We start from the raw sequence: 72,089 nt of genomic DNA, 5'->3' as shown, positions 1-72,089 counted from the left end.
GGGTCCCCTGTAGGCGGTAGGGAAAGGCCCGAGAACACAAATAGGAAGGAAAAACCATCCAGGAGAATGAAAATACGCACAACAAAGGAGGGAATTGTGGGAGATATCCTATATGTATTTTCTGTATTTTTGTCAACTGTGAATATACTGTATTTTGTCTATAATGGTTTAAACCTCTAAGGGAAGAAACATCACCCCCCCCCCCCCTTCCACAAGAATTTAAGGAGCAGTGCCTATTGTCCCAAGAACTGGTAAAACCAGTTCTAACTGGCCAAACCTTTTTAGGTGTTCTTGGACAGCAGAGAGGAGAAACACAGGATGTTCTTCTCACGAGGACATATTCAAGAATGAACTGAGCGTGCTCACTGAAGTTCCTCCCAGATGGATGACACCACAAGCTACCTCACAAATACCTCCCTCTTAGAAGAACCAATCAGCACGCTAAATAATTGTAACTGTATACTTCCTGGGTGGAAACTTATTTAAGTTTCAACGCGCGCAGAATAAAGTCAGACTCTTTTTGGGAACACATGATGTAGGCCGTGTGGTCTTTGAAAGGCTCTCCAGGCCTGTACACATATTATCTTAATTTGGAAACGCACAGTATATCGAGATAGCGAATTTTGCGCTAACAAGTCTAGCTATGAAAATAAAATAAAAGATTCAAACGAATGACAGCTGCTCGCGTAGACCAAATATTGATAGTAGACGTTGTGATTGCAGATCTTGCGTGCTTAAATTGTGTTCGCAAGATTTTCTAATTACTGTATGTAAATGCGAGCACTCTGACAGTTAAGCCACCTATATACACTTTGGTACCCTGCCTCTGCACTATGTCACTATAATTGGAATATTACTGCCATGTAAGTATACGTTATTTTGTAGGGAATAGTTACATATTCAAAAAAATCTCTGAATTGCACAAAGACATAAAATCATCCTAAGCTTATGTTTATCATGTTTGTAGTAAATGTAGGGCTTTGTTCACACGAGTGTGTATTTATGCACATTGTTTTCCTATCGTGTGTTCACATGTCCATGTGCAAATTCGCGCACCTGCAAAAGATAGGACATGTGTACACCGCATAGGACCGTGCTGTGCATAAATATTCCCAACAGGGAGTCCTCTCATCACTCAACACTGTGACAGCACTGTCACAGTGTTCCGTGATGATGGGACTCCCCGCGGGGAGTAAAGAATCCCCTGCCACAGCTGTGATAGCTATGGCTGAGGACCACAATGTACTCCCATTGCCTTAAATGGGGCCTGGTGCGGCTGCCGGAGGCCCCATTGAGAGCAATGGAATGCTGGCAACCCCATGCAATGATTTTTTGGGAAGGGCTTTCAATATAAGCCCTTCCCTGAAAATCATCTCTACCTTTTGTACAGTTTTTGTACAGTGTCAGTGAGCCAAACGGCTAGACGCGCCACAACCCTGACAGTGCCGGAGAGGTGAGTATATATATTTTTTTACACAAGCTAGGGATGATTTTCAGGAAAGGGCTTATATTTAAAGCTCTTCCTTGAAAATCACTGCAGGGTTGTCGGCATCCTTTTGCTTTCCCAGCCTTATCGGTAACAGGCCCCCAGCCAATCAGAAGCTGGGGGCGTTACTACATTTTCACACAGCTATATTATGTTGCCATCCTTTACTTCCGGTGGCGACATAATACAACAGTACACATAGGTGTACATAGCCTTTAATGGACTATTCAGCCACCAGAGAAATCATAGTCAGTTTATCTCAACTGATGAAGGAAACACAACTTGATTGTTGAATAACAGTTTTTTTCAGTTCCTTGTGATGTAAGGGCTGTTCTTTTTTAAGGTACACAATTTCATTAATTCCTGCTGTAAGAGTATCTCAGTTTAACCCTTTAAGGACCAGACCATTTTGTACCTTAAGGACCAGACGCCTTTAAGGGATTTTATCCATGTGGTGGTTTTAATGCCCTATTTTTTTCCCTTCAGCTACCAAAATTATTTTTGCTGCATTTTTTTTTCCATGATGTATAGGGCTACTTTTTAAATATTTTTTTTACTGACTTGTTTTCCATTTTTTAGTTTTATTGGCGTAAAAGGGTAAAAAAAATCATTTTTTTAAACATTTATGGCTATTTATTTTATATATTTTTTAATTAGTATATGTATGTTAAAATAAAGTATAGCAATGGGTTCATCACTTTCTTTTGGACATTTTGATAAATAATAGAGTTTGGGATTACAGGGCGCATACAGTGACAGTTTTGGTTGGCTTCGGCTTTGGGTTATTTTCTTTTTTATGTATATATTTTTAGTTCATTGTGTAATATTGCTTTACTTAGGTATGTAATTTTTTTCATTACTATCTATGTCCCTCATTAAATCACATTCACATGTTTTTGGGGTTTTATTTGACACTTTTCCACTGTAGCTGAAGCATCCATAGGAGCCCCAGTTACAGGGAAAACATACCCTGTAGTGACAATAGTCACTGGCAGAACTGATCAGGGTCTGCTAGGACCCTGTAGTCTGCTGTGACAGGGGATTCCAGCAGCCGACTCGTGTAGTGGAAGAAAGGTTTTCACTTTCACTCTTTAGTACATAGCACTCATTTAATGCAGTGTACTAGAGAAAGGAGAAGGTAGAAAGGGTTAAAAACCCCTCCTGCCTTCTCTTTGGGTTATCAGCTGTGATTAACAGCTGACAACCCAATATGCTTCTGATTTATTGCAAAAGCAGAGGCTTTAAACCCCCCAATCACATTTTTACTATCGGCTGGGTTTAAAGCGCAGGACCAACCACCGTAAATTTACTGTGCTTGGTCCTAAATGGGTTTTTATTCCAGCTTCATCCAGCATTGTTGCCTGCTTGCTTCAAGGCTTAGAATCTACCTTGCAGCTCTTTTTCTGCAGGCATGCACTGCTCTCAGCCAGCCTAAATATTTCTCTCTGACCATGGTTTTACTTGATACATCCTCTACTTGATACATTCAGCCAAGTTTTCAGTATCCTCGGGGTTCACTGTGTCACCCCTGCTCCTTGGCTTAATAAGTCCAAACTGGTGTCTGACTAATAAAGACTCACCCACACAGTTGCAGGCATATGCTTTCCCTCCCTATCTGTAAAGAGTGCTCTCAATTCCAACCAGTAAGTAGAACAAGGTGTCCATTTATCTATGCTTTTCCATGCTGGTGTAGCTCAACTGTTGTCTCACTTCTTGATCATGGTGTCTAAGGCCACACCTCCTCAAGTATCAGATTTGAAAAGACACAGCCACTAAAATAAAGAGGTGAGAACTACCAAACCCCCAATAAAATACACATTAAAAACAACAGTTATACATTTTCCAACATGGCATTATGCATACAGTATGTATAAACACATTAGTCATATATATAATAAAACAGTCACCACAATTACCCCAACCAGAAGGGGTCTCCTCCACCCCTTATATGCAGTTGCATATGCTTGTCTTCTAAGTTAAGCGTATATGACAATAGATTTTCCTAGCATGTACATAAAATGAACAGTAAAGTTTTGTCTAACTTTTCTTGGATAAAGGAGTGTATCTGACATGTAAAAATACAATGTGTCAGATCCTTGTCTTCTCATAAAGCCGATGTAGGGGTTGTTGGTGTACCCTACGTTAGATATCAGTAGATCTGCTGACTAAAATCTAATGAAAACAATTAACTAATGAACACAGGACCTGAAATGTGTAAGAAGAAGCCTATCAGTAACAGAATTGTTTTGTGCAACAGTGTATTTACAGTTATATGAAGCTATGAAGTAGTTTGCATTAGATACAGAAATTTTGCACATGAAAATTTGATTGCAAGTTACTAATTTAGGATTCTTTTCCTGTTATAAATATAGTGAGGGTCAATATTGCATGTTGTATTCACTTAGAGGCGAGTGATACAAATAAAGCTGTAGAACATTTTTAGAGTTTTAGAATTTATTTTCTATTATGTATAATAAATCATATCAGTGTTTACGTAAGACAATTTATTTGGGCCATCCTTTCTTAATCAGATCCTGTAATAACTCTCGGATTTTGAAGGGAAAAATCTTTTTGACGTCAAATCCAAATGCTTAGAATTCCATAAAAAAGGACCCAAACACATTATTAAGGTATTGTAAATGCTGCTTCTGATGTGACAAAGAAAACAAAAGCTAGATTATAAATACACTTTAGCCTTTGCTCCCTTGTCACTGCTTTTTTTTACCTTTTCCTTTTTATTAATTTTCGGCCTTGTCATGTAGAATAAATTTATAATTTACTGTAATAATAATTCATTGCCCTACCTGGACTGGAAGCTGAAATGGAGAGATAGTTTTTCAGCATAGAGATTTCCTGTTAAAGTTTACAAAGCCGTGGCAGGCAAATGAGTCTGTTCTCTGTTTCCCTATGTTTTTGTAGATGTGCTTGCAAGGAATTTCTGCAGGATCATCACAATCTCCAGTGGTTTTTAAATGGTTATTTTTCTTAATTAACTTCTAGGTGACGACTTTAGGTCACACACACATGAAAGAATTCATTGTTTACTGTCTGCAATACTTAGCATGCATGTGTTATTACAGTGGTATCTCACGTGAAATACAAGAACACTCGTATCTACTTGAAGCACTTACTTAGTAATAACATGGAAAGTTTTAGGCTCTATAAGAATTCTTAAAGAATCTGGCAAAATCAATCACAATTGAAATCATGCAGAACTGTTTTCCTTCCTGTAAATATTTGTATAGTGAAATGAATATATTTAATACTTATTACAAGTTTTTCAAAAACTACAATATTCCTCTTTCATTTCTAATGATCATAGTTTTATATCAATAAATGTAAAAATCAGATTTCAATGTCACTGTAATAACAGCAGCATGTCAGAGAGAGATTATAATTTTATAGAAAACTCATATTATTCATTGGGAATATTTTTCAAGCTCAATAGATGTGGCATGCGGCAGCTACCATCCTCTTTAAACAGGTCACCAGGGTCATTTTTAGGCACCTATTGCTTTGCCATTATGTAGATGAAGAAGGAGAGCTGTAGGCCAATCAAAGAGGAGCTCAGTCGAAGACAGAAGTCACTAGAGCAGTGGAAGCAGCCAGTTGGCTAACAACAAGACAGAGTCATCAAAAGAGGCCACAGCCCATGGAGGAAGGTTGTAGCAGGACCCAGGGGCACTGAGTAACACTTGTCTGTTAGTGTTACTGCTAAAAGGAGAGGATGATTTAAAGATATATTATTAAAAAATTTTCATATGTGAAACAACAGAAGCTGGACTAGCATAACCGTTAATACAGGTCATTCTGTTTTCTTTAAATCTAATACAGCTGGTAATTATTTACTGTAGTCTGTCTCATGAAGAGAATGCAGCCGACAGCAGAGGCATTGAGTGTATCACTCCATCATTTGTGGTTGGGGGATTGGCCACCTGTGATAAACATCACTGATGCCAATCACAAGATCTTCCCTATTGTCTGGAGCAGAGGGGTTGGCTATCCACTCATTCCAATAATCAATCCTATATAGCAGAGTGATACACTTAATGTCGCCGCTATCGGTAGAATTCTCTTCATGAGACAGACTATAATGGAACCGTCATATGTTATTTGAGTTACATAAATGAAGAAGACATGCAGATGTATCAAATATAAACTTGGCATTTAACACATTCTGATAGCTTAACCAGCTGGTACTGGTGCATTATGTCTCCACTGGATGTATGGGTGGAGACATGGGTTGGCCGCTGTCAGTTACAGGAAACTCCCAGCCTAAGCCCCCCTCAGCTGCTGCCGTGGATCCATGGATCCTTCGGTCTCAGTGAGCCAGCGGGGAGAAGGTGGGGTGAATGGCGAGTTTCAGGGTAGAGTGGTGTTTGTGCCAGCGGCAGTCCAGAAGGTGGAGTTAGTGGCGCGATGCAGGGTGAGAGCAGTCTTTGCGCCGGCAGCACAGTGAGGACACTGACAGTGTCACCGGAGGGACCTGGCCAGAGAGAGTGATATTTGAGAGTGGACGCATGCAGGGTGACAGTGGGGAGGAGAGTGACTGCGGCCCCGACAGCAGTGGCCGCAGGAGGAATGGGAGTGGAGGAGAGGTATTAGCGCGGTGGCAGGGGGATGCCAGTGCAGATGGCACTCCTGTTGGGACATGTGTCAGCTGCCATGGCCATGTGGGTATGAGTGCGGCACTTGGGGGGGACAAAGGGAGTCCGCCGGGGACATGTGTTAGCTGCCTGGGACATTTCAGGAGGATGCAGGAGGTGAAGGAGGCGTGCCCTGGACGTTTCCTGCCAGTGACTCGGCCAACCTGCGTGCCCTGGGAGTTCCCTGTCACTGACAGCTGCTAACCCATGTATCCACTCATACATCCGGTGGAGACATGATGCACCAATACTATTCCTGATTTCAGGCCTGGGTTGTGCAGATTTTAAAAACTGTTTTATGTAACGGCACAAATTTAAACCCATCAACATTAATAATATCTCAATGAGTCGGGTCAAAACTACTTTAATTTAGTGAGACATGAAGACTCTTCTTCTTAACAGATTTCTATCTAGAAAACACTTTACAGCTACATGAAGGTCACTGAATTTACTAGGAAGCTCTGCTTGAAATGTATGAGCTGACTTGTGGAGCACATCTGAAATCACAATGTTGTTGCCAGAGTCAAAGAGTATTGAATTCTACATTAGCTACAAAGTGATACAAATATGCAAGTATTTGGAGTCAAACAACGCACAGAAGACAAAAAGAGGTTATTTACTAACAATATCACATTTGTTTCCATTTGTGTTGCTTTTAAAGCATGTGTTGTGTAACAGATAGATCTATCTATCTATCTCATATCTATCTCCTATATATCTACCATCTATCTATCTATCTATCTATCTATCTATCTATCTATCTATCTATCTATCTATCTATCTATCTATCTATCTATCTATCTATCTATCTATCTATATATCTTATATTTATTTATATATCTACTAGAGATGAGCGAGCACCAAAATGCTCGGGTGCTCGTTACTCGAGACAAATTTTTCGCGATGCTCGAGGGTTCGTTTCGAGTAACGAACCCCATTGAAGTCAATGGGCGACCCGAGCATTTTTGTATATCGCCGATGCTCGCTAAGGTTTTCGTTTGTAAAACTCTGGGCAATTCAAGAAAGTGATGGGAACGACACAGCAACGGATAGGGCAGGCGAGGGGCTACATGTTGGGCTGCATCTCAAGTTCACAGGTCCCACTATTAAGCCACAATAGCGGCAAGAGTGGGCCACCCCCCCTCCCAACAACTTTTACTTCTGAAAAGCCCTCATTAGCAATGCATACCTTTGCTAAGCACCACACTACTTCCAACAAAGCACAATCACTGCCTGCATGACACTCCGCTGCCACTTCTCCTGGGTAACATGCTGCCCAACCCCCCCCCCCCCCCCGCCCACGACCCAGTGTCCACAGCGCACACCAAACTGTCCCTGCCCAGCCTTCAGCTGCCCTCATGCCACGCCACCCTCATGTCTATTTATAAGTGCGTCTGCCAGAGGAACCGCAGGCACACACTGCAGAGGGTTGGCACGGCTAGGCAGCGACCCTCTTTAAAAGGGGCGGGGCGATCGTCCACAATGCTGTACAGAAGCAATGAGAAATCCAATCCTGTGCCACCTCCATCTGGAGCTGCACACGTGGGCATAGCAATGGGGAACCTATGTGCCACACACTATTCATTCTGTCAAGGTGTCTGCATGCCCCAGTCAGACCGCGGTTTTTTATAAATAGTCACAGGCAGGTACAACTCCGCAATGGGAATTCCGTGTGCACCCACAGCATGGGTGGCTCCCTGGAACCCACCGGCTGTACATAAATGTATCCCATTGCAGTGCCCTGGACAGCAGAGCTAACGTCAGATTAAATGCAGGTGGGCTTCGGCCCACACTGCATGCCCCAACCGGACCAGGGTTTTTAATTCATAGACACAGGCAGGTACAACTCCCTATTGTGAAGTCCCTGTGGACCGACAGCATGGGTGGGTGCCAGGAAGCCACCGGCGGTACATAAATATATCCCATTGCATTGCCCATCACAGCTGAGGTAATAATGTCATGTTTAATGCAGGTGGGCTTCAGCCCACACGGCATGCCCCAGTCAGACTGGGGTTCTTTAGAAGTGGACACATGCAGTTACAACTCCCTGTGGACCCACAGCATGGGTGAGTACCAGGAACCCACCGGCGGTACATAAATATATCCCATTGCAGTGCCCAACACAGCTGATGTTACGTCATGTAGGTGGGCTAAAAATTAATTGGATTACACACCAAAAATTGGTGTACCAACAGTACTAATGTACCTGTGAAAAATTGCCCATGCCCAACCAAGAGGGCAGGTGAAACCCATTAATCGCTTTGGTTAATGTGGCTTAATTGGTAACTAGGCCTGGAGGCAGCCCAGTAAAAATAAAAATTGGTTGAGGTGAAAGTTTCAACGCTTTAATGAGCATTGAAACGTATAAAAATTGTTTACAAAAATTATATGACTGAGCCTTGTGGGCCTAAGAAAAATTGCCCGTTCGGCGTGATTATGTGAGGTTTTTTAGGAGGAGGAGCAGGCGGAGGAGGAGGAATATTATACACAGATTGATGAAGCAAAAAGGTCCCCGTTTTGGATGGTGATAGAGAACGATGCTTCCATCCGCGGGTGCAGCCTACATATTGTTTAGGTATCGCTGCTGTCCGCTGGTGGAGAAGAGAAGTCTGCGGAAATCCAGGCTTTGTTCATCTTGATGAGTGTAAGCCTGTCGGCACTGTCGGTTGACAGGTGGGTACGCTTATCCGTGATGATTCCCCCAGCCACACTAAACACACTCTCTGACAAGACGCTAGCCGCAGGACAAGCAAGCACCTCAAGGGCATACAGCTCGAGTTCAGGCCACGTGTCCAGCTTCGACACCCAGTAGTTGTAGGGGGCAGAGGCGTCACCGAGGATGGTCGTGCGATCGGCTACATACTCCCTCACCATCCTTTTACAGTGCTCCCGCCAACTCAGCCTTGACTGGGGAGCGGTGACACAGTCTTGCTGGGGAGCCATAAAGCTGGCAAAGGCCTTGGAGAATGTTCCCCTGCCTGCGCTGTACATGTTGCCTGATCTCCGCGCCTCCCCTGCTACCTGGCCCTCGGAACTGCGCCTTCTGCCACTAGCGCTGTCGGATGGGAATGTTACCATCAGTTTGTCCGCCAGGGTCCTGTGGTATAGCATCACTCTCGAACCCCTTTCCTCTTCGGGTATGAGAGTGGAAAGGTTCTCCTTATAGCGTGGGTCGAGCAGTGTGTACACCCAGTAATCCGTAGTGGCCAGAATGCGTGTAACGCGAGGGTCACGAGAAAGGCATCCTAACATGAAGTCAGCCATGTGTGCCAGGGTACCTGTACGCAACACATGGCTGTCCTCACTAGGAAGATCAGTTTCAGGATCCTCCTCCTCCTCTGGCCATACACGCTGAAAGGATGACAGGCAAGCAGCATGGGTACCCTCAGCAGTGGGCCAAGCTGTCTCTTCCCCCTCCTCCTCATGCTCCTCCCCCTCCTCCTCAACGCGCTGAGATATATAAACATGAGGGTGCTCTGACTATCCAGCGACATACTGTCTTCTCCAGCCTCCGTTTCCGAGTGCAAAGCGTCTGCCTTTATGCTTTGCAGGAAACTTCTCAAGAGGCATAGCAGAGGAATGGTGATGCTAATGATTGCAGCATCCCCGCTCACCATCTGGGTAGACTCCTCAAAGTTTCCAAGGACCTGGCAGATGTCTGCCAACCAGGCCCACTCTTCTGTAAAGAATTGAGGAGGCTGACTCCCACTATGCCGCCCATGTTGGAGTTGGTATTCCACTGTAGCTCTATGCTGCTCATAGAGTCTGGCCAACATGTGGAGTGTAGAGTTCCACCGTGTGGGCACGTCGCACAGCAGTCGGTGCACTGGCAGATTAAACCGATGTTGCAGGGTCCGCAGGGTGGCAGCGTCCGTCTTGGAGTTGCGGAAATGTGCGCTGACCCGCCACACCTTTCCAAGCAGGTATGACAGGTGTGGGTAGCTTTTCAGAAAGCGCTGAACCACCAAATTAAAGACATGGGCCAGGCATGGCACGTGCGTGAGGCTGCCGAGCTGCAGAGCCACCACCAGGTTACGGCCGTTGTCACACACGACCATGCCCGGTTGGAGGCTCAGCGGCGAAAACCAGCGGTCGGTCTGCTCTGTCAGACCCTGCAGCAGTTTGTGGGCCGTGTGCCTCTTCTCTCCTAAGCTGAGTAGTTTCAGCACGGCCTGCTGACGCTTGCCCACCGCTGTGCTGCCACGCCGCGCGACAGCGACTGCTGGCGACGTGCTGCTGCTGCTGATACATCTTGAATGCGAGACAGAGGTTGCGTTGGAGGAGGAGGAGGAGGAGGGTGGTTTAGTGGAGGAAGCATCCACCGCTGCAGATACCAGCACCGAGCTGGGGCCCGCAACTCTGGGGGTGGGTAGGACGTGAGCAGTCCCAGGCTCTGACTCGGTCCCAGCCTCCACTAAATTCACCCATTGTGCTGTCAGGTAGATATAGTGGCCCTGCCCGCCTGTGCTTGTCCACGTGTCCGTTGTTAAGTGGACCTTGGCAGTAACCGCGTTGGTGAGGGCGCGTACAATGTTGCGGGAGACGTGGTCGTGCAGGGCTGGGACGGCACATCGGGAAAAGTAGTGGCAACTGGGAACCGAGTAGCGCGGGGCCGCCGCCGCCATCATGCTTTTGAAAGCCTCCGTTTCCACAAGCCTTTATGGCAGCATCTCCAGGCTGATCAATTTGGCAATGTGCACGTTTAACGCTTGAGCGTGCGGGTGCGTGGCGGCGTACTTGCGCTTGCGCTCAAACAGTGGCGCTAGCGACGTCTGGACGCTGCGCTGAGAGACATTGCTGGATGGGGCCGAGGACAGCTGAGGTGAGGGTGTGGGTGCAGGCCAGGAGACGGTAGTGCCTGTGTCCTCAGAGTGGGGTTGGATCTCAGTGGCAGGTTGGGGCACAGGGGGAGAGGCAGTGGTGCAAACCGGAGGCGGTGAACGGCCTTCGTCCCACCTTGTGGGGTGCTTGGCCATCATATGCCTGCGCATGCTGGTGGTGGTGGCTCCCCAGCTGATCTTGGCGCGACAAAGGTTGCACACCACTGTTCGTCGGTCGTCAGGCGTCTCTGTGAAAGACTGCCACACCGTAGAGCACCTTGACCTCTGCAGGGTGGCATGGCGCGAGGGGGCTCTTTGGGAAACAGTTGGTGGATTATTCGGTCTGGCCCTGCTACCCCTGGCCACCGCACTGGCTCGGCCTGTGCCCACACCCTGACTTGGGCCTCCGCGTCCACGTCCTCTAGGCCTACCCCTACCCCTCAGCATGCTGTATTACCAGTAGTGCAGAAACAGAACGCTGCAATTAAATGTGCCGCTTATTGGCCTGTGGTTGGAGGCTGACTTCGCTTATGGAATGCACAGCAGAGCCAGGAAATAATTTTGTGCAAGCCTGCTGTAACACTTAGCTGGCTGCGTATGAATTAGGACAACTACCCCCAGCACAGACCCAGTACACTGAGGATAGTCACAGGCAGCCAAATAGATTTTTTTTCCCAAATGTTTTTGGAAAGGCCCACTGCCTATATACACTGTATATGTCTTCTCTCTCTGCGTCACCACTACTGGCCCTGGAGTATGTAAAATAACTGCAAACTGTTGCACTGTGGACTGGAATACAGCGGTGATGTAACAGCCAATACAGAGCCAGGAAATAATTTTGCGCAAGCCTGCTGTAACACTTAGCTGGCTGCGTATGAATTAGGACAACTACCCCCAGCACAGACCCAGTACACTGAGGACGGTCACAGGCAGCCCAAATAGATTTTTTTTCCCAAATGTTTTTGGAAAGGCCCACTGCCTATATTCAATAAATATGTCTTCTGTCCCTGCCTCACCACCACTACTGGCCCTGGACTATGTATAATTACTGCAGGGCGCAATGCTCTGCACGGCCGATATACAAAAAAAAAAAAAAGTGCAACACTGCAAAAAGCAGCCTCCACACTACTGCACACGGTTAGATGTGGCCCTAAGAAGGACTGTTGGGGTTCTTGAAGCCTAAAATACTCCTAACACTCTCCCTATAGTAACTCCAGCAAGACAGCACTTCCCCTGATCTCTGTCAGAACGCATCTGTGGCGAGCCGCGGGAGGGGCCGATTTATATACTCGGGTGACACCTGATCTCGCCAGCCACTCACTGCAGGGGGGTGGTATAGGGCTTGAACATCGCAGGGGGAAGTTGTAATGCCTTCCCTGTCTTTCTATTGGCCAGAAAAGCGCGCTAACGTCTCAGAGATGAAAGTGAAAGTAACTCGAACATCGCGTGGTGCTCGTTTCAAATAACGAGCATCTCGAACACGCTAATACTCGAACGAGTATCAAGCTCGGACGATTACGTTCGCTCATCTCTAATAGAGACACAAGATTAGGGCCACAAAGGGTATGTTCCTGAACACAGGACAAACAGGGGTATCCATTTTGTGTATAAATCCTCATTATCATGTGCCCTAAAGAAAAAAATCCTGTCTTTTGAATGACATATTTGCATAATATGAAATTTTCTTTTTTCTCCTCTAAATTGCATTAAGTCCTGGAAAGAAACGGTGGGGTCAAAATACTCATGACACCGCTCAGTGAATGCATTCAATGTGTATTTTTTTTAAATGGGGTCATTTGTGGGGGTATCTAGCATTCTGACACCTATGAGCCTTTGCAATCTTGGCTTGTTGTAGGAAAACAAAATGTTCCTAAAAATGTTTGAAAAAATCAGTGTTAAATTTGTACATCGTCTAAATAGTTGAAAAAACTGAAGTTTTTCCAATATGCATCCAAAATAGAGTAAACAGATGAAAATATATATTTCATCAAAAATTTGTACAGTATGTTTGCACATATTTGAGATATTGCAGTTGAAAATGTGAAAAAATGACAATTTTTTCAAAATGTTCCCAACTTTAGTGCTTTTAATAAATATACACAAATTGCACTGCTCAATTTTTACCACTTAAATGAAGTACGATATGTAGCGATAAAACAATGTCAGGATCACTTGGATGTGCAAAACCTTTACGGAGTTATTTTATGTTAAATTGACACGTCAGATATCCAGAATTTAGCCTGGTCATTAAGGCGCAAACAGGCTTGGTCACTAAGGGGTTAACAAAAAATATGTGACATTTCAAAAAGGGTTTGATGCTTTGCAAGAGTCTGATTAACTTTTGTTTTCATTCTTCATCTCCCGTTGATTAGGTTAGAACAGCATGGTGTTAGAACATTCATCATTCACAGGAGATGAGAGAGTGACGTTTTCTATTGTACAATTATGTAAATGTCTGCTATGTAAAATTTGTTTTCATTTCATAGTTTTTAACTAGCATAGAAAAAGGCTATTTTTTTACATCTTCTGACCATTTCTATTATCTCTTAATATCTTAACAACATAATCAGTTTCCAGAGCCATCAAATATATTAGATTTACAAAACAAGAAAATGAGACATTATATTTAATCTTGTTATACATTGAAAATCTGAAAACATCTGAAGCTATGACTGAAACAATCAGCTGGCGAGGCAATGCCTTCACATCTCTGGCATGGAAACAATTTGGTTTAGGTCCAATATCAACAGAATTTTAAACACTTTTAACAGGTTGTCATCTGAAAGCAAAATAAAGCACACCTTACTTCTATGGAAAGTGTGTTGCAGTTGCTATAACTGCTGCCTCAAAAGTCATTGATATTCTTATCATTCGTTAATTTTGTATTTCTAATATTGGTTATGATTAGAGATGAGCGAGCGTACTCGGATAAGCACTACTCGCTCGAGTAATTGGCTTTATCCGAGTATCGCTAGTAATTATTAAGAAACTATAGTACCATGTAGCTGTGCTACATGCACATCACACACACACAGCACTGCTGCATATATTGTTCATCCCATACAACAGGGATCAGAAGCAGCACAGCAGTGGAGATGAAGGACCTGTGATGACGTCACCGTCATGCTCTGCCCCTGATCACATGACAGTGATGCTCATCCCAAGTGAATGACTTACATGCTCCACATCAGTCTACACAGGTCAGTACATGTCAATGCTTTTAGACATGAAACAATACTCCTTACAACTATTCAAATGATACAGTTTCCTGGAGTCACTTACACTTGTATTTAATGTAAATGGGTCTACTGTTATCTCAGAACTTTTACATAGGAGCAATAGTCTGTCTGTCTGATAATGGAGATTCCATTGATGTCTTCCAGCCTCCAGTCACAATAAAGAGTATTTCAGTATGCTGAAATGGAATGTCTAGTGACAACTGTGCAACTTCTCGCTCAGTGTCCTGATGGTGGCCATGTGTACATGTGTAGTGGTCCCCCCTTCTTAGAACAAGCCGACTTCGGTGCCTCTTGAAACAGAGTGTACAATCCGAGTGGTTCTGTCTCAGTGTTCTACTCTATAGCACATTTAAAAACCATCTGCACAGTGTTGGAGTGTGCAAGGCGAAACCTGTGTACACAAACTCCCGCTTCAGTTACTACTCACAGCTTACCCATCCCGGTGTACTCAGATTACCTAAAACGTCACATTCTCAGTAAAGCTGTAATACATGACAGCATGTACAAAAGTGGTATGGCCATACCTATTTGAGAAAAGGATTGCTAGGCTGGATGGAATCCAGGATGCACTAGCATTTGCCATGGGGCCCTTACATAATTCTTCTCCCCAAAGACTAGAGACAGAAAAATACACCACTGTAGCTAAACTTTAAGTGGATTAGTAGTGTGTAGCATTCTAACCTCCTAACTCATTCAGACATATATCACCCAAACACATACAGTCAATTACACAAGCAGAATTTGTTTACTTTACGAATTTCTACTCTCCTGCACATACTCTTAACATGATAAGCATTACTTAAACATTAGGCAAATAAATTATGCACGTAAATGTAAGCAATTATAAACATTTGCATTACTTCACTATGCAAAGGGAATACATAACTTTTCAGTCCTGTTTTTTTATAGGCATAACGGGAAAATGTAGATGAGAGAAAAGCGTTTCTGAGAAAGAGTTGAAAACACAAAATAACCAAAGTTCTTTTTATCACCAAGTCACTTGGTAAACAATAGGTGTCCCAGTGGGCTCCTCTGTCCCCGAGCAAGTGCTGAAGCCTGTGCTGGTTCTCTGCTGCTCCGTGAGCTAATTCCAATAGATGAGCCCAAAGACAGGCTGAGGCAGAGGGTATCCTGCAGGGACATAGTGAAAAGCTATAGAGGCCATGCCATCTGCAGGGGTACTCAAACTAGCCTGCTAAGACAAGTCCAGAGGTCCACTCACCAGCATTGGCAACCCCTCCCCTGGGTTGTCCTCAGCTTGCTGTGGTTGTATTTTCTCTGCGGTAAGGTTGAGTTGGCTTCTCTGTTTTGAAGGAAGAAGAAGCCTGGGCACCATCTTGGGCCTCCATTTTGTCTTCCGCAACAACTTGTAAGTCAGGCTGTTCTACCTTATCCAGCAACACCACACGGTTCTTCCTCAACTGGTAGCGTATCTGGGACACATAAGAGGGAAATTCTGAATTCTTCTGACTAATCATTCTTTTAGACAACTCAGCCCCAACGCTTTTCTGACCCTTTCCATGGGCTAGAACCGGACACAACTCTACTTTCTGTAGAAACTCAGGCACGGGTGTAGACTAGACTCCGTGGCTGGAAGGAATTTCGGAGGCACTTCTTATTTGACTTATTACTGAAGGCACGGAGAAATCATCCTGTTCGTGATGCCATAACTCTGCCCTGCAGCATGAGAGGAGCGGGCTTACAGCTGAGGAGATGGCAAGGAAAACAACGTTTATTTCTATCATGGTGGCTCTACCATCTCTTCCCTTGGGGGCAGCTTGGGACCCGTTCAAGTTACAGTTGGAGTAGGTCACAGGGGAATAGTAACCAGGAGTTACCTCAATATCCTTTGTGACTCATGACAACATCATTACATCCCCTGTGGTGAAGGTAATCGTTGAGATATAACTTAGTTCACACACAGGGTTGACTTTTCTGAACAAAACCGGGAACAGTCGGTAATGTCCATTTACTGAAACAGCCACAACAGTTCAACAACAGGTTGGCACAGATACAACAAGAGAAGGTGGTGTGACAGGGAGGGTACACAGGGCAATCTGGACAATCAACAGTTGAGTTATCTTTGTGATCTCGCTCCTGCCGACTCTATTTCTCTCTCTCCAACTCTCTACTGGTACACACTCACGCTTCCTGTGCCTAAACACGCCAAGCAACGATTCCTCTTCTCATCGGGTACTTAGTGGTAGCACCGGTACATCCCAGGCGGTGTAATCCCAGACCACACATCAGGGAATTGCTCAGCCTCTTCCATGCTTCCACACACAAACCGATAGAGTGGTGTCTTTGTGTGGGCAGACTCTCACAAAAGGCTCAGACTAAACTGTCTCCTCACTGCACACTTTGCAAGACCCCCTTGTACTTTCCTTGCAAACACATATATAAGACAGATTCACATGACATACAACATGATACATTTTCCAGAAATAACCCAGACGTAAACCCATTCAGTGCCGCAGAGGTGCAATACACATCAAATGCATACATATAGAAGACTCTGACAATACGATTGCACAGGACAAATACTTACAAACTTATGGAGGAGCCCCGCTAACTCTGGGCCACTACACATGGACAAACAGTTACCCATAATTGAGCAATTATTCAGGTGACTATCGGTCTGTGTATAGGTACCTTAACTGTATACAGCTGGTATTTGTTTTAGCGCTACATAGCAGGTACTATAGCTATAAAATATTAGAGAATGTACCCTGAATGACAGTAAAACCAGTATTTTATCTGATGGCAACTTATTCTCAGTAATTGCAATATGCCACAGAACCCTTTCATTTTGTCATCATTTCAGGCAAAGATATTTGAAGTTGCCAGTCTGCTGCATCATGCAGTGTTTTATGTGAGATCTACTGTGCCATTATGTCTTGCTAGGAAAACTAAAAATATAAGAATGAATGACAGCCTGTGGGTAAGAGTGAGGTTTTACTTTGTTTGCTTTTTCAGGAAGTGGCTATTCCTAGGCAAACACAAATGCTGTGAGTATTATTCTATATAGCATGTAAGAGGAGTTTAACTGGATTTCAAGGGTTTAAGTCAATAAAACCTTTGCAAATGTTAACAGCTCTGCAGAATCATCACACATTTACTGATGGCATAACAGGATTGTGTTTACTTAATAACTCAGATGCCATGTAAGAACAAAATACTATTATTGAACTAGTTTTGTTCTCAGTAAATGAAACCCAGTAATCTTGTAGATATGATGCCTTTTAATGGCTATCAGAAATACATGAAGTTAATGCAAGGCTAATGACGAAGGGTAGATAGAACCCAAAAGCTTACTGTAAATCATGTATTTTTGGTAGCCATTAAAAGGTATCATATCTACAAGATTACTTGGTTTCTCTTGCTGGGAACAATCACATTTTACTCTACTGGCTAACACGGTTCCATAGCTTTTTTTCATATGAACTAGCTTTGAATCATTAAAAATTGTTGGTGAAGCTCTGTAAGGGAGCATTCACACAGGCGAGAAAAGTGTGAACGCACAAAAATACGACCCATTATTTGCAATGGGTGGATTTATCTAGGTGATTTTTCTCTTGCAGATGGAGGAACAGCGAGTCTGTGTGCAGAACGATGCAAGACGCCCCCGAGAAAGTTGGACACAACTCCCTGTCACCCTTATCAGGGAGAGAAAAGAAAAAAAACAACATACACACTCAAAGTAAAATCTAAATTCCCCTAAACAGGGCTGAAATATAGGAAAAGCAACAGGGGCAAATACCCAAGGATCTCCACTTATCAATCTCCCTATCTATATATATAAAGACGAAAGCCCTCACTGACTCACTGACTGACTCACTGACTGACTCACTGACTGACTGACTGACTCGCCAAATGTTCTCCAACTTCCCGATGTCGTAGAAACATGAATTTTGGCGCAATCATAGATTATCTCCAAAATAGGAAAAGTAATTGGGTCCCAACTCGATTATTCAATTCTAGCGCAAAAGAATTGGCGTCGAAATTTAACGTACATAATCTAAATCTCTCAGTTCCCAATGTCATAAAAACTTCAAATTTGGCACGGGCATTGAATATGTCATAAATAGGAAAAGTTAATAGGTCCCAACATGATTATTCAATTCTATGCGCAAAAGAATTAGCGTCCAAATTTTACGTACGGAATCTAATTTTCTCACTTTCCGGTGTCATAGAAACTTGAAATTTGGCACAAGCATTGATTATGTCATAAATAAGAAAAGCTAATGGGTCCCAACTCGATTATTCAATTCTATGTGCAAAAGAATTAGCGTCCAAATTTTACATGCGGAATGTAATTTTCTCACTTTCCGGTGTCATAGAAACGGGAAATTTGGCACGAGCATTGATTATGTCATAAATTGGAAAAGCTAATGGGTCCCAACTCGATTATTCAATTCTATGCACAAAAGAATTAGCGTCCAAATTTTACGTACATAATCCAAATCTCTCACTTTCTGGTGTCATAGAAATATGAAATTTGGCACAAGCATTGATTGTGTCATAAATATGAAAAGTTAATGGGTCCCAACTCGAATATTCAATTCTAAGCGCAAAAGAATTAGTGTCCAAATTTTATGTATGTAATCTAATTCTCTCACTTTCTGATGTCATTTTATATAAAGGAAGCGTTGCATGGTTACCTCCACGTGGTGTTTTCTGGGTAACGCAGAGAACTATGCAAAATGGTGAACATATCTTTTTCCTCAGTATCTCTAAAGTAACCACGACTTCATAAGATTTTCCATGTGAACACCACATAAACACCAGTACCAAATTAACTCGGGCGAAGCCGGGTATATCAGCTAGTTACTTATATAGCTCTACTCACCTGCAAAGCAGTGAGGTGGTACTTTTTTCTGTTATGCTGAGTAGTATATAGAGAATATGGTAATACTGTTATATTTAATTCTGTTCATATGTTGTAGAGATGCTGTCTAGATGTGGTGGGATTCCTCTATATTTTGAGTGACAAGGGTATATATCTTCTGCTCTAAGATAATGGTGAAAGGGGGAGTGGAATGAAATCACCATACAAATCGAAAAAGATATGAGAACGCGTGTGGCGGAGCATACCACTCACTAGGGGCAGTGCACTAGAGTGAAGGGAAAAACACATGAGCGAATGCATAAATAGGCTTACTGCTATGGAGCATAGTTGGGCATGAACTAAGTTTTTTTGGGCCATTCAAACTCTGCATCGTTATCATACTAAAAGACGTCCATGTAAAGAAGCCCTGAGATGTGTGTTTTCACTAAGGAGGGTATATATGAGCAGCAATCTAGGTCAGAATACAAATTCTGCCATTGCTGCAATCATGCAGCATAGATGGCATCATAAATTTTTAAAGCGTGTTGGTACAATTATGACAACACTAAAATTATTTTTTTTATGTTTTTTCCACTTTTACACAGTAAAACTCTTTTTTCAGGAAATAGTTTTTTCTTGCATCACTGCATTCAAAGTCCTATAGCTTTTTTATTTTTGCATCAATCAAGCTTTGTGGAGGCTTGTTTGTTGCATGACAAGCTGCAGTTTTTATTGGTACCATTTTGGGGTACATATGGCTTTTTTGATCACTTTTATTGTGGATTTTGGAAGACCAAATGAACAAAAAAAAAGAATTTTGGCTCCATTTATTTTCTTTTTTTTTTAATGGGATTTGCTGTGTTGGATAAAAAGTGTGTCCAATTTATTGTACAGGTCATTACGTATGCGGTAATACCATGTCTTTTAATTCTTTTCCATGGCAGAGGGCTGATGATGTCACAGAGGGAGCCCCCTCACTCTGTAAACCCTCTATATGATGATAGTCTGTGATAGTGTCAGCAGCTTTCCTGCCACTGATAGCAATTCAATACAATACAATCACCTCACTCCCATTTAAGCCAGGCTCCAATTGTAGGATCTGCAATCGGTGGCGAAACGCAAGCATTGAAAACATGTAAATTCAAATTTTTGCTCACACTTGCGGATACAAATTGTGCCTTCCGTGAGCGAAGGAAAAATTGCAGACAGCCTCCATTGAAGTCAGTGGAGGCCATTCAAGCCGCACACCCATCCACAGTTAATATTTACTTTTTAGCAAGCCAGAATAGTACTGCAAGTTTATCCCTATTCAAGCAAAAGTAATTTCTAGCCTGAAAAAGTAGTTTTAAAGCATCAGCAAGAGCTTTTAGTTTGAATTATTAAAAACAGAGCAATGGTGTCTATGTACAATTCAGAAATACAGCTTAGTGAACTGAAAATACCTTGCATATCAAGTTTTAATACCGCTAATGTTGCAGTTAGCAAGAACCAAATAACTTTTAGTAGTTTCTATTGCTATTGTCGCCAGGACATTAGCAAGATGTTCTGTTAGTGCAAATCCTTTTGGGGTCTGTTGAAGATGTTTTGAATTGACATATTATCGTACGGGACCATGGAGGTTGATCACACTATGTTAATAAACTTTCATAACAGTGATAATATACTGTTATGACTAAAAGTAACATTTTCATCTCTCCAACCTTTGCAATCTGGAAGCAACAGTGTTAATATTATGCCTAATTAGGAAATAATTCATTGTTGCTTCGAACAAATTAGAATCCTCATTATTGCAAGCTTTTAAGATTTTTGCTTTCAGACGACTCAGCTAAGAGAGAGCTGCTCAAAGAAGATTATGAATAATGGCGTCTATTCATTACCTAAAAAGTAATCACAACACAGATAAAACCCATTACAACACCGGAATGGATAATTGATAGGACAGCCATGCAGTTCTGTAAATTTATTTCAAGACAACTTGCCAATTGCAAAAAGTATTAATGGACAAATAAAAATTATTTCTTTAGAACTGTATCACATCCTGGGAAGTAATTGACCACATGCGCTATTTAACTAACTTTCAGTATCAGGTATTGAGTCTTTAATAATTGCTGCTTCAGGTGGACCTTAATTAGAGTCATAATACTAAAACCCTCAAGAATAGGGTAAGGAAATAAATTAAGCTGTACTAACTGGGCCTGAATGTAGGTTATAACTTTAACATTTCCTACATTTGTGGTGTGTACTTTTAAGTAGAGAATATGACAGCCACTAGAGATGAGCGAGCACCAAAATGCTCGGGTGCTCGTTACTCGAGACGAATTTTCCGCGATGCTCGAGGGTTCGTTTCGAGTAACGAACCCCATTGAAGTCAATGGGCGACCCAAGCATTTTTGTATATCGCCGATGCTCGCTAAGGTTTTCATTTGTGAAAATCGGGGCAATTCAAGAAAGTGATGGGAACAACACAGCAACGGATAGGGCAGGCGAGGGGCTACATGTTGGGCTGCATCTCAAGTTCCCAGGTCCCACTATTAAGCCACAATAGCAGCAAGAGTGCCTCCCCCCAACAACTTTTACATCTGAAAAGCCCTCATTAGCAATGCATACCTTAGCTAAGCACCACACTACCTCCAACAAAGCACAATCACTGCCTGCATGACACTCCGCTGCCACTTCTCCTGGGTTACATGCTGCCCAACACCCCCCCCCCCACGACCCAGTGTCCACAGCGCACACCAAGCTGTCCCTGCCCAGCCTTCAGCTGCCCTCATGCCACGCCACCCTCGTGTCTATTTATAAGTGCGTCTGCCACAGGAAAAGCAGGCACACACTGCAGAGGGTTGGCACGGCTAGGCAGCGACCCTCTTTAAAAGTGGCGGGGCGATAGACCATAATGCTGTACAGAAGCAATGAGAAATCCAATCCTGTGCCACCTCCATCTGGAGCTGCACACGTGGGCATAGCAATGGGGAACCTATGTTCCACACACTATTCATTCTGTCAAGGTGTCTGCATGCCCCAGTCAGACCGCGGTTTTTTATATATAGTCACAGGCAGGTACAACTCCGCAATGGGAATTCCGTGTGCACCCACAGCATGGGTGGCCCCCTGGAACCCACCGGCGGTACATACAAATATCCCATTGCATTGCCCATCACAGCTGAGGTAGTATTGTCATGTTTAATGCAGGTGGGCTTCGGCCCACACTGCATGCCCCAGTCAGACTGGGGTTCTTTAGAAGTGGAAACAGATGCATTTACAACTCCCTGTGGACCCACAGCATGGGTGGGTGCCAGGAAGCCACCGGCGGTACATAAAAATATCCCATTGCATTGCCCAACACAGCTGAGGTAGTAATGTCGTGCTTAATGCAGGTGGGCTTCGGCCCACACTGCATGCCCCAGTCAGACTGGGGTTCTTTAGAAGTGGAAACAGATGCATTTACAACTCCCTGTGGACCCACAGCATGGGTGGGTGCCAGGAAGCCACCGGCGGTACATAAAAATATCCCATTGCATTGCCCAACACAGCTGAGGTAGTAATGTCGTGCTTAATGCAGGTGGGCTTCGGCCCACACTGCATGCCCCAGTCAGACTGGGGTTCTTTAGAAGTGGAAACAGATGCATTTACAACTCTGTGTGGACCGACAGCATGGGTGGCTCCCTGGAACCCACTGGCGGTACATAAATATATCCCATTGCAGTGCCCAGCACAGCTGAGGTAATGTCAGCTTTAATGCAGGTGGGCTAAAAATTAATTTGATTACACTGTAGGCGAGGGTCCACAAAAATTGCTGTATCAACAGTACTAATGTACCTCTGAAAAATTGCCCATGCCCAACCAAGAGGGCAGGTGAAACCCATTAATCGCTTTGGTTAATGTGGCTTAATTTGTAACTAGGCCTGGAGGCAGCCCAGTTAAAATAAAAATTGGTTCAGGTGAAAGTTTCAACGCTTTAATGAGCATTGAAACGTATAAAAATTGTTTAGAAAAATTATATGACTGAGCCTTGTGGGCCTAAGAAAAATTGCCCGTTCGTCGTGATTATGTGAGGTTTCAAGAGGAGGAGCAGGAGGAGGAGGAGGAATATTATACACAGATAGATGAAGCGAAAAGGTCCCTGTTTTGGATGGTGATAGAGAACAATGCTTCCATCCGCGGGTGCAGCCTACGTATTGCTTAGGTATCGCTGCTGTCCGCTGGTGGAGAAGAGAAGTCTGGGGAAATCCAGGCTTTGTTCATCTTGATGAGTGTAAGCCTGTCAGCACTGTCAGCATGGGTACGCTTATCCGTGATGATTCCCCCAGCCACACTAAACACACTCTCTGACAAGACGCTAGACGCAGGACAAGCAAGCACCTCCAGGGCATACAGCGCGAGTTCAGGCCACGTGTCCAGCTTCAACACCCAGTAGTTGTAGGGGGCAGAGGCGTCACTGAGGACGGTGCTGCAATCGGCTACGTACTCCCTCACCATCCTTTTACAGTGCTCCCGCCGACTCAGCCTTGACTGGGGAGCGGTGACACAGTCTTGCTGGGGAGCCATAAAGCTGTCAAAGGCCTTAGAGAGTGTTCCCCTGCCTGCGCTGTACATGCTGCCTGATCTCTGCGCCTCCCCTGCTACCTGGGCCGCGGAAATGCACCTTCGGCCACTAGCGCTGTCGGATGGGAAGTTTACCATCAGTTTGTCCACCAGCGCCCTGTGGTATAGCATCATTCCCGAACCCCTTTCCTCTTCGGGAATGAGAGTGCAAAGGCTCTCCTTATACCGTGGATCGAGCAGTGTGTACACCCAGTAATCCGTAGCGGCCAGAATGCGTGTAACGCGAGGGTCACGAGAAAGGCATCCTAACATGAAGTCAGCCATGTGTGCCAGGGTACCTGTACGCAACACATGGCTGTCCTCACTCGGAAGATCACTTTCAGGATCCTCCTCCTCCTCCTCCTCCTCCTCCTCTGGCCATACACGCTGAAAGGATGGCAGGCAAGCTGCATCTGTACCCTCAGCAGTGGGCCAAGCTGTCTCTTCCCCCTCCTCCTCATGCTCCTCCCCCTCCTCCTCCTCCTCCTCCTCTGGCCATACACGCTGAAAGGATGACAGGCAAGCAGCATCTGTCCCCTCAGCAGTGGGCCAAGCTGTCTCTTCCCCTCCTCCTCATGCTCCTCCCCCTCCTCCTCAACGCGCTGAGATATAGACATGAGGTTGCTCTGACTATCCAGCGACATACTGTCTTCCCCCGCCTCCGGTTCTGATTCCAAAGCGTCTGCCTTTATGCTTTGCAGGGAACTTCTCAAGAGGCATAGCAGAGGAATGGTGACGCTAATGATTGCAGCATCCCCGCTCACCATCTGGGTAGACTCCTCAAATTTTCCAAGGACCTGGCAGATGGCTGCCAACCAGGCCCACTCTTCTGTAAATAATTGAGGAGGCTGACTCCCACTGCGCCGCGCAAGTTGGAGTTGGTATTCCACTATAGCTCTACGCTGCTCATAGAATCTGGCCAACATGTGGAGCGTAGAGTTTCACTGTGTGGGCACGTCGCACAGCAGTCGGTGCACTGGCAGATTAAACCGATGTTGCAGGGTCCGCAGGATGGCAGCGTGCGTGTGGGATTTGCGGAAATGTGCGCAGAGCTGGCGCACCTTTCCGAGCAGGTCTGACAAGTGGGGGTAGCTTTTCAGAAAGCGTTGAACCACCAAATTAAAGACATGGGCCAGGCATGGCACGTGCGTGAGGCTGCCGAGCTGCAGAGCCGCCACCAGGTTACGGCCGTTGTCACACACGACCATGCCTGGTTGGAGGCTCAGCGGCGCAAGCCAGCGGTCGGTCTGCTCTGTCAGACCCTGCAGCAGTTCGTGGGCCGTGTGGCTCTTCTCTCCTAAGCTGAGTAGTTTCAGCACGGCCTGCTGACGCTTGCCCACCGCTGTGCTGCCACGCCGCGTGACACCGACTGCTGGCGACGTGCTGCTGCTGCCGACACATCTTGATTGCGAGACAGAGGTTGCGTAGGAGGAGGAGGAGGGTTTAGTGGAGGAATCATACACCCCCGCAGATACCACCACCGAGCTGGGGCCCGCAATTCGGGGGGTGGGTAGGACGTGAGCGGTCCCAGGCTCTGACTCTGTCCCAGCCTCCACTAAATTCACCCAATGTGCTGTCAGGGAGATATAGTGGCCCTGTCCGCCTGTGCTTGTCCACGTGTCTGTTGTTAAGTGGACCTTGGCAGTAACCGCGTTGGTGAGGGCGCGTACAATGTTGCGGGAGTCTGATCGTGCAGGCCTGGGACGGCACATCGGGAAAAGTAGTGGCGACTGGGAACCGAGTAGCGCGGGGCCGCCGCCGCCATCATGCTTTTGAAAGCCTCCGTTTCCACGAGCCTATACGGCAGCATCTCTAGGCTGATCAGTTTTGCAATGTGCACGTTTAACGCTTGAGCGTGCGGGTGCGTGGCGTCGTACTTGCGCTCAAACTGCGGCGCTAGCGACGTCTGGACGTTACGCTGAGAGACATTGCTGGATGGGGCCGAGGACAGCGGAGATGAGGGTGTGGGTGCTGGCCAGGAGACGGTACTGCCTGTGTCCTCAGAGGGGGGTTGGATCTCAGTGGCAGGTTGGGGCACAGGGGGAGAGGCAGTGGTGCAAACCGGAGGCGGTGAACGGGCATCGTCCCACCTTGTGGGGTGCTTGGCCATCATATGCCTGCGCATGCTGGTGGTGGTGCCTCCCCAGCTGATCTTGGTGCGACAAAGGTTGCACACCACTGTTCGTCGGTTGTCAGGCGTCTCTGTGAAAAACTGCCACACCGTAGAGCACCTTGACCTCTGCAGGGTGGCATGGCGCGAGGGGGCGCTTTGGGAACCAGTTGGTGGATTATTCGGTCTGGCCCTGCCTCTACCCCTGGCCACCACAGTGGCTCGGCCTGTGCCCACACCCTGACTTGGGCCTCCGCGTCCTCGCCCGCGTCCACGTCCTATAGGCCTACCCCTACCCCTCAGCATGGTGTATTAGCAGTAGTGCAGAAACAGAACGCTGTAATTAAATGTGCTGCTTATTGGCCTGTGGTTGGAGGCTGACTTCGTTTACGGAACCCTAGGAAATAATTTGGCGCAAGCCTGCTGTAACACTTAGCTGGCTGCGTATTTATTTGGAGAACTACTACCCCCAGCAGACACAGACCCAGAACACTGAGCACAGTGACAGGCAGGCCAAATAGATTTTTTTTCAAGATTTTTTTCCAAAGGACCACTGCGTATATTCAATCTATAATATATGTCTTCTGTCCATGCCTACACAATTCTGTCCCTGGACTATGTGACGGAACCGCAGTGTTGCACTGTTATTAACTGCAACAGACCAGTGATTTCAGAGCCAGGAAATAATTTGGCGCAAGCCTGCTGTAACACTTAGCTGGCTGCGTATTTATTTGGAGAACTACTACCCCCAGCACACACGGACCCAGAACACTGAGCACAGTGACAGGCAGGCCAAATAGATTTTTTTTCAAGATTTTTTTCCAAAGGACCACTGCGTATATTCAATCTATAATATATGTCTTCTGGCCCTGCCTACACAATTCTCTCCCTGGAGTATTACTGCAGGGCGCAATGCTCTGCACAGCCGATATACCAAAAAAAAAAAAGTGCAACACTGCTAAATGCAGCCTCCACACTACTGCACACTGTTAGATGTGGCCCTAAGAAGGACCGTTGGGGTTCTTGAAGCCTACACTAACTCCTAACGCTCTCCCTGCCTCCACACTTCTGTCCCTGGACTATTACTGCAGGGCGCAATGCTCTGCACGGCCGATATACCAAAAAAAAAAAAAGTGCAACACTGCTAAATGCAGCCTCCACACTACTGCACACTGTTAGATGTGGCCCTAAGAAGGACCGTTGGGGTTCTTGAAGCCTACACTAACTCCTAACACTCTCCCTACAGCAGCTCCAGCACGATACCACTGTCCCTCAGCTATCTCACAACGCATCTGAGGCGAGCCGCGGGAGGGGCCGATTTTTATACTCGGGTGACACCTGATCTCCCCAGCCACTCACTGCAGGGGGGTGGTATAGGGCTTGAATGTCGCAGGGGGAAGTTGTAATGCCTTCCCTGTCTTTCAATTGGCCAGAAAAGCGCGCTAACGTCTCAGAGAGGAAAGTGAAAGTAACCCGAACATTGCGTGGTACTCGTTACGAGTAACGAGCATCTCGAACACGCTAATACTCGAACGAGTATCAAGCTCGGACGAGTACGTTCGCTCATCTCTAACAGACACACTTATATTTTTATTTCTTTCAATGGGATTTTGTTTGTTTGCTTGGCAGACACCATGTCCATTGTATTTGATGTTGAGCTTGGAGAATTTTAAACACCTTTTTGTTGGCCCCTGTCTGAAAGGTTTAAAACTGCTATTTCACATACGGTTGAAAACAAAAACCCACAAGGGATCTTAAATACAAGACAAGCTTAGACCTTTTTATTCCATTAGTGCAATTGTGTTGGAAATGTGTTTCACATACTCAAATTTGTGTAAAGATACTTATATTAAAGCTATAGTTTACTAGTTTACTAACTTTTTACTTTTTTTAACACTGCTAGATATGGCAGTTTGAATGGTCGTTTTTCTTATTTAAAAAAAAAATAAATAAATTACCTGAAAGCGCCATGAAATACGTTGGCGCTATACAAATAACAAGTCCCTTTCACCCTATTAGCCACACCAGCAACCCTCAATCTTACAGCAGTTCCATCCCTCTCCCTTTAGTCACAACAAGGCCATATTTTAGTACCAACAGAAATACCTTGTCCCCCTTCCCCCAGTATTAACAGTGGTATACCCTAATTTAGATCCAATTTTCTGTGATTTGTCTTGGCATGAGATGAAGGCACTTTATTGAGAGATCCCAATCTAATATAAATAAGCCTATAAATAAGCCATATTTTGAGCACTTTGCCTCACCTCAGGAGGATGATTTTGGTGTCTTTTGTTTTGTTGGATCCTCACCACCGCCGTAAGATTGTGAAATTTGAGCTGGATACACTGAGTGGCCCATCAGCCCCATCAAAGTTCCCCACATTAAAGTATAGCGGCGCTTCAGGATTCAAGCATTGCTAAGCCACATTCATATTCTTGCAGTTCAGGCAAATGACACTCACGGCAGAGAGATTCAAGCGACGCCCACAGGAAAAGATTCAAGCAAGGCCATAGTAAGGAGATTCAAGTAATGCCTACAGGAGAAAATTCAAATGACGCCCACAGGAGGGATAGTCAGGCGATGCTTACAGGTAGGAGATTCAAGCTATGGCTACAGAAGGAAAGTTTAAGCAATGCCCACACATAGACACACACTGACACACACACACTGACACAGAAACACATGGAGAGAGAAGTGGCATGGAAAGGGAAAGAGATAAGCAGCATGGAGAAAGGGGAAGGAAGAGGAGAGATAAGTGGCATGGAGAAAGGGGAAGGAAGAGGAGAGATAAGTGGCATGGTGAGAGAGGAGGGGTAGATAAGTGGCATGGAGAGTGGGGGTAGAGGAGCGGAATGGAGAGGGGGAGAGAAGCGGCATGGAGAGGGGGAAAGAAGCGGCATGGAGAGGGGAAGAAACCGTATGAGAGGACGGGGGGAGAGAGAAGTGGTATGAGATGGAGGGGGGAGAGAGATGCGACATGAGAGAGAGGAAGGGGGACAGGGAAGCAGCATGGAGAGAGAGGGAAGGTGGAGAGAGAAGCGGCATGGAGTGAGGGGGAGAGAGGAGCAGCATAGAGAGGGGTAGAGAGAAGCGGCATGGAGAGGGGGGGAAATTGCATGGAGAAGGGGGAGAAGTGGCATGGAGGGGGGAGAGAGAGAAGCAGCATGAGAGTGAGGGAGTGGGGAGACAGAAGCGGCATAGAGAGGGAAGAAATGGCATGGACGGGAGGGAGAGAGAAGTGGCATGGAGAGGGGGGGGGGAGAGAAACTGTATGGAAAGAGGAGAGAGAGAGAGAGCGAGAGAGAGAAAAGCAGCATGGAAAAAGAGAAGGGGAGATTCACAACAACTGCATATCGAAACATCTTATGTTCATGTAGCGAACATCGGGTCAATCTAGTAACTTTAATTACTTTGTCTTGAAATATTAATAAGTGTAAAGTGGTGATCAGCATCACACTTGTAAAACAAACAACCATCTAGAAAAAAAATGCCGTAACATAGTCCAACAACCAAACTGGTTCTTCATGCTGCCTGTAAACTGAACCGTGATACTACCACTGGTTCTGTGTTTTCCAAAAATAAGTAAGGATAAGTGCAAGGATTAGTGCTGAGTGAACCAAACCAGGAGGTCACCTCTTTGACTACAACTAGTGATGCAAGTGGCAGTGCTGCTACAAAGTTCCTTTTACAAGAAAGCTCACATAAAGAAATGAGTGGCTCTTCCACTACAAGGGCTGCCCCCTTCCTTCGAAGCACCAAATCTACTGTGCTGATGCCTGGCTCCTGTAGCCGCATCTCACAATTCTCATTTGCCTAAGTGAACAAGCTAATGACATCATCACCAGCTCATTCGTGCTTGTGCAGCCTGTTTAAACTAGTAGTTTACTAGTTGTTCCGCGTTTCACATTTCTATGTGAAAAACTGATCAATCAGTATTTAAGCTGCATGAGAAGTCCATGAGCTGGTGCTGGTTTTTCATGCCAGTTGAAACTGAATGAAGAGCGAGAACCTCATGATTCTTGTTTGTTCTTCAGTCATTTGTCCGCATTTAAAACTGAATGATTATCATTTAATTTTGCTCATTTGAATGATTTTCTGAATGCTACCGTTCCGTCTAAGTGGGCATTTATTCATGCTGGCTGATAAATAGTTTTTCTGCAGCACCAATGTAACTTATACAGCAGAAGAGAGGACTAAAGTACTGGACCATTGTATTGTGCAGGTGATGTAGTTAGTGCATCACTGGCTCAGAAATGATATGAAGGGGCCCTTTACAAGTACTGAATGGTGCCATTTTGTTTATTGAGAGTGGTGAATGCCATATGGTGTACGCTCACACCCTTGGTAAAGGTAAGCACAGAGAAGAGGGTCCAGTAGAGGGCCAATGAGGCCTAAGAGCCAAAGTAGGTCCAAGAGACCACCAGGCAAGCCATGAAGTTTGAGGAAAAGTGTGGTCATCACAGCTGACGTGACCTGAGAACAGTCCCAAACACTAGTGTGGCCCAGAAGATTAAAGTGACATATGGGAAGAGAAAAACTTTCCTTCTCTGCTGCAACTAGAAGTTGATGACTGTGGAAATGACCCAGCCACAGACCAGGAAACCCCTGGGCAAACTAAACCACCACGCTGGCCATTGTCCCTGTGTCACAGAAGTTCCCCTTGGGGCTGTCAATAACAGAGAATTGCCTCCCCTTGAGGTCACAATTTTCATGGACTGTGACATGTTACCAATGACTGTGCATTTTTATCGTATAAAGTAACTGTGTAATTGTATATCATGTACAGTAAAAGTTTTGTTTCCTGTGAATCACTCTTGCCTGCACTTGCCTTACTGCCATGCTAATTACCAGCCAACTGCATTAATAACAACTGGTTATGGTAGATGTTAAGCAAGATCAAAGTGTGTACAGACCGAGATGCAAAATTCATGTGCAATATGTCAGTTTTAATTAAAATACATATTATCCCACCAAAAAAATAAAAATAAATAAATACAAAATCTATTGCATTAATGTTGAAGACCCTAAAATTATACTTTTTCTAATCAGTGATTGGATTAGAGATGAGCTGCATTGTATGTTCATGATTAAATGAGATGAGCTACAATTTGGTTTATCAGGCCCTAAGCTTTTTCAGGACAGTACACCCTTGTGCACTCAGAGTATTATGTAGTGACAATGTAAGAAAATAATTTGGAGTAGCTCTTAAACTTACTGATGGTTTCATGGTAGCCAACTTATTGTTTCTTTCAATACAAAGAAAAAAAACAAGTAAAAACTACCAAACTGTAATCAAAATAAGTTATAGTTTCTAGATTTTAGGTTGCACATTTTAATAAAAATATAGTAAATGAAATGAATATTGCGTTAAAGTTTTTTACATTGAGTAAGCACTGTTTTAACTACTGTAATGTTAAAAACGTATCCGAAAGAAAAAAGAAAACAACTCAGCAACATTTATTACTAAAGTAAAACTTTATTGTCTAAATTAAGCACTTTGAAAACCATGTGCTAATGAACCATGAATGCATACAAGCAACAAAGCTAAAACCAACAGTAGTTTATGGAAATGTCAATAACAATTACTCTTACATACGGTAGATAACTTTCTCTTTTTCAAATATTAATAGTCATACATACTACACACATCCTACCTGGATCTTTATTTCTGTATGAAGATAATGGCACTGTGAATATTTAGTAGAGATGTTTAACCCTTGTGCTGTACAATTGTGCATTCAGCAAATTTAACAGCTCTGGTGTTTAAAATAAATTAGCCAGAGGTGTGTTAATGAACAAGTATATTTCCAGACTCTTGCATTCTAAACATATCCCAAGTGCAAACATTACAAATGGTTGAAGCAACCAGATCATAATTAAAAATACAAAATGAGTCACTTCAGAGTATTGAAATCTAGAGTACAGTACATAATTACAAAAAATTCACAAAAGTGGGCTCTTCAAGCAGAAATGTATTTCCTCCTAGATGCCTCTTCTTAGTATATTTCACTCTTTGCTTCCCCATCATTCAAAGAAATGTATGCTTGCATGTGCAGTATTATCAATTGAGCAGAAGCCTATAAGTTATACTGTAGATTCCAAGAAGAGTTTATTGATGCGATTCTAATAAGGGTTGTCCTCCTGAAGAAAACTAGATTTCAAATAACTTGGCATTTCTGTATTTCACCAAGGGAAGAAACTCATTCAATTAACTGTTATGTGGAACCCTAATATTGAAATAGATCAGACTACATAGCTGAAAATCTTGATGAAACTCTTAGGCTCTACATATTGGGGTGGTCCCGAAGGACCATGACTAGTAAGTAAACTTGCCCTAAAAGGCATTTGTCCAAAGCTGTGCAAAGGTTGCCCCTTTTAAGTAATGACAAAATGAAGGAGCAAAGTCAGAAGTATTCCATGTTCCTGCTATAGTGAGATATTCTTTGGAATTCTAGAAAGTGGTACATTTCTCCTCTTATCACAGCCCATGCAGCTATATTAGACCATATTCCAGCTCTAAGCAAACAGATTACAGTACTACATTATTACTATCATTCAAGCTTTTTTGATTACAACTTAAAAAATTAAATCACTTATGCAATAAATCTATTCGACTACACTCTAACAAGAAAACCACGTGCTCATCAGGTGATCTTCTTAGGCCAGTGACACACCTCTATATTTCTGTTGCATCTTTCTATCTGTAATATGGAGGTATATCCCTGCCAAACTGTGGGTCTCCAGACCCAAATTCCAAGTCTATGTTGCTTAGAGTTTGGATCAGGAGACCCACCATCAGGCCAGGATATGCCTGTATTGCGGATGCAAAAATGAGGCTGAAATACAGTGATGTTTCACCGGCCTTAACATCACGGAAAAAATCATTCTGGATAAAACAAAAAATTGAAAAATAAAAACCCTAAGGACTATGTGCTTTAAAGGCACAATACTCTTGTAAACACTACATTTCTTGTGATAAAAACAAGCTTTGTAATGATTCGCAGCATCCGATAGACCCTGCCCCTATATGTCAGGGTCACCTAATCCATCCTCCGAAAGGCAGTGCTGCTGGAGTTGCTGGTTACTGTATATTGCCAGGGTTACTATTTGTATTGGGACCCAAGAATACCAGTTAATCCGTTAACTGATTTTAAACAGCTAGAATATGGGTATAAGTCTCTGACTATTGCAGCTAAATTAGGTTTTCAAAAGTGTTTCAACTATTAGCATTTCACGTACCTAATTTATGTCCTGTCTTTACTTTGGCTACATCTTAATAGCTGCACACATCAACACTTAATGCATGCATTTGTTTATGCTCTCTGTCAGTGGTCAGTTATCTGGGAAACACAGTACAGGAAGTACATCCGGAAATGAAACATTCTATGCAGAATAAAGTAGTTCTATAAAGTTTCAGGGTTTTTTCACCAGACAGGACTATAATTTATTAATAAACAATACTGATATTGCAAGCAATAAATTATTATTTTTGTGATGACACAACAAGTAAGTTCAGATTTAGGAAACAAAGATTCAGGATAATAGCTACAAATACATGGGTATTCAAACTACTGTCAATAACTTGCTCACAGTGATGGCTAACACTAAAGTGACGACTGCAGAAAGAAAATCAGAAATACCATGTGAACCTTCAAATATAGTATAATATCTTTAACAGTTCAATATAGTGGTCATGAAGGTAACCCATGGTATATGATCCAAAAGTAATGTTTCCAGCCATACTGAACATTCCACTCTAATCCATACCTACCATGGGTGCTATCAAGCCAATGCTTTGGTTGACCCTAAGCTACTTTGCCTTCTTCTTAAGGTTCAAATGTGTTTACAAAATAGGAATCAATTAACCATGAAGACTAAAACCTTTTCCTCTACACAAAAAAACACCTTTATTCTTGTCTTCGGGTTAAACTCCCAACTGTTCCAGACAGTCAAACTATGATTAAATAGTTCACAATAAATTCCTTTTCATATAAGTAGTATGGGATCCACCACCAGTTTTACAATATCTTTAATCACATGGTTTACTTGATGTCTCATTGAATGTTACTCTGGTTTGATGAAATAAAAGATACAATCAGTTACTTAAATATCAATGTGTACCTCCCACACCATGAAAAAGTAACTTTACAAAGTCTAACCATCTGTTAAATCTCTCCTTTGAGACTGTGAAGTACCTCCTCCAAGGAACACATTTTACTTCTATAGGATATAGAAAGTGAACTAGATCTCAAGGTCATCAGGTCTTGGTCTGCTGCTTGCATGGCTGCTAGCTCTGCTTGAAGGCCTATGGTCTAGTATACCAAGCGGCTGCATATCATGTCCAGGTGCCATTTTCTTCCCATTCTGGTGTTCATCGGGAAAATCAAATGGCTGTGCATGAGTGTTTGAAATAGTGCTTCCAGCTTGACCCATTCTGTTTTGTTCTGCACTGTAATTAGCCCAGTTTTGTTCACTTGCTTGCTTGTTGTAATTACGACAGGAGGAAGGGTTTCTATCTGCAGTAACAAGCTTGTAACCTGGTGGTGACATAGGTGCAGTTGGAGAAGAACAACCATTAAAATAAGCATATTTAGGAGAGCCACAGTCCTTTGTTGGATTTGCATCACTTGTGGCTGAGTAGAGATCTTTCTTACCTTTAATTCCGTCTTTGACATGTTTAAAAACAACATAAAATAACTCGATAATATTCAGTCCTAGTGATACTAGAGACACCACCAGCATAAACCAAATAAAAATGGTTTTCTCAGTGGGACGAGAAAGAAAGCAGTCAACTTTATGAGGGCAGGGGTCTCTTTCGCAAGCGTAGATAGGATTTAAGCTGAACCCATATATGTACCATTGGGTAGTTATGAAACCAACTTCAAAAAATGATTTAAATAAGATACTGATAATGTAGGTACGAAGTAAGCCACCACGCATTTTAACCTTCCCATGTTCTTCAATGCCATATTTGAATTTCTTTAATTCAATTTGCTTGAGGCACATGTCCACATTGCCTCCCTCACTCTGAACGATCTTAAGCTCTTCCTCTTTCCTGTTGAATTTCTCTTCCTTACGCATTAAGTAAAACACATGAGCCAAATATAGTAGAGTGGGTGTAGAGACAAATATAATTTGAAGAACCCAGAATCGTACGTGGGAAATTGGAAATGACTTGTCATAGCAGACATTTTCACAACCAGGTTGTTGAGTGTTGCAGGTAAATGCAGACTGTTCATCTCCCCATGCTGACTCTACTGCTGTTCCTAATAGAAGGATGCGGAAAATGAACAAAACGGATAACCACACTTTTCCTCCAGCAGTGGAATAGGCCTGGACTTTGTCAAGGAGTCTTCCTAAGGCACTCCAGTCACCCATCCTTTTAAGTTACAACCTGAAAAATAAAATACAAATTTGCCATAAGACTTTGTCAAAGTAGAAGATAATATCTGCCTTCATAGTTGGGATTTTAGATAAAATCCAAAGTTCTGAAAACATAATAATAGTTGTGTTTGGGGTCTGGTGCAGTTTTTTTTATTGAGACATTATATTAATTAGGAAGCATTTTGATTATATTATCATGCGAAGAGTTAAACAACAAAACAGATTTTATATTTATTTAATTGTTGCGTTTTTCTGTAAACAGCAAATGGCCATGCAAAATTATATTGTGAACCTGTTGATGCCTTTTATTGTTTAGAAGACAAATATTATGCAGTACATTATTATAAGGATGTATTAGGAAAGCAAGAATATTGCCCTAGTTCACTTTAAGCAGATGATTAGTAAGGCAACTTGTAACCTAGAGATGAATCATCACATGACAGATAATGACCACACTAACAGAGTCACACTATCAGGCACCCTCAGAGCACATTCACTAGAAGAAGTGAATTCGTCATCATTATGTGTACAACCATATTTGGAAACTGACATGTTGTCTATGTGGCTTTTTATTGAGGATATAGAACTTCCACACATAAAGATACCAATAAAACTAGATAAAATGTAATTGAAAAGGCAATTACCCATTAACAGACACTAAATGGGAAAATTCTGGTTGAGATCCAGAGGCTGAAAACCCCTGCAGACCTTATACTTTTCACAGTGGATAATCTGTGACGATTGTATATTGTGTAGTCTAGGCAATTAATTGTGAACTAAATACATCTGATATACAAATCCCTATCCTGATAGTAAAGACCTGAAGTCCAGGCTATTTAATTTATGGAAGATTGCCTGGACCGAATACAATTGTAGCTGACAAACTGTCAGCTGATCCTCTTCAGGTTTCCATCCACTGACAGTAGAGGTCTTAAAAATGGTAAGGAACTGAACCAAAAGTATTCACATATATCCGTAAAACCTAGTTATTGGAGAATAAAATCTTAAAAACTGATAGATGTCTTCAGGGAAAAATGCAACTTAAAGTTGATGAATGACAGATATATGCCTTCAAGCAAAATGCCTGTCCAAAATCAGACTGAACTAATTATTTTCTTACTGTTTTCCAACACTGCCACGTACATTACTGTGAGATAGATAGATAGATAGATAGATAGATAGATAGATAGATATGAGATAGATAGATAGATAGATAGATAGATAGATAGATAGATAGATAGATAGATATGGAGATAAATAGATAGATAGATAGATAGATAGATAGATAGATATGGAGATGAATAGATAGATAGATAGATAGATATGGAGATAGATAATTAGATATGGAGATAGATAGATAGATAGATAGATATAGAGATAGATAATTAGATATGGAGATAGATAGATAGATAGATAGATAGATAGATAGATAGATAGATAGATAGATAGATAGATGATAGATAGATATAAGATAGATAGATAGATAGATATAAGATAGATAGATAGATAGATAGATAGATAGATAGATAGATATAATATAGATAGGAGATAGATAGATAGATATAAGATAGATAGATAGAAAATAGATAGATAGATAAATAGATAGATACATAGGAGATATATAGATAGATATAAGATATACAATTTCTGGGAGTTGAACTATCACACTCATTGTTTATTTAAACACAATTATAGATAGATTTTATACTTTATAATAGGAAGCACAGATATTGGATCGTTTGACAGATAGATATAATAGATAGATAGATACATAGGAGATAGATAGATAGTAAATATACAGATAGATAGATAGATAGATAGATATGAGATAGATAGATACATAGATATAATAGATATATGATAGATAGATAGATAGATAGGAAATATACAGATAGATATGAAATAGACAGACAGACAGATAGAATATATATATATATATATATATATATATATATATATATATATATATATGAGATAGATAGATAGATGATAGATAGATAGATACATACATAGATATAATATATAGATACATAGGAGATAGATACGGTAGATAGATAGATAGATAGTAGATAGATAGATAGAAAATATACAGATAGATAGGAGATAGACAGACAGATAGATAGAAAATATACAGATAGATATGAGATAGATAGATGATAGATAGATAGATAGATAGATAGATAGATAGATAGATATGAGCTAGATAGATAGATATGAGATGGATAGATAGATAGATAGATAGATGATAGATAGATAGATAGATAGATAGATAGATAGATAGATAGGAGATAGATAGATGATAGACATATATAAGAGATAAAATTTGACATGGTCAAAGGAATGTTAAAATAGTATAGTCACCAGATGAAACCACCATCATTCAATTCAACATTTTAATTCTTCTGCTCTAAGACTGCATGGAGAACTACTGATATTTCAGTTCACAGTTGCATGGAGAGTTTTATAGAGACAGTAAAATAAAGTTCTCAGTAGTTGAGAAGCAAGGTATTCTAAACAGATGTCGCAATTGCAATGCACACATAAGTGCTGTCATTTGTAAATGGAAACCAGGGGGCTGTGTACTGCAGAATGCTTCTCCTTTCCCCTTATGCCAGCCTAGGACAAGGGAGAAATGTGGGCATGAGTGCCACTTTACAATAGGCTTAATAACTGCAAAATCTTACTCAGCAGGATTACCAACAATTAGTGCCTGAACACACAAGTATGAAAATTCCAAGTCCTGCAAATTCTCACTACAGGCAGCTGTAAACCTGGATCATTTTGTTTTCCTGCTTGAAATACTGCTTTAGGACATTCAAAAATAAACTTCTGTTTTTTTGTTGCCCTAATTTTAAAGCTGATAGAGTCTAATACTTGGCAAAACATACAGTGTGGGTCAAGTAGCAGTCGCACTGTGATGCTGATTTTAGATTGAAAGCTATTTGATTCATATATTAACCTGAAAACAAAGTTTCTTTAATAAGATGCAGTAAATAAAAACTGACACAAATGTAGCTAAACAGTTTTCAGATGCAGCAGAGCTGAGTTTGTCAAGCTAGCAAAACTCATGATGTTTTATAGCAATGTATTAATTGAGGTTTTGCATAGTGCTGCAGGTAAATCTCAGAGTCAAATTTCCGTTTGCTAAATCTGTATGCTTAGCAAGTATGGCAAATATTATAGTAACATGTAATCTTGTACTCAGTAAATGCTCCTAAATGATCAAGATTATTTTTTAACAGAACAGTCTTATGACTATTTCAAAGTAACAACAATGAATATACATGGTATAGTATATCACAATACAATCCATAAAGTGCCTACAACTATGGAAAATACCATTATATCTGCATGTCATCATAAAGAGTAAAATCACCTTTTGTTTTCCAATAGCAAACAATGTACTAAATTACGGTTATATATAGTTTCTTTTATTTGCTTTTTTCAGCACCAGCAGTAGTTGGCACAGTGTTATAGTTGATCACAGACTACAAAGAGCTAAGAACACAATCCAACTGGCAAAGAGAATGCCCTAAATACCACTATATGAATGGCTGTTACTTAGTGTTCAACACAACCGTTTTCAGCTGCACTTATCCAGATAGATAGATAGATAGATATAGACAGACAGAGATAGATAGATAGATAGATAGATAGATAGATAGATAGATAGATAGATAGATAGATAGATAGATAGATAGGAGATAGATAGATAGATAGGAGATAGATAGATAGATAGATAGATAGATAGATAGATAGATAGATAGATAGATAGATAGAAATAGATTGATATAGATAGAGAGAGCTAGATATAGAGACATAGATTGATATAGATAGAGAGAGAGAGAGAGACGTAGATAGATAGATAGATAGATAGATAGATAATGATAGAAAGAGACATAAACAGACAGATATTAGATAGATAGATAGATAGATAGATAGATAGGAGATAGATAAATAGATAGATAGATAGATATGAGAGATAGATAGATAGATAGATAGATAGATAGAAGATAGATAGATAGATAGATAGATTTGTTAGACATGTAATAAATAGAGATACTATAAATTCTGAGATACAACAATGGAACATATCTATGTAATCCCAATGTATTTATTGCAATTGCCTGCAACATTTTGTCCAGTTTTTCACAGCTAGTCGATCATTTAGAGTACTAAATAACAATATTCAGCTCTTTGATATACTGTAAAATTCCCTGAGTGAACTTCCATGGGAATGCTTTTGAAGCAACACACTTGCTATTCAGAAACACACATAGTTCTCAGAGTGAAAACACTAAATAAATATAACATAGTGCAACTACAGTTTAGTTAAATGAAGTACAAAATAAAGAAAAACTCACAATACCTTTCAGATCCAATAAGAAAATAAACTCCAGGAAGCTCTTGGAAGGAAAAGTGAACAAATGACTGTGTCTTTTTAAAGTTTAAAAGCCTGTTGCTCACTGCAGACTTCCTTCTCCTACAGAAGTTGCTAAACTTTTTTTTCCAGCTGAGACACTCTTTCAAGGCTTTTAAAAAGTTTGCAATCCTCAACTCCGCCTTCAGGGTGGACAGACTAGGAAGAGAAGGGAGGAGAGAGGATAAGGAAGGGAAATGAAGAGGAATTTTAAGAAGTTTTATTGGAAAACTGAAGTTTAAGATACAATCCTCATTGTGTTAATTTGCAATTCTTATTCTTAGTTTTCTTTGAATTGATTGTACTTCTTCAAAAGTTGCTCAGCTAATATAATGCAGTAAGTTTAGTACTGCGAGGAGTTATGTCAAGTGACAAACTCAGCTCAGGTACAGGACATTTGACAAACTCTTTGCTACACTACTGCATAATAAAAACTTTTGATTATTTCTCCTTTTTTCCACGTTATACTCATTCTTTCACTTTCATTATATGTGCTTAAAAGTATACTTACATCACCTTTGAACCCCATAAACTACATTATGGGGTTCGAAGATGATGGGATGGGGAGTCTGCAGAGCAGTGTTTCATACTCGCCAGCGCTGTGTTCCAGTGAAGTTGGTGCATGCTAACAAATTGACTCTTTTTGCGAATGTACCTCCTATTCATGTTTGTGGGAAGTGCATGTGCAGAAAAAGTCAAGCTGCTGGCGTACGCCTAAAGCAAGTGGTAGGTGGTATTATAGTGCAGCGGTGACAGACAGAGGTGCAGACAATACTTTTTTAGAAAAATAAACTTTTACTTAATGAATTGGTGATAGTGAATGTTTTCGCTCCATAGAAGGGTATTCAGTACTGTAAACATTTTGCAATTTAACCAAAATGCACATATAACATATTTTCCATACTGTATTCTATATCAGCTCCACAGCATACGGACTCAGTGCACCAGAGGCGCAAGACACAAGTCCTTCACTTCTCTCGGGGTGCACTTCGAGCTTTAATCATTGTCACTAACCATTGCTCTTATAACACTCAGCACTATTTCAATAGATCAAGAGACTGATTACACTTGGTAGGATTGCAGTGCAAGGACTGGAAAAGATCTGGAAAAGCAAAGACATTAGCGTTGCAACAAAAACCAGACTGGACAATTCAATCATTTTTCCCATAACTACGTATGGTTGCGAAAGTTGGATGCTCAGGAAAACAGCCAGAAGGAAAATTGATGCGTTTGAACTATGGTGCTGGAGAAGAATGCTATGGATACCTTGGACTGCCATGACAACGAACAAGGCAGTCTTAGATCGCATTAAACCGAAAATATCACCTCAGGGCAAAATCATCAAACAGCGGCTTTATTTTTTTGTACACATGATGCGCGTGAACTCACTGGAAACAGTACTGATGCTTGGCAAGGTCAGTGGAAAGAGAAGATCAGTACAACAAAGAACAAGATGGCTAGATACAATCAAGGCCACCACAAACCTTTCAATCGCCGAACTGAAAGAAGCGATGAAAGACAGAAATGCGTACAGTACATTGATCCATAGAGTCACTGGATGCGACTGAACGGATAATCATCATCATTATCATCACTATTTCCTTCAAGGTCCACAGCATGACTAACCTCGCAGCCTAAAGCATCTTACGTGCCAGAGTATGTTTTAAATTTGGGATCTCTGCTTCACTGCAAACTCACGTACCTAAGTTGCGAACGTCATTGCATGTGCACTTACATCTCACATCCACTTTTTGCATAACGTCACTGCACAAACTGCCCTGTCCTCTGTTAAAATACACTTTACATCATGAAACACATTAACTGTATCATTCACTAACAGGCAACCATTAACACTATGTTGCAATCTGTGCATCAGAGACCCATCGGGGAGATACTCCCCCAGTCTGACCTCATCCATCATAGACATTGTCGGTAGTTTGCGCACACTAAACTGTAGTTGGCCCAGTCTTATACAATTCATTCAGCTTGTTCCATGCTCTCAAATCCACATTTCAGCCTACCTTGGGGACTGAGACCCCTGAGGGAAGGGAGTTTTCCACACCTTTCACATGGCTTGACATGTTTAGCACCTGGATCATCGGGCTCTTTTGGCACTCATCTTTCGCCCCCAGTTGTCCAGGCTCATTACATATACAGTCATTTGTCTTTCTCCTGCACTGGTCCCCAGCACGAGGTCAGCACTCACACTGCCCTCTGTCTCTATAGCATCCGCCATATCTCTGCTGTCTCTGCACCATGCCCCCTTTTTACAGTACCGGGGGCCCTTTTCTATGCTAAGCAGCACTCATTGCTGCTGGCACCGTAAGCTGCATCTGCTACATACTAACTGCAGTGTCACAGCTCTAAACTCTTATTTATGGCCAAGATGTCCCCTGGCTGTAACACTGGAAGGGCGGGACTTAGACAAGGCCTAAGCCCTATTCACAGTTCCTTACTACAGGGCAGAATCTTCTCAACACTGACACTGATATGAGCATGGGGTGGGACTCCCCGTAATGCCTCAAAGTAAGTTACATCAAAATGTCGCCCATTGCTCAGCGCTTTCAGCACCTCCGAGTGCTTCTCCTTCTTCTCTCCCCTGCTATGACTCTGGTTAATGGAGGGGACCTCCCACAAACAGAGCTGCAGTGCTGGTCAGACTAGCACTGGAAAGCGTCGTCTCCTTGCTTCCTCTCCTGCCTGGGTACCGGACTCTGGGGGGTGGAGCTTAGCATGGCCACCATTCGTCACTGCAAGGTACTATATGCCAGTCCAAAAAGTAAGGACAGAGCAGGTAGTGCCTCCTGCTTACATGCCAACTTCACGGAGACACAGTGCTTGAATGAGGCTCCCATTGAACAACATAACTCCCTGGACTCCCTGTTCCCTCATCTTTGAGCCCCATAATGTGGTTGATGGGGCTGAAAAGTGATGACAGTGTCCATTTGAGATGCCTATATTATACAAAAGTATGAAGTAGCACTTTAAATACTGTAGATATTAGCACAAATCATTCCTTTGTTGTAGACCAGATGTGTTAGGCCTCCTTCCCACGAACGGATTTCCGCCGCGTAATTCGCGGCGAAAATCCGCTGCGTTGCCCGCAGCTATTAGGTTCTATTGAACCTAATAGCACAATGCTCACGATGCGTAATTCCAGCGCGGAATTACGCACCGCGATTTCTCCCGTCCTCACCCGCAGCATGCTCTATTTTCTGCGGGTGAGGACGGGCTGTACGCACTGACGGCTTCCATTGCAGTCAATGGAAGCCGTCCGTTCACGCTATCTCCCGCTGTAACCAGCGGGAGATAGCGTGAAAAAACGCTTTCCCGCCCACCGCCGCGCGTCATCTGACGCCAAATGACGCGGCCGGCCGCGTCACGTGACACGGCCGGCCGCGTCACGTGACACGCTCGGTGACGCGGCGGTGGTGGGCGGTGACGGGCGGTGACGCGGCGGTGGTGGGCGGGGAAGCGATTTCACGCTATCTCCCGCAGGTAAGTATAGGGGCTCTGGGGGGCGCCGTGACGGGCTTCACAGCGTAATATTACGCGGCGGACCCCGTCACGCTCGTGGGAAGGAGGCCTTAATGTGCGTATCCATCTATTTGCTAGTTTCATATTGCTATATATCCAAAGTTTGGAACAACAGTACTTGTGTGAAAAACTCCTGTTTATTATATAAAAATGTACTCAATCACAGGAACATGCAGAGGACGCGTTTCAGTTCTACTTGAACCTTGTTCACCTCATATTGCTATAGTAATACTATATGGCTGCTTTCAGATGAACATATTTTAGCTGCATCTTTGGTCTGTGTTTTGCGGACCGTAATACAGAGCTAATATAAATCTATATTCCTAACCACATGGCCATATTTTTGATGGCCATTTTTAATAATAATAATAATAAAAAAAAACAGCATTACCTGTTTTTCTATTTTTGTTTCCGTATTGGATCAGTATTTGTCCAGTAGAAAATGAAAACAATTTTGGGGCAAATACTTATAAAATATAGTTGTAATGTCATCTCCAGCACGTCCATATTATGCATCCATATCACGAATGTGTTACAATATGCTCATCTGAAACCAGCCTGTAGCAGGATTTCCAAAACATTTACTCATTAGGGAATCCCTGAAAAAAATCTTATTTTTGAGAATCCCTCCCAATTATTTAATTATTTGAAAAGACAAAAAAGGCTAAAAACAAGTTATACACAAGACTCATAAATCACAGTACCATAAAAAATGTCCTTATTTGTAAGCAAAATAACAAATCTACAATGAAAAACCATAAACAACGACAGCTGTCAAAGTAACAATAAAGCCGAGATTGCATAGACAAGGAACAGGTTAACATTTTTTCTATGACAGCACCTGCTATGTTAGATCCCGCGATTAATTCAAACACTAGACCTTTAATTTAATTTGGACCCCAGATCAAACTCCGACATCAAACTTGAGCAACAGGTCTATCGTCTAAATTTGGTTAGGGGGCTCTGGTCTGGGGTTTGAATAAATTTAGGAGTCTGATCTTGGGTCTAAATAAATGAAGGGGTCTGGTCAAGCGGTCTGTATTAATTTAGGAGTCTGTCTTGGGGTCTGAATTAATTTTGAAGCCTACTATGTGGTCTGAATTCAAGGGTTTAGTTTAGGGTCTGAATTAATTTTAGCACCTTGTCTGAGGACAACACACTTGACGTAAGAGCTGCACGTGAGGAGGAGGAGAGCCGAAGAGGGGTACTGGGCACTGGTGTAACTATAGGGGATGCGGTTGCACTCTGGCCCAGGAACCTTAAGTGGTCCATAAGGCCTCTCTTCTACATATAGGGAGCACAGTACTGTGAATAAGGCATTATAGTTGGGGCCCTGTTACAGATTTTGCATTGGGGCCCAGGATCTTCAAGTTACACCTCTGGGGTACTAGTCATGTTGTTTCTATAGCTTCTATTTGCAGGAGGCGGGGCCCTATAGTCATACTCTGGTGGAAAAAACAAGTCCTGGCCTCGCGATCAGACCTGTTCTCTTCATTGAAGCAAACACACTTGGCCCCAACTGTGGACCTGATGCCAGCGGTAGTGAATTGATCTTTTTTTTTTTAATTCAAAAAACTTTCTGGTCAGATCTCTGACTGTAGTACAATCCATACTGCCCTGCTGATGGCCCTGGTAAGGCAATGCACCAAATGCTTTATACTCATGTGTGGGAAATTAAAAAGAGAATGTCTCCCACAGAAACTTAGTTAATGATAGTACTTTCCTTGTAAGACCTGGATTAAGCTAGTGAGAGAAAACGGATTAAATCAAATCTCACTTTTAGACTGTGTTTATAGATTTCCCAAGCAGCTGTACTTGTCTTTACCCCCACGCAGGCACCCATTGTCCATAAGGAGAAAGATGTTATGTGCTGCCATGTGTGATGACAAACCAATATGTTATAGAAGCCATAAAAATACAGTGCAGTATAGTGAGGTGAATCCATCTCAGAAAACAATGATATAGCAGTACACACATACTTCCAAAACCAAGGGCAATACTTTTTTTTAAATTAACCACAGCGAATTTACCCTGTGGCAGCAGCAATGGTCTGCTGAGTTTTTCAGTAAGTATTCCCTTATGGTCTGTATAACATTTAATGCTAGTTGCCTGGTAGTTAAAGTTACTTTCAAAGTCACTGCTACAATCAGTGCCTGATCTGTAATTATCTGGTGTCTGATAGCTAGTTGTCTGTATCCGGATCAATGGTGGTTAAAATACCTGATATTTAGGCACATTTTCCCAGGTCCTGGTAACTTAATTGGACCAGAAATTCAATTCAAATACTGAAATCAGTTTGCCGTAAGGTCCCAAGAGGTCCAGTAAGAAGAAGAACTAGATATCATTTATGACCACCAGATGCTACAGGTAGAGTATATGTAGCCCACAAAGCAGAAAAGGGGAGAGAACTGTCACTCTCCATAAAGCATACAACAGAGGGGCTAGCACGGCCCCGTTCTGTGACTTGAAGCTCAACTCTGAGTCAAACTTCAAAGTTGTTTATTCTGATAGACCACAACATTTCAGAATAAAACATACAGGGATAAAGCATACCTCTCCTAGTAGGGGCATAGCTAATGGCTCATGGGCCCGGGTGCAAAAGTTTATCTTCGGGCCCTCCAACTTCTCTTAACCCCTTAATGCAGAGGCATAACTTGAAACTCCTGAGCCCCCCTGCAAAACCTGTAACAGGGCCCTCAACTATAATGCTTTATTCATAGTACTTGGCTCCCTATATGGAAAAGAGAGTTCTTATGCGCCCCCTAAGGCTCCCGGGCCTGGGTGCAACCGCATCTCCTATAGTTACGCCAGTGTCTCCCAGGATCAGGCTGCCTGAACCTGGTAGCAGGCATAGCAGTTGCTATAGGGGTACAACACCTAAAGGAGCCACTCAGAAGTGAGCTATAGTTAGTAAAAATAGACAGAAGATATAAGGTGTGAGTGGAAAAATAAATCCAGATCACTGGAAGACCAAGGAAGGGGGAAAGGACATAAAAGTAAAGATCAAACAAAACATAAGGGTGACTTCACAAGGGCATATGCATTATGGACGAGACCTTTTGCATGCATATCGGCATATTTTGCTGTACTGTTTATGCATGCAGGACATGGTTTTTTTTGCACACGGGACACTATCACTCCTGATTTAAATGGCTATTTACCCTAATGAGGTCCAGATGTGTTCTTTTTTTCATTGAATTGCACAGTGTTTCACACATCCCCTTGCACCTCCCATAGACTTCTATAGGGCACAAAAATACAGCAGGTTCTTAATCTTTTGCAAGTGCAAAAAATGTTCACACAAAAAAAGCTAATGAGAACTAAACCGTTGAAATAAATAGATTCTATGCTCTGCGTATTGTGGGCACAAATTTCTTTCATGTGAATGATGTTTTTACTATGCTGTTGTTTTTACCACCTGTCTGAGTGGGATACTATGGAAACTGTAACACCCTTTCTTTTCAAAGCACAGTTCATAGATATATTGGAAACTGGACTAGAGGAAAGTTACTCTATAGAGTTGAGTGAACGTACTCTGCCAAGCTTGATGCTCGTTCGAGTATTAGCATACTCGATGGTGCTCGCTACTCGAGCGAGCATCACGCTGTGTTCGACCCTGCCCCAGTTTTGGCCCCTCCCCGCTGTGACGTGTCAGTTTAGAGAGAGAGAGAGAGAGAGAGAGAGAGAGAGAAAGCTCGGCAACCGGAGGGTCACATACAAAAATGCTCGAGTCTCCAATTAAAGTCAATGGGGTTCGTTACTCGAATAGAGCTCTCGAATTTTGCGAAAATCTCGAATAACGAGGACCAGAGCAATTTGGTGCTCGCTCATCTCTATTACTCTATAAGGGCTTAGTCAGACGGGCGTTTTTTTCCGCGATTTGCGCATGCGCATGCGTCCGGCGATTTTATGAAACCATTGCTTTGCAATGGTATCGGACACGTGAGCGCTTTTTATGCGCTCATCCGATAAATTATAGAACAGAAATCGCAGATCGCACCTATCTGTGATCTGCGATTACTGTTCTCTTCTCTATATGCGCTCAATGGGGTCGGCGGCAGCAGCGCCGACCCCATTGAGAACATATAGTAGACAAATCATTCTCCTCTGCCACAGCTGTAACAGCTGTGGCAGAAAAGAATGATGCTTGCCCATTGAATTCAATGGAGCCGGCAATACAGCCGGCTCCATTGAAAGCAATGGGCTGCCGGTGAGCGCGGGATGAATTGTCGGGAAGGGCTTAAATATATAAGCCCTTCCCTGCAATTCATCCAGAAATGTGTAAAAATAAAAAAATATATATACTTACCTTGTCCTGGCAGACGGAGTTCAGCGCGGCCAGCTGGCAGTTCTCCTGAACTGCTCTCTGTAGTATTCAGCAGCCGGGGGTTTAAAATCCCCGCCTGCTTAATGAACTGCCTCTGATTGGTCACAGCCTGACCAATCAGAGGCAACTCTCACTCACACCCATTCATGAATTCATGAATGGGTGAGTGAGTGCTGCCTCTGATTGGCTCAGCGCAGGGACCAATCAGGGGCATCTCTCACTCACACCCATTCATGAATTCATGAATGGGTGTGAGTGAGAGCTGCCTCTGATTGGTCAGGCTGTGACCAATCAGAGGCAGTTCATTCAGCAGGCGGGGATTTTAAATATATACAAGACGCATCAGAAATGTATATACTTAATACACCACCGAGGAGATATCACCATTGATACATTGTCTGTATCAGCATTTACATTGAACTATTTTTTGCCACATTGGAAGAGACTGTGCCTCTCCTATAGAAGACTGCTGGGATATATCATTGCATTCATCAGTAAAGTTATTACTTGCTGCAAGAGAACTGGTGTATATGCCACTTTATAACAATAAGTCCTCTGTGCTACACTACACTGTGCATTTGGGAAAAATTGTTCCCAGCCACAATCTTACATGTTATGAGGTATGGTGGGCCAATCAGATTCATAGCCCATTAAAACCAGCCTTCGGGTGTTCTTACACAGGCGAAAATAAACCATGAGTTCTGTGCGATTGCGAGACGCATAGAACTCATGCGTTGTAACAACCCATTATTTTCAATTGGCCAATTTAAAATGAGCAATTTTTCGCTCTCACGAATAATGCAAGATCGTAAAATTGCAGCATGTATTATTTTTTGGGAATCTCACGCTGGAATAGGACTTGTAATGCATAGTGCCCTGCACATTGCTCAGCACACAGACAGAGTGTCCGTATGCTGTGCGATGCTAGTTGCATCTGAGACTCTCAAGGGCAACTTGCTCTCGCCCGTGAAGATACGGTCTTAATAAAGTATTAAACCAGCATACCTATTAGCAGTATCAGATCTTTCAATGGCAGCTTGCTGTTTTCAGCTGACATAAATAAATTTTTTCAAAATATTGGTGAAGACAATGAAAAAAGATAATAAGGATACATTACAAGTATGCTAGATTTAAAATTTGTATTCTACTTCACTATACTATAATGTATTGTTTTTGTTGTATGCCAATGTATACAGGCCAGACAGAAGATAGTCATTTCTCCAAGATTGGGCTAGAGCAACCCTTTGGACACCCTTAACATGTGTGTCAGGAGTTTTTCCATTGTAAACAAGAAACATAAAAACATGATGTGACAATCATATTATTAGATAATCCATAGTAGCAAAAGTATTAGGATAGTAAATATGAATATTTTGTCTAGAAAACAAATGTTGCCCCATTCTCTATACCTAGATAGATGGACATGAAATAGATAGATAGATAGATAGATAGATAGATAGATAGATAGATAGATAGATAGATAGATAGATAGATATGAGAGAGAAATAGATAGATAGCTAGCTAGATAGATAGATAGATAGATAGATAGATATAAGATAAATAGATAGATATAAGATAAATAGATAGATATGAGATAGACAGATAGATAGATAACAGTTGAAGACTAAACACTGGAAAGTTATGAATTGCGATAAGATAATTATTAATCCTGATTAATTAAAGTCACTTGTATAATCAGTATGTAAATGTGTCACTACAGGCTATTTGGAGGAAAGGCATTCTTTACATTGTTAATGTTTAAGCCATATAAATACATTTGATTGTAGCTCCACCTTCTGTACACAAAGAGAATGGACATAAACTGTTAAAGATTTCATTGCAGTTATACATTGTTATTTTTTATGTTGTTGGAGTATTAACATAGTTTAAGTAGTAGCAGCGTACTTGTAGCATAGTATTAAAAATACAATGCAATATACAAAAAATAAATATAATGTGGTATACAGACGATTTTTGATAAATTCTGCAAAATGTGAACAATGGTTGTTTAAGGGTACCACTTAACATGTAGCAAAAAATATACCACGGAAAATCTGTCCATGTTGGATTCTTCTGCTATCTGCCCTGAAGGGGCAAATCTAATAACAGAGCTGTACCAGAATTTTACCATTGAAAAGTTAAAGGCACAAGTGGGGGTTTTGCTTAAAAATTTCAACTTTTTGATTTCCCCCCCAGTGTCGCTACTTTTAAAAAAAAGACACGAGGATTAACAGCAGCAGGCATGTCAGCCATGGCTACCCCAGTTACCACAATTTATACCAGTGAACTGGGGTAAATTAAAGCCAAAACCTACTCAAGTTCAAAGGTGGTGTAGATTTATATTTTAGCACACAGGATATGCCATAAAAATCTAATAGGTGCAGGTCCTACATTTGGGAATCTTACCTACTTCCAGAACTACCCTTGAGTCCCCCATTATGTCTACCAGGGGGAGTTGGCATTACAGAAACAGCTGCTGGCTGTATTACGTTGTTTCCGTAATTTCCTTTAACTTGTATGGGAATTACTAAATTGCTCTAAGAACAATTTAGTAGTTTAATGATATGAAATTACAGAGGAGACTTTCTGCTATTGTTATGAATATATCATTTTTAGTAGCTGTAGCAAAACGCAGTTTTTTGTGTATTTAGAACAATTGTTATATAATTATTAGAGATGAGCGAGCATACTTGTCCGAGCTTGATGCTCGTTCGAGTATTAGGGTGACTACCAACTGGTGTGTGCGATTTTCGTGCGTGAAAAACGCAGCGTTTTCCACGCGTTTTTGGCGCGTTTTTCGCGGCTTTTTCGCGCCTTTTCCGTTAATTTCCATTGACATTCATGGGTGCATTAAGAGAAAAATAAGGACACATATGCAACTGACAGTTCCTATGTTAAAAATTGCAACGGACTGAAAAAAAAAACGCAAGTGGACAAGAACACATTCTATCCTAATTGCTCTTCAGCCTGACCAATCAGAGGCAGATTCCACTCACACACCCATTCATGAATTTATGAATGGGTGTGTGACTGCTGCCTCTGATTGGCTCAGCAGGACCAATCAGATGAGAGGCAGCAGTCACTTACCCATTCATAAATTCATAAATGGGTGTGTGAGTGGAATCTGCCTCTGATTGGTCAGGCTGTGACCAATTAGAGGCAGTTCATTCAGCAGGCGGGGATTTTAAATCCCCAGCTGCTGAATACTACTCACAGCTGTTCAGAGCAGTTCAGGAGGACTGCCGCTGGCCGCGCTGAACTCCGTCTGCCGGGACCAGGTGAGTATATATATATTTTTTATTTTTACACATATCTGGATGAATTGCAGGGAAGGGCTTATATATTTAAGCCCTTCCCGACAATTCATCCCGCGATCGCCGGCATCCCATTGCTTTCAATGGAGCCAGCTGTATTGCCGACTCCATTGAATTCAATGGGCTAACATCGTTCTTCTCTGCCACAGCTGTTACAGCTGTGGCAGAGGAGAACGATCTTTATGCTGACAGTGCGGGGGAGAGGGGGGGTCTCACTCTTGCCACTATTGTGGCTTAATAGTTGGACCTGGGAACTTGAGATGCAGCCCAACATGTAGCCCCTCGCCTGCCCTATCCGTTTCTGTGTCGTTCCCATCACTTTCTTGAATTTCCCAGGTTTTCACAAATGAAAACCTTAGCGAGCATCGGCGATATTCAAAAATGCTCGAGTCGCCCATTGACTTCAATGGGGTTCGTTACTCGAAACGAACTCTCGAGCATCACTGAAAGTTCGACTCGAGTAACGAGCACCCGAGCATTTTGGTGCTCGCTCATCTCTAATAATTATATAATAAATATATTTTGCTTTATGTGTCTGTGATTTTCTTTCAGTATTTTATACTATATATGTCCAGAATTACATATTTGCCTTTTCTCCAAACGGCTTCTCAGAAATATTCATGAGCCATTCCACTCTTATCCAGCACTCTTACAATACTGGAATCAGTAACTGATTACTCTATCAAGTGATCAATCATACTGTGCAGGACTGCACTGAATCTGGCTATACCCTCACTGTAGCTCCAACCTATGGGGACCCTTCATAAGGGACGGAATTGTCTGCAGGACGCAGCACAGATGCAAATTTTGTCAATTAGTGCGGATTTTGTTTTCTTTTTAACTGTGGAATGCATTGTGCAGAATGGATTGCAGAATTTATTGCGTTTTCTTCTGCAGACTTCAACTGTATGTTAGAAATCCACAACAACAATTCCACAAGTCGTCCTTAATTCTGCAGCCGAAAGCTTTTCTGCTGCAGAACTTAATCTTATGGATTTGAAATAAAGGCATGCAGGGTTTAACAGGTGCAGATTTCAAGCCCCATAGGGATAACATTGTGACGCAGAAATGTCTGCATGGACTAATTCCATCCTGTGTGAAAGGTCCCTTAGGCTCATTTAAACAAAACCCAAAGTTCAAAGTGAAAGTTACTGCAAAACACACAAAAAAGTAAAATATATCACTTAGCTGAATACACATAAATATATCATGAACTTGTAGGGGTGGGGTGTTCTATATATATATAGCAAATTCAGTATTATAGTTTTTGTAGGGTTAGTTTGCCCTCTTTTGGCCAGATGTTATAGTCAAGTCATATTGTTCTTTGTTCAGATGTTTTGCTATTTTTCAATAGGCTGCAGCTTGTCAAGTGAGGTGTGCAGAAATTAGTGCTCAGGTATGATATAGAAAGAATAGTCTAAAAGTCAATACTCTCTGTTCCTTTGAGAAGTTCTGCATGCCTGAAGGAAACCTGTATCAGGCCCTTGGGTCACAGCCTGATGTCCTGACCATGACAGTTGAAGCACTGCCCATCCTGCTGCTGTGAAGAACTGTATGAGTGCCCAAAGCCATGGTTAATACAGCAATGTTTAGAGGTCTCTGTGTCTGCTCCACTCTTGTACCCAACAGCCAGCCAGCTCGCCTTCGAGAAGGATCTGCTGTGGACTTCATTGCTGTGAGTGCTCTCTCCTATTCTGCAAATAAAAGGTTTGACATATCACAGTTTGTTTCATCAGTGCCCAGATAAGGCCTCTCTCTATGTTCTACCACCCTTGTGCCTTTTATATGTGGTACGGCCCAGATCCCAGTGCCAGAATGGTTGTGCCCTTCGATCTCAGCTAGCCCTTCAATCGATACACAGCTGGTAGGCCCCTTGGTTAAAGACCCCTCACGGCTCTGACCATCATATAGTAGGAGTAACGGAAACATGGCTTGATAATAAGTGCGATTGGCTGTGAACTTACAGGGTTACAATCTCTAGAGAAGCGACCATGGCAACCAAAAAGGGGGAGGGGTGTTTCTGTATGTTAAATCATACTTAAAGGAGATGTCCCGCGCCGAAACGGGTTTTTTTTTTTTTAACCCCCCCCCCCGTTCGGCGCGAGACAACCCCGATGCAGGGGTTAAAAAAACCACCCGCACAGCGCTTACCTGAATCCCGGCGGTCCGGTGACTTCAATACTTACCGCTGAAGATGGCCGCCGGGATCTTCTACCTTCGTGGACCGCAGCTCTTCTGTGCGGTCCACTGCCGATTCCAGCCTCCTGATTGGCTGGAATCGGCACGTGACGGGGCGGAGCTACACGGAGCCGCTCTCTGGCACGAGCGGCTCCATAGAAGAAAGCAGAAGACCCGGACTGCGCAAGCGCGGCTAATTTGGCCATCAGAGGGCGAAAATTAGTCGGCACCATGGAGACGAGGACGCTAGCAACGGAGCAGGTAAGTATAAAACTTTTGATAACTTCTGTATGGCTCATAATTAATGCACAATGTACATTACAAAGTGCATTATTATGGCCATACAGAAGTGTATAGACCCACTTGCTGCCTCGGGACAACCCCTTTAATGTCAAAGCTACGAGAAGATATAGGTGTAGGAGATGAACATGTGGAATATCTATGGATAGAAATACAGGGAGCAAAGAATAACAAAATCCTAATAGGGGTTTTCCATAGGCCACCAAAGGAAACAGAAGAAACTTAAAACTTATTAAAACCAGGCCGAATAATGGGGGTGCATGTTTAGGGACACTTGGGTAATAGTGACCACAATTTAATTAAATTCCAGCTTACATTCAATAGCAAGCCTTATCAGGGAGCAACTAAAAAATTAAACAGTACAGACGACAAATGGGAGAAGTTTAAAAACATCCTAATTACCCTTTAAAAATAAAAGAACTACAAGTAGAAGGAAACCAATGTGGATCAACAAGACTGTAACAAGGGCAATAAGCAAAAACAAGCATTTGACACCGTGCCACATAATACGCTGATATATAAACTTAGACAGATCGGACTGGGCAAAAATGTGCATATCTGGGTAAATAACTGGCTCAGAGTTAGAAAGCAGAGGGTGGTAATAAATGGTTCGTACTCTAATTGGACCACCATTGCTAGTGGGGTGCCACAGGTTGAGTATTAGGCCCCATTCTGTTCAATATATTTATCAACCCCTTAGTGACCAAGCCTGTTTGTGCCTTAATGACCAGGCCAAATTTTGGAAATCTCACGTGTCACTTTAACATAGAATAGCTCCGTAAAGGTTTTGCATATCCAAGTGATTCTGACATTATTTTTTCACCACATATTGTACTTTATTTAGGTGGTACAAATAGACTGATAGAATTTGTGTATATTTATTAAAAGTGCCAAAATTGGGAAAATTTTGAAAAAAATTGTTATTTATTCACATTTTCAACTGCAATATCTCAAATATGTGCAAATATACCGTACAAATTTTTGATGAGGTACATATTTCCATCTGTTTTCTTTATTCTGGATGCACATTTGAAAAACTTTCATTTTTTATTTTAACCATTTAGGAGGCGTACAAATGTAACATTATTAACATTTTGAGGAACATTTTCTTCTGGGACCCAAACCGAACAGAGTATCAAACTTTAACTGTCTTTTAACTTTTATGTAATCGCCATTATTCATTGGATAATGCCGATTACGTGACCATAGACCGTTCACCGCGGCCCTCGGTCACAGCTCCAGGCTCTCGGCTACTTGTAGTAGCCAGGAGAAAGGAGATTTTAAATTTCCCGGGCCCTCCCCAGCTTCTGCGCATGCACCAAAGCTGGGAAAAGCTCCGTGGATAAGGATTCCATCTGAGTACATTGCCTGAAACCTTAGGTAAGTAATTTCACCTCTCCTCACGGATCGTACTTTTTTACTTTTACATGATCACCGTTATCTTTTCGATAACAGCAATCACGTGACCAAGGACTGCGTACCGCAGCCCCCCGTGAAATTTCTAGGCTCTTGGCTACGTTTAGCAGCCAGGAGCAGGGAGATTTTAAATTACCCTGGCAATCCGTAACTTTTGCGCATGCGTCCGCTGTTTTGGTGGTAGGTGAATGGGCAGAAGCTGAGGTAAGGTCCACAGATAAATCTAGGGTCCTGGGTACGTAATTTTATTTCCCCTTATGGATATGATCAATTAGGGAAGATGAAAATTAAATTTTTTCTGTTCTCTTACACTTTTTTTTTAACTTTTACATGATCGCTGTTATCCATAAGATCTGTAAGGAGAGCTGAAACTTAAAATTTTTTACTTCTCACTGACTTGGTGGATACCGGCGATCGCGTAACCCGGGAGGAGTTCCCGTGGCCATCCATGACAGCTCTAGGATATTGGCTATCTCCAGTAACCAACAGCATGGTGCTGTCATGTCTACGGCTTGCAGTGGGATTAAAGCCCAGCAAGCCAGGACATAAAAAGGCAATGTGGTGGTCACTAAGAGGTTAATGACCTGATAGAAGGACTACACTGTAAAATACCAATATTTGCAGACGATACGAAATCATACAAGATAATTAATACAATGGAGGGCAATATGCGGCCACAAACGGACCTAGGTAAGTTCAGGGATTGGGTTGAAAAATGGCAACTGAAGTTCAATATTGATAAATGTAAGGTTATGCACATGGGCAGGAGAAACAGATGTCATCAATACACATTAAATGGGGTACTGCTAGGGAAAAGTGATATGGAAAAAGACCTGGGGGTACTAGTGGACTCTACACTTAACTGGAGCAATCAATGCCAGACAGTTGCTGCAAAAGCAAATAAAGTCTTGGAGTGCATTAAAAGAGGTATAGGGGCGAGCGACAAGAACATTATTTTTCCACTAAATCAGGCACTGGTCAGGCCTCACATGGAATACTATGTACAGTTCTGGACACCGGTGCTCAAGAAAGATGTTGCAGTGCTTGGGGGGGTTCAAACAAGGGCAACTAAATTAATAAACGAAAAGAGAAGACTAGAATACCCAAAGAGCTAACAAAATTGGGATTATTTACCCTAGGAAAAAGACGGCTAAGAGGCGACCAAATAACTACCTTGTTTCCACAAAAATAAGCCATACCCTGGTTTTTAAGGGAGGCTTGAAATATAAGCCCTACCCTGAAAATAAGCACTATCTGCATTACATAAGAAAAAAAAGCAATACATTACCAAATAGGCTTGGTCCACATCACTCCCGCTGCTCTCTGGAGCCTCAGCACGCAAAAATTAATATAACACTGGGTCTTATTTTTGGGGAAACACGGTATGTATAAATACAAAAACGGACAATACAAGGATCTTTCCCATGACCTGTTGATACCCAGGACTGCAAGGTAACAAGAGGACATCCTCTACATGTAGAGGAAAGCAGATTTTATCCCCAACACAGAAGGGGGTTCTTTACTGTAAGAGCAGTCAGAGTGTAGAACTCTCTGCTTGAGGGCGTGGTGATTTCAAAATCGGTAGAGGAGTTGAGGAGGGGACTAGACATCTTTTTGGAGTGCTATGATATTACAGGATATAGACATTAAAGGGGTTCTGTCATTAAAAACAAAAAATTTTATACTTACCTATTGCTCCCCAGGCAGCCTGCATACCTCTTCTTCTTATCCCAAATCTTCTCCTGGAGCCGCTTGTCAATTCGGTCACGTGACCTCCAGCACCCGATTTTCTTCCATCCGGTCAAAAAGCGTACACTGCCTACCTTCCGCTTCCTTCAGGTCAATGTACGCATACGTCACTAGTGACGTGTGCGTACATTGTCTTGTGAGGAAGCGCGGAATGAAGGTAGCCGCGCGAGACAACGGCACGACTGCGCACGCGCGAGACAGCGGCACACGACTGCGCATGCGCGAGTCTGCGGCGCGCTCGCCTGGGAGCACTTTACACGTGCACACTCTCTGCCAATAGAAATGTATCCCTGACACTGTTGTCAGGCAGAATACATTTCTATTAGCCAATGGAAATGCAAGCTTCTGCTGCCTCTCGGCCAATAGAAATGCATCCCTGACACTGTTGTCAGGCAGAATATATTTCTATTAGCCAATGGAAATGCAAGCTTCTGCATATAAGCATATATATATTTTATTTATATAAATATATATATATATATAAATAAAAGTATATATTTAAAAAGCATATATGTGTGTGCATATATAAATATATGCATATATATATGCATATGCATATATATATATATGCATAAATATATATATACATGCATATATATATATATGCATATATATATATACGCATATATATATATACACATATATATATATATATATATGCATATATACATATATATATATATATATGCATATATACATATATATATATATGCATATATACATATATATATATATATATATATACACATATATATATATATGCATATATATATATATATGCATATATACATATATATATATGTATATATGCATATATGTGTATATATATATATATATATGTGTATATATATATATATATATGTATATATGCATATATGTATATATTTATGCATATATATATATGCATATGCATATATATATGCATATATATATATGCACACACATATATGCTTTTTTATATATATATATATATATATATATATATATAAAAATAAAAGTATATATATAAAAAGCATATATGTATATATATATATATATATATATATATATATATATATATATATATATATTTATATGCATATATATGCTATCTGTATCTGTCTACCCGTCTGTGTCTATCCGTCTGTATTTATCCGTCTACATTTATCTCTCTATGCATCTGTATTTATCCATCTATCCGTCTGTAATTATCCGTCTGCCCGTCTATCCATCCGCGTCTATTCATCTATATGTTTATGTGTATATACACACATATATCTATCTAGCTTTATTTGTCTGTGTGTGTGTATATGGCGGTTTCAGGCGAATGTAATTTTCTTCCCTTATGCGGCCATGATTGTCACGGCCGTATATTGGGACAAAACTAAGCCTATGATTACTGTGGTTTCTCTCTCGTTAATACTTGACCGAGAAAATATAGGACCTCCCCTATGAATACTATGTGCGTGAAAGATCAGGCGGCCGCCGTATTCCCACCATTTATTTTGTTTCTTACAGTTGCTCCTACAGCGGTGTGTGTGTTTGTTTGTATGTATGTATGTATGTATGTATGTGTATATATATGATACACACATACGCACATCACAAGGCATTGTTCTTACAAGGCGCACTGCACTGGCAGACACACTCGCATATTTGCCATGCAAGATATTGGTTTGAGTTTCTCGGGCTGATATAGTGCTCACTTGTGTAAAATCAGCCACAGAGAATGAATTTAACATCACCAAAGACATAAAGCTATACATTGCCCTCTATTGTCAGCATGCTGTTATCCTGACCCCCAAGTGTCAATGCATAATGCATCCCAAGGGGCAGCGTGCCCACCCATATCACATCTTGTATCCAAGCTAGAGGCGATACAACAGGGTCCGAGAACGTCCATGCCCATCGGTTTCGCATTTTGAATCCAAGCTAGAGGTAGTACAACAGGGTACTAGAATCTCCATGTCCACCCGTATCACATCTTGTATCCAAGCTAGAGGTGGTACAACGGGATACTAGAGCCTTCATGCCTGCCTGTATCACATCTTGTATCCAAGCTAGAGGTGGTACAACGGGATACTAGAACCTTCATGCCTGCCTGTATCACATCTTGTATCCAAGCTAGAGGTGGTACAACGGGATACTAGAGCCTCCATGCCTGCCTGTATCACATCTTGTATCGAAGCTAGAGTTGGTACAACGGGATACTAGAGCCTCCATGACCACCTGTATCACATCTTGTATCCAAGCTAGAGGTAGTAAACAGGGTACTAGAGTATCCATGCCCGCCCATATCACATCTTGTATCCAAGCTAGAGGTGGCCCAACAGGGTACTAGAGCCTCCATGGTCCCCGTATCACATCTTGTATCTAAGCTACAGGTGGTACAACAGGGTACTAGAGACTCCATGCTCCCTGTATCACATCTTGTATCTAAGCTACAGGTGGTACAACAGGGTACTAGAGCCTCCATGCCCCCCGTATCACATCTTGTATCTAAGCTACAGGTGGTACAACAGGGTACTAGAGCCTGCATGCCCGCCTATATCACATATTGTATCTAAGCTACAGGTGGTACAACAGGGTAGTAGAGCCTGCATGCCCCCTGTATCACATCTTGTATCCAAGCTAGAGGCGGTACAACAGGACATACATATATACATACAATAAGACCAGCTTTATACAGATGTAAGTGCAGTTGCGCACACTTTTGTGCACTTTTTTGTCTCTCTGAGGGCAGCCGCACATGGGTGTAAGCGTGGAACGTACATGTCCTATGCAGTGTGTAGATATATTACTATACATATTATATGTGTGTGTGTATGTATGTGTATATATATATATATATACACACACACACATACATACATATATCTATACACACGCATCTTGATACATATACGCATAGATAAATGTATATATACATACACTCATACAATACATTGCATGGGGAATATTCCTGTTTTTACCATGTGGAGTGACTACTGTGAGTGATTTTTATGAGTGACTGCTATGAGTGACTGCTTTGAGTGACTGCTATGAGTGACTGCTTTGAGTGACTACAGTGAGTGGCTACTGTGAGATTGCAGGGAAGATCTGGAGGCCCTTGGGAAACTCTGGGTGTTCAGAGACCCAGGGAGAAACACTAGCAGATTTTGGTAGACTGCAGGCAGGACTATTCACTGCACTGGATGGGCGGAAGTAGCTTTGTGAGGGGGGAAGTGGTCAGCACAGCAAGGGGTGCTGGGAGATGACCTTCTAGCAGGAGGGGCTGAAGATGTAAACAGAGCATGGAGGTGAAAAATGGAGCCTAGGTAAGTACTACTTCTGAAAAAAACGTTTTATATGTGTTATTTACCACAGGTAGTGCCAGCGGGGCAGATTTACTGGAGAAAAAAAATACAGATTGTAATGACAGAACCCCTTTAAGTGACCAGCGGGGTTGTTGATCTGAGTCTTGGAGTTAGGTAGAACTCAAATGTTTATCCAGTGATTATGGTGACTGCCATTATGGAGTCGAGAAGGAATTTTTTCCTCCAAATGAGCTAAATTAGCATCTGCCTCATTGAGGTTTTTTTGCCTTCCTCTGGATCAACAAGGAGAGGGGTGGAAACAGGCTGAACTAGATGGACATTGTCTTCCTTCAGCCTAACATACTATGTTAACATGTTACTATGTTACATTAGGGGCCAATTTCAAACTATTATTGAATATAAGTGAAGCTCGATGATTGATGACAGATACAACAAGATTACCTTAAGTAATATTTCTCACATTTATCTGTATGGTGCACAGTTATGTTCAGTTTATAGTACATACTGCAGGGTGGGCCATGGAAAAGTAGCTTGCTTCCTGTCCTGGCACCACACTCTTATGAAAGTTGTTTAAAAGAAACTCTCTTTGTTGCCCATAGCAACCAATCACAGCACAGCTTTCATATTACCTCAGCAGTATAAAAAAATAAAAGTTGGGCTGTGATTGGTTGCTATGGGCAACAAAGACACATTTTCTTTGAAACTGCTTTCATAAATCTGCCTCATTGTGTTACAATAAATGTTTATTGTGTAAAGCGGATTAATAAGGAAATGCTAGAGGCCCAAGCTAAAAGTTGTATTCAGAGCCTGGTTCTGAAATAGTGCCAACACGGATCTGTTGCAAATGTGAATAAACAGAAGCCTCTATCAGTCTGGATGTCTAAACCCCTCTGGCACTCAGCAGCAGATTGCAAAAAAACCTCAGAAATCAACTCAGAAACTGTCCCAGCAAATTGGCATATCATGAATGATGGGCAAGGGCTGAAATCTGGAAACCTAAAACCATACTGAATAATACGTAAATAACTTTATGTGGTTGCTGACTATGATTGGCAGAGGTCTACTGAACCTATGGTTGTACTTTATGACAGATAAAGAGTGGTTTCATTCATCAGGTTATGTGAATTAATGTGCTCTACAGAAAATCCCCGCCTGACTCACGAAACACCACTGTGCAACCAGAAAATTGGCGTTTGGTGTGCTGTGGTTTATCTGGATATGTTTAAACAGTTTTATGGCCAAATAACAGCAGAAGAAAAAGTGTACTACATTTCCAACAAGATGGGGCAACATGCTACACCTCCTGCAACTCAGTGGCATGGGTACATGAACTGTTTATGGAAAAGCGTATTGTGAGCAAGGAGTTATGGCCACCACGTTCCACAGACTTGTCCACATGTGATTTATGTCTGTTGGGAAAAGTAAAGCAGAGAGCATGCTAAAATAATCCCCATACTCTGGATGAACTCACGGAAAACATTACGAACACTATCGCAGCATCACCATTGAAGAGCTGCCGGCAGTATCAGCCAACATGTTTGTGATGTGCCCAGAGGTGAACAGAAGTAAACGGGGACCATTTTCAGCATATGTTGAAATATGTGGGTAAATTAAGAAAGCTTTTGAAAAAACAATCCACTTGCTCGTTCCTGTCGCAGCATTATCAGAGGCAGACTATTTTTCCATGGCCCCTCCTGTAGAATGTGAATCTGCTCATGTAAAATGTGCAGAGCATATGGAGCAAAATATGAAAGAAATCTGTTCTGATCAGCAATCAATATTGGCTCCACATCATTCAGGCAATATTAGCTGACAAGATGCATAAACCATTGCACAACTGCTAGGCTTCTCACCAAGTGTACTTTACTATGTTAAAACAGAAAAACATTGACCCTTATTTGGTAAAACGAATGACAGAAAACTGTAAACATGTTAAGAATGTAACAAAAAATCTGATACTGATACCTAGAACTGTGAGATCAAATCCACATGGGGAAAGTATGCAAGCACAAACAATGATATTTTTAGAGCACTCAGATATTACTTATATCACATCAAAAGGGAATTGTTTTAAACTGTGTTCTACAATGATGGCTGAATATCTAGACACTGCAGCTAGTTTGTGTTTTGTGATATTCAGAACCACTTTCTGAGTTATTCTGTACTTAAAGGGGTATTCAAGGACTTTGCTTACTTTCTCTACTGCTGACTGACAGGCCCCCTGTGAGTAGCGCTACAGTACCAATCCAGGCCGCTGTGCTATAGTCAGCACTTTCTACTTCCTCCGCTGACTATATTGACATTGGAATCAGCTGATCGACGGGGGTTCTAGCAGCAGGTCCCTGCCAATCATCTGTGGATGACCTATCAGTCATCAATAGAGAATGTTAGTAAAGTCCCAGAATACCTCTTTCAATTGTATTTGCCATTTAACCCCTTAGTGACCAAGCCTGTTTGCGCCTTAATGACCAGGCCAAATTTTGCAAATCTGACATGTGTCACTTTAACATGGAAAAACACCAGAAAGGTTTTGCATATCCAAGCGATTCTGACATTGTTTTTTCGCCACATGTTGTGCTTCATTTAGGCGGAAAAAATAGACCGATAGAAATTGTGTTTATTTATTAAAAGCGCCAAAATTGGGAAAATTTTGAAAAAATCGTCATTTTTTCACATTTCCAACTGCAATATCTTAAATATGTGCAAACATAATATAGAAATTTTTGCTAAGATTTATATTTCCACCCGTTTACTTTATTTTGGGCGCACATTGGAAAAACTTTTGTTTTTTTTTAACTATTTAGGAGACGTACAAATTTAACATTACTTTTTAGCATTTTGAGGAACACTTTGTTTTCCTATACCAAGCCGAGATTGGAAAGGCTCATGAGTGTCAGAATAATAGATACCCCCCCAAATGACCTCATTTTAAAAACTACACCCCTTAATGTATTCACTGAGGGGTGTCATGAGTATTTTGACCCCACAGTTTTTTTTCAGGAATTAATTCAATTTAGAGGAGAAAAAGTAAAATTTCATATTTTTGCAAATCTGTCATTTTAAAGACATATTTTTTTCCTATAGTTTACATGAAAATCAGGATTTACACCCCAAAATGGATACCCCTATTTCTCCCGTGTTCAGAAATATACCCATTGTGGCCCTATTGTTATATCTGAGTCCACAACGGGGCCCAAAATGAAAGGAGTAGTCAGTGTCTTTCAAAACAGAAATTTTGCTTGAAGTCCTTTTAGGCCCCATAGCACACATGTAGAGTTCTTGAGCGCCCAAAACCATAGAAAACCCCCACAAATGACCCCATTTTGAAAACTAGACCCCTTAAGGAATTTATCTAGGGGTGTACTGCATATTTTGACCCCACAGTTTTTGAATGAATTCAAACCAAGCAAAAGGAAAAAATTGTGATTTTCGTTTTTTTGGCAATTCTGTCATTTTAAAAACAGCTTTTTTTGTACAGCACACATATGAAGGAAGACTTGCACCCAAAAATGGATACCCCTGTTTGTCCCGTGTTCAGAGACATACCCATTGTGGCCCTAATCTTATGTCTGGATACACAACGGAGCCCAAAATGAAAGGAGCGACCGGTGGCTTTCGGAACACAAATTTTGCTTGAAGTCCTTTTAGGCCCCATTGCCCACTTGTAGAGTTCTTGAGCGCCCAAAACCATAGAGAACCCCCACAAATGACCCCATTTTGAAAACTAGACTCCTTAACGAATTTATCTAGGGGTGTACTGCGCATTTTGACCCCACAGTTTTTGAATAAATTCAAGCAAAGCAAAAGGAAAAAATTTGGATTTTTGTTTTTTTGGCAATTCTGTCATTTTAAAAACAGCTTTTTTTGTACAGCACACATATGAAGGAAGACCTACACCCCAAAATGGATACCCCTGTTTGTGCTGTTTTCAGAAATATACCCATTGTGGCCCTAATCTTATGTCCGCATGCACAACGGGGCCCAAAATAAAAGGAGTAATCGGTGGCTTTCAGAACATAGATTTTGCTTGAAGTCCTTTTAGGTCCCATTGCCCACTTGTAGAGTTCTTGAGCGCCCAAAACCATATAGAACCCCCACAAATGACCCCATTTTGAAAACTAGACCCCTTAACGAATTTATCTAGGGATGTACTGCATATTTTGACCCCACAGTTTTTGAATAAATTCAAGCAAAGCAAAAGAAAAAAAATAGGATTTTCATTTTTTGGGCTATTGTGTCAATTTAAAAACAGGTTTTTTTGTACAGCACACATATAAATGAAGGCTTTCACCCCAAAATGGATACCCCTGTTTGTCCCGTGTTCAGAAACACACCCATTGTGGCCCTAATAGACTTACAGGACCCATGGCTAGGCCTACAATGAAAGGAATACCCGTTGGATTTCAGGGTACCACTGAATAAATTTCAGGCCCCATTGCCCACTTGTAGAGCCATTGAGCGGCCAAAACTATAAAGAACCCCCTCAAATGACCCCATTTTGAAAACTAGACCCCTTAACGAATTCATCTAGGGGTGTACTGCGTATTTTGACCCCACAGTATTTGAATGAATCTAAGCAAAGCAGAAGGAAAAAGTTACGATTTTCAATTTTTTTGGCAATTTTTTCAATTTAAAAACAGTTTTTTTGTACAGTGTACATAGGAATGAAGACGTTCACCCCAAAATGGATACCCCCTTTTGTCCCGAGTTCAGAAACATACCCATTGTGGCCCTAATCTACTTACAGGACGCATGGCAAGGCCTATAAAGGACGGAACACCTGTTGGATTTTAGGGCACAACTGAATAAATTCCAGGCCCCATTGCTTATTTGTACAGAATAAAGATTGACTCCCTAAAAATCCCCCCCCTCCCCCTCCGCGCCCTTTTTGGCTTTCGCAAATCTTAGATAAAAGTAAAAATGTGAACTGTGTAGTATTTCCGAAGACAGGGGTAATTACGGAGGCTGGTTGGAATGGGCCCATGGGGCAATAAAACCGGGTATCCCCACCCCCTACTCTCATGCTTTTTGGGGGTATTTCATGACCTCAGTGGCGGGTATGGGGTGTAAAAAGTGGCGTTCCGTGAGTCTCCGTAAGCTTGATGAGGTGCGGCGGTCTCACACAGAAGGCGCTCAACAAGGTGCCCCTGGAACTGCAGGAAAGCGAGCGTTCCCGGGGCTTCTTGTAAAATACGTATCACAAGTAGCGGTCTGAATAACGCCGGGCTCACGCGGGTGCAGGCGGAATCCGCTTGCGGAGGCCCGCAGCGGATCTCATCTGTGAGCCCGGCTGTGACCCTGCGTACGGCTGCGTAATGTACTGCGCATAACTGCCTACTCACACAGGCGGTCATGCACAATACACCTTTTTTTTGTTTGTATTTCCCGCACCGTCGCTTAGCGATCACCTGGGTACCCGCAGCCCGTATACAACGTAGTTGCGTATGGGCTGCACGTATATCCACGACCATGGAGCACAATGGGCTCTATGTTGCCGATATCCGCAGTAAAATAGAACCTGCTGCGTTCTCTTTTCTGCGAGTGGATTACGCAATTCCGACCCGCTAATGTGAGCGGAATTGTGTAATCCAATGCGATTGATCTGCATAATACCACGGATCAGACGCATGCGGAATCCGTCATTCCTATCCGGTCATGTGAGACCGGCCTAAGGTAGATCGCTACCTTTTTATCACGTGACCGGGGACCGCTCAACGAGGCCACCCGTCACTGCTCCAGGCTCTCTGTGACCGTTGGTCGCTGGGAGCAAGGAGATTTTAAGTTTCCTGGGCTCCCTGACTCCTGCGCATGTGTCCGGCTTTTTGCCGGCAATCGCATGTGCAGAATCCTGGAAGGTCCACGGAGGAAGATCGCGTCGGGATTCAAATACGCAGGCCTCCGGTAAAAAGATTCATCTCCTCTCACCGATCGCATCAGTGAGGGGAGATGAAACTTCAAATTTTTTTTTTTACTTTTACGTGATCGCCATTATTGGATAATGGCGAACACGTGACCAGGAACCGCTCACCGCGGACCCCCATTAAATCTCCATGCTCTTGGCTACGTTTTGTAGCGAGGAGCAGGGAGAATTTAAATTATCCTGGCAATCCACAGCTTTTGCGCATGCGCCCGCCATTTTGGCGACGGGCGCATGTGCAGAAGCTGTGGTAAGGTCCGCGGATAAATCTGGGGGCCTTAGGTACGTACTTTCATCCTCCCTCACGGATATGATCCATGAGGGGAGATGAAACGTACGCTTTTTAAACTTTTAAAAACTTTTTTTTTACTTTTTTTTTTTTTTACTTTTTTACACTTTTTTTTTACTTTACATGATCACTGTCATCCATTGGATGACAGTGATCATGTCCCCGGTATAATCTCTCTGCTCCTAGCTACACATGGCAGCCAGGAGCAGAGGGATTTTAAATTTCCCGGGGCTCGAGCCCGTCTGTGCACGCGCCCGATGTCAATCATCGGGCGCGCATGCGCAGACGGGGATTCGGGTCCCGGGACATCGGGACACCGCTGAGGACTGGGGGTGAGTATTTTCACCTCCCCTCATGGATCCGATCCATGAGGGGAGGTGAAACTGACTTTTTTAAAACTTTTTTTTAACTTTTTCGCGATCGCCGCTAACCATTGGTTAACGGCGATCGCGGTACCGGGGACCGCTCACCGCAGTCCCCGCTGACATCTCCTGCCTCCCGGCTACCTACAGGAGCCGGGAGCCAGGAGATTTTAAATCTCCCGCGCCGCCGGGCCTTCTGCGCATGCGGCTGACGTAATGCCGCCTGGCGCGCATGCGCAGAAGACCGGCTTCGGGCCCCGGAGCGGCAGGAGAGCGGGGAGCAGCGTGCCAGACCTCGGTGAGTAATTTCAGCTGCTCCGATGGATCCGATCCATCAGAGCAGCTGAATCTTTAACTTTTTGGGCACTTTTATTTACTTTTTTTGCGATCGGCGCTATCCATTGCATAGCGCCGATCGCAATGCCGGGGGGGGCTCCGAACAGCCCGGGATGACAGCTCCATGCTGTCAGCTACCTGCGGACACCGACAGCATGGAGCTGTCACGTCCACAGCCCGAGGGGCACTATTCTCTGCAGGAAGCATGTTTTTACGTCCTCAGAGAATAGAGCCCACTTCGGGAGGACGTAAAAACACTATGGGCTGGTCGTTAAGGGGTTAAGATGACTTTTCAGAATAAGCTGTTATGTGGTTGCACTTGGGGGATAACACAATTTTTGACTATTGTATGACTTGTATCGTGCATTTTTAGCTACAGCTATAACTATAGATAGAGCTGAGGGGTGGGGGAGACTAGCTACTATGTTGTCTCTCATACAGAGCACATAGGAAGTATAGGAAATTCTGTTCACAAACAGAAAAGCAATAGCAGCATGGAAAATATTACAGAGAAGTACTGAGCAGTATACATGTAAATGCAGTAGCTATCAGACCGTGAAACACATTTTGTTAGCTGCAGACGTGTCTTTCTGGAAACTGACATGTGGTGCAGAATTCAAATCCACAGCATGTCAATTGTATCACCATTTCTGCTGCTGGTTCTTCTCTCTATGGGGAGAGATTTCCGCAGGATTTCTGTTCTGTGGGAACCTAGCCTAAGGAGTCATCTGCATACAGAAGAATGATGCAAGGATACAGGTTCTCAAAGCATGCTTCATGATCTTCTTCCCTATCACATTGTTAGAGGCCCTTGACATCATGGGTTTTCATTGCAATAACCCAAATGCAGAATATTTCATGCATTTGGATGGCACTGTAAGAGAGGTGCCCTAAACCCTCCCGTACAATGTAAGTGGCTCAGCCACCTAGAATCTACGGCTGATGGCCATGCTGTAAGTCCCGACCCCTCCAGTCCAGTATCCCTCTGGGAGAGGGTGGGGGGAGGCAGAGGGGCAGGAGATCGACACCTGCCAACACCAGTCTGTTGAGCGCTGGGGTATTGTGTAGAGGTCTTCTCCGGTGGCTAGAGCCATGACCAGGGAAGGAAAACAGAGAGAGGGTGCAAGGCGCCATGTTACAAACACTTTGTAGAAGCCCCCTCGAGTTTGTGCATGTGCATAAGAACTTTTGAGCATGCCCTCTCTATAGAAAATAGTGAAGGGCTACACCCTCCCCTAACTCATTGGCCTTGAAAGGACCTTAGTTCTTTTGTTCTCATGATTAGCAAGGGTCCTTGGAGTTAGAGTCTCTCCAATAATAACTTTATGGCACAGGCTGGCAATATAATATAGCATGACATAGCATTTTAACCCCTTCATCCCAAGCTAGTTTTCATTTTTGCTTTTTCCTACCTGCTTTCTATAAAATCATAACTTCTTTATTTTTTTCACAAAATAGATATCTATGTGGGATTGTTTTTTTTCCTCTATACTAGAGATGAGCGAGCACCAAAATACTTGGGTGCTCGTTATTCAAGGTAAACTTTTTGTAATGCTCTAGAGCTTGTTTCGAGTAACGAACCCCATTAAAGTCAATTGTAGACTCGAGCATTTTTCAAGGTGACCGATGCTCCGCATAGGGGATCTTGTGGGAATCACCTGAAAACATCAGAAAGTGATGGAAACACCACAGGAACAGATAGGGAACGTCGGGGGCAGCATGCATGAGTGCATCTGAGGCTCCCAGGTCGCACTAATAAGCCAAATTGTGGGCAAGAGCCTGGTGGTCAATCCCCTAACAATTCACTTGGGACCGACCATAATCAGAAAGGCACACGCACTGGCACATCTTAGCTAAGCCCCACACTAGCTGCAACCAAAGCCAATCACCGCCTGCGGGTTACACCACTGCCTCTTCTCCTGTGTTACATGCTGGCATTGCTGTCCAATCCCCCCCAGGACGCAGGCAGCATTCAGCTGTCCTCATGCCACTCGCTCGCTTGATAGTCACACCACCCTCATGTCTATTTATAAGTGCGCATTGGATGAGGAGGAACAGGAAACACACACTGCAGAGGGTTGGCAGGGCCTGGCAGCGATCCTTTTTGAAATAGTAGCCGATAGCCCACAATGCTGATGAGAATTGCTGATAAATTAACGTACGATCATAATTCCAATCCCGCCAGTATCTTGGATAACTGTGGTACACGAGAGATAGTACATGGCGACTAGCGCTTACCCCCAGGGATGCGTGCGTTTATCAGGCTCAAGCCAATCTGACTGTTTACCACTCAGGGCATTATACGTCAGCGGACAGTCAAAAACAGGCAGTGTACAATGAGCTGTCCTGTTATACAGCCGGGATGCTTGCAAATGCCTTGTGCGCACTACTGGTCCCAGGCAGTCAAACTGCTGATGCACACAATGAGAGGAGTAGTAGTCCTAGAAAGAGCTGTTAGGTTACAATTATTCCTATCCTGTGCCACCTACGTCCCAAATTTGTCAGGGGCCACAAACGTGGGCATAAAGCGGATGCTAGTACTTCCAAGCATCAGCACAATTCAACAACCCATTCTTAAACAAAAGATTGCCTTGAAGCAGGAGGTGTACAGGTATACAGTGACCCTGGGAAAGTCTCATGAAATCAGTTACGGTTCTTTTTTTTTTTTCAATAAATTTTTATTGACATTTGGCATATTATTACATTACATGCAATTAGTGATTTTTTTCTTACATGTTTGCTTACATTCAACATATAGAGTAACATGAACAGTTTATCCCAAAAAGAACTATTTGGGTATGCATTAGCGAACAACTCTTATTCTAGGTTAGCTTGAACTAACGCATGTAGGAAAGAAAAGGGGAAAAAAAAGTAACTCAAGGTGGGGGGGGGGTATGGGGGGGGGGGGGAAAGGGGGGGGAGGGGGGGATGCAGAGTATAGTGACAGAATATTTCAAGACTCTAGATCAAGTGATTATGTATGTTGCACCAAGGTTCTTTTCCTAGGAGCGACCTTTCGCGTTCTTTTAATTCTAGTGCCTCTGTGTTGTTGTGTTTGTTTAATAGGCAATATAATTATCTAACTAGTGATAGTCCAGCCATGGTTTCCACATTTCTATATATTGGTTAACCCTGTTGTTTCTTAATGCGAATATTCTTTCATATATGCAGTGTTCAGATAGAAGCTGTGTCAGGTCGGTTATTAACGGAACACGATTAGTTTTCCAGTACCTAGCTATCAACAGCTTAATAGAGAGGAGACCATGTGCTGCCAGCCTCCTAACTTCCCTTGGGATGACATTTACACCTAGCAGTAGCATTGCTAATTCGGGTGTGGGTGGTATGTTCGTTCCTGTGACATTTTTGAATAAGACGAAGAAATCCCTCCACAGAACCTGGATGTTGGGGCAACCCCAGAAGATATGGAGGAGTGATCCTCGATCTCCACAATTCCTCCAGCATCTATCCGATACTTCTGCAAAAAAATCAGAAAGTCTGACCGGGGTTCTATACCATCTTGTGGCTACTTTGTTATGAACGTCCAAAATGGATGCGCTGGAAATGCTTTTATAGCCCATTGGTGTGCTGTGTTCCATTGATCTATTGGGAAGGACTTGCCCAACTCCCTCTCCCAATTTAGAAAGTATATTTTTTTCTGTGGATTTGGGTCGTGATTTCCATTCCCACAAAAAATATCGTAGATATTTTTAAGTCTTGGTTTATAAGGTGGGGGGTCAAATATAAAACTATATAAGTATGATAGTAAGTATAGCTTCCAGGAAGTGGAGGATGCTAGTATGCCACGAATTTGAGAATACACTAGGAATTCCTTGTCTGCCAGGCCGAATTCCAGCTGGAGAGACTTTAATGTCTTCATAGTTACTCCATTCCTATTCATAACGTCTGATATTAATTTGATATCTTTGTTTGACCAGGCTTGTACATGTAGATTGTCTGACCAGTATTCCAGAATTCCTAATGGAAGGGGAACGAGTTTATTGGGAACATGGTTTCTGGACAATTGTATCAGGAGCTTCCATGTGGTTATTGCTGTGTTGATCATATGGTTTTTCGTAAGTTTTATGTCGGGATTTAGGCTTGTTGCTAGCAATAAGTTCTTAAGGGATCTTTTCCCCATTATATCTTGCTCTATATTAGGCCAGCTTATCCCTGGTTGTGAGATGCACCACGCTCTCAGCTGGGAGACTATGATTGCTTTGTGGTAAGCGGTTAAATTAGGGACGCCCATACCACCTTGTCCTCTCGGGCTATACATGATGGATGCTGCCACTCTTGGCCTCTTTCCCCCCCATATGAACGTCATCATCTGCTTTTGTAAGTTCTTGAGAAGTCTACCGGGGCATTTAATTGCAATCGTTCGGAATTTGTACAAAATCTTTGGCAAGACCAACATCTTATACAATACTATTCTCCCGACCCAAGAAAACTCCACTCTGTTGTAATCATCTAAATTCTTCTGGATTTCCTCTATCAAGGACTGAATGTTGGATTCCATTGAATCCCCCATTGGTGCTGTAATTGTTATGCCTAGATAGTGTATTTCTTTGGATTCTAATGCAAAGGGAAATTCTCTCTTAAGTTGGGATTGCAACTCTTTGTTGATGTTTATTGCTAATATTTTGGATTTTGAAGGGTTTATTTTATAGTATGAAATTTTTCCAAATTTTTTTAGAAGTTCAAATGCTGTTCTAAGGGATTCCATAGGGGAGGTCAGCATCAAAATGACATCGTCGGCAAATAAACCCACTTTATGTTGCCTGGAGGATAATGGAACTCCTCGAATGTTGGCCTCCATCCGAATCGCCTCAGCCAAAGGCTCCATAGTTAGAATAAATAGGGCCGGGGAAAGGGGGCACCCCTGCCTAGTTCCATTTGTGATTGTAAATGCATACGATATAACTCCGTTGATGAGAATTTTTGCCGAGGGGGCCCCATATAGTGCTTGAATTGCTCCTAGAATTCTTCCTTCAAAGCCCAATTTTTTCAGCACCGAGAAGGCGTAACCCCAGTGGATCCTGTCGAACGCCTTCTCAGCATCCAAAGTCAGGAAAAGACAAGGCGTCCGACAGATCTCCACCTCTCCCAGTATGTCCAACAGCCTTCTAGTAGCGTCCAGTGTTTGTCTTCCCCTCACAAACCCCGATTGATCGCTGTGGATTAGGTTTGGGATTACCTCCAGGAGGCGCAGCGCTAATATTTTCGCATTCATTTTAGTGTCATTATTGAGCAATGATATTGGTCTATAGTTAATAGGAGAGGAGGTGTCCTTCCCAGGTTTGGGGAGAGTCACTATGTTTGCTTGTAGCATTTCCTGGGGTAGGTGGCCTTTTGACATGGCTTGGTTAAATAAATTATGCATGTGGGGTGTTAATTGTCTCTGGAATATTTTATAGTACTCGGAGCTAAAACCGTCCGGTCCCGGGGCCTTATCTTTTTTGGATTTGTTAATGGCCTGTGAAACCTCTTGGAGGGAAATAGGTGCATTTAGTTTATCTAGTTGGGTCTTGTTTAGTGTTGGTAGTTGGATGGAAGA

General features: G+C 42.5%; 1 protein-coding gene across 1 annotated transcript; it reads right to left on the bottom strand.

The window, feature by feature from the left end:
- Window positions 1-31,166: 31,166 nt before the first annotated feature.
- Window positions 31,167-39,599, bottom strand: GJA1 (gap junction protein alpha 1). The gene is made up of 2 exons (XM_066606388.1): window positions 39,464-39,599; window positions 31,167-35,104 (listed from the first exon to the last, which is right to left on the bottom strand). Exon 2 carries the CDS (start codon window positions 35,086-35,088, stop codon window positions 33,952-33,954), a length of 1,137 nt encoding a protein of 378 aa, XP_066462485.1. The 5' UTR covers window positions 35,089-35,104; window positions 39,464-39,599; the 3' UTR covers window positions 31,167-33,951.
- Between the last annotated feature and the right edge of the window lie 32,490 nt (window positions 39,600-72,089).

This window comes from Eleutherodactylus coqui, chromosome 1 (assembly GCF_035609145.1).
Source record: "Eleutherodactylus coqui strain aEleCoq1 chromosome 1, aEleCoq1.hap1, whole genome shotgun sequence".
Classification (NCBI taxonomy): domain Eukaryota; kingdom Metazoa; phylum Chordata; class Amphibia; order Anura; family Eleutherodactylidae; genus Eleutherodactylus; species Eleutherodactylus coqui.
This window is presented reverse-complemented; position numbering and strand designations above follow the sequence as displayed.

What these genes read in the sequence shown, in the direction of transcription:
- GJA1 (XM_066606388.1), bottom strand. Translation starts at nt 35,088, where the DNA reads ATGGGTGACTGGAGTGCCTTAGGAAGACTCCTTGACAAAGTCCAGGCC.